This window comes from Rosa chinensis, chromosome 7 (assembly GCF_002994745.2).
Source record: "Rosa chinensis cultivar Old Blush chromosome 7, RchiOBHm-V2, whole genome shotgun sequence".
In the NCBI taxonomy this organism is placed as follows: Eukaryota; Viridiplantae; Streptophyta; class Magnoliopsida; order Rosales; family Rosaceae; genus Rosa; species Rosa chinensis.
In genome coordinates this window covers 36451403-36523491 of record NC_037094.1, presented here as the reverse complement: position 1 = coordinate 36523491, position 72089 = coordinate 36451403, and the positions used below count along the sequence as shown (strand labels likewise).

The 72089-nt window shown below is 38.9% G+C and overlaps 3 protein-coding genes and 1 pseudogene across 8 annotated transcripts; 2 read left to right on the top strand and 2 right to left on the bottom strand.

Annotated features, from left to right (window-relative positions):
* Positions 1-37982: 37982 nt before the first annotated feature.
* LOC112179249 (histone deacetylase 9) lies at positions 37983-45205 on the top strand. Of its 6 annotated transcripts, XM_024317603.2 has the most exons (15): positions 37987-38233; positions 38355-38497; positions 38581-38693; positions 38793-38910; positions 39635-39709; positions 39776-39995; positions 41049-41112; positions 41461-41553; positions 41645-41753; positions 41963-42012; positions 42095-42185; positions 43213-43283; positions 43551-43649; positions 44699-44765; positions 44898-45205. In XM_024317603.2, exons 2-15 carry the CDS (start codon positions 38461-38463, stop codon positions 44987-44989), a joined length of 1299 nt encoding a protein of 432 aa, XP_024173371.1. In that variant the 5' UTR covers positions 37987-38233; positions 38355-38460; the 3' UTR covers positions 44990-45205. The 6 variants fall into 6 exon arrangements, with proteins under 6 accessions (XP_040366984.1, XP_024173371.1, XP_040366983.1 ...); XM_040511050.1 differs by lacking the exons at positions 44699-44765; positions 44898-45205 and adding an exon at positions 43876-44119 and having other exon boundaries at positions 37983-38233; XM_040511049.1 differs by lacking the exon at positions 37987-38233 and having other exon boundaries at positions 38275-38497.
* A 177-nt stretch (positions 45206-45382) lies between these two features.
* On the top strand, positions 45383-48084 carry LOC112180510 (annotated as a pseudogene).
* Positions 48085-60972: 12888 nt separating this feature from the next.
* On the bottom strand, positions 60973-62358 carry LOC112178767 (chitinase 10). Its single transcript, XM_024316980.2, has 2 exons — positions 61705-62358; positions 60973-61547 (listed from the first exon to the last, which is right to left on the bottom strand). The coding sequence occupies exons 1-2, from the start codon at positions 62160-62162 to the stop codon at positions 61181-61183; spliced, it is 825 nt and encodes a 274-aa protein (XP_024172748.1). The 5' UTR covers positions 62163-62358; the 3' UTR covers positions 60973-61180.
* A 2750-nt stretch (positions 62359-65108) lies between these two features.
* LOC112180587 lies at positions 65109-67421 on the bottom strand. The gene is made up of 5 exons (XM_024319142.2): positions 67081-67421; positions 66303-66826; positions 65840-66027; positions 65472-65538; positions 65109-65344 (listed from the first exon to the last, which is right to left on the bottom strand). The coding sequence occupies exons 1-4, from the start codon at positions 67214-67216 to the stop codon at positions 65529-65531; spliced, it is 858 nt and encodes a 285-aa protein (XP_024174910.2). The 5' UTR covers positions 67217-67421; the 3' UTR covers positions 65109-65344; positions 65472-65528.
* Positions 67422-72089: the final 4668 nt, after the last annotated feature.

Sequence of the window (72089 nt, the reverse complement as noted above, 5' to 3'; positions counted from 1 at the left end):
ACTAAAAATTAAAAAATGTTCAACAATTCTCAACACTTTTCAAAACAATATAAATTAACACTTTTCATAATATATTGTTTTCCGAAAAGTCAATACAAAAACAATAACATGAACCTTATCACAGATATTGCTTCATCATAACAAATCCACCAACACATATATATTTCACGTAAATATATATATATATATATATATATATATATACATGGTCATTCACTCAGGAACGCCACTAATACCAACTATAGTTTGCAGTTAAATAAATAACTCCCAAAATGATAAGGTAAACCCGTTAGTAAATGAACATTGTGAGATTACTCACCTCGAAATTCCTGCAGCGTCTTCACACAACTAGATAACTTACAGAACGCATTCTGTCAAGCACCTGAGGTTTTGGCCGGTTTGCCTAGATCAGCTGGAATCAAGCTCACAAGCCGGGATCCACTGTTCACCTCTAGTTAATCATTCTCCGGTGAAAATAGATCAAAACCACCACCAAGGATCAACAGAGGAGGCTGCTACGAGCTCAACAAGATTAGTTTGAATCTCCGCCGTCGCCAGAGTTGAGATTTTCGATCAGGTTCGACTGCACTTAGCTTTGCTGCACTGCCGTGGGTGAGAATCGCCTATTGAGGTGGCAAGGAGGATCAGAAGGAAGAGACGAATCGATCTGGGTAGGTTTCACCGTCGGAGATTGCTAGAAAAAGGAACGCTGGTCAAGTCGGAAATTCAGATACAAGTCGGGTCGGTCACAGTTGAGGAGAGAGAACAGAGGTTTTGGGTTTTCCAAAAAAGGCAACTTTCCAAAAATGAAAATAGTAAATTTTTGAAAACAGAAATTTCTATTTATAGTGGTTTGCAAAAATATCTGAAACTTCCAACCGCCATAATTTTCTCGTACGAACTCTGATTTACGCATGACACATGTTCACGAACTCATATCAACACGCTCTATGACTTTCGTGAAGTAAGTTTTTGGAGAAACCCAACGTATAAAAAGTCAACCTTTGTAAACCCCCTCAAATGACGTTTCTGAATAGTTATTCGTCCGAAAATAATTTCATTCCACAACAACATACGAATAAAGAAAAACATTCATAATTAATATAACTGGTTTATTATTAACTGTAATAATTAAATAACGAAAAACCAGGTCATCACAGTCTACCCTCCTTAAAGGAATTTCGTCTCGAAATTCAAGCTCATTAATCATCAAACAACTGTGGACACTTCGCTCTCATATCTGACTCCAACTCCCATGAAGTATCACCCTCGTCATGGTGACTCCACAATACCTTGATCAAGTCAACTTTCTTCCTTCGAAGTTGCTTTGTTGACCTATCCAAAATACAAACAGGTTCAATAACAAAGGTCGTATCCGCATTCATCTTAATCGTACCATAATTGATCACATGTGACTCATCCTAGATATACTTCCTCAGCATGGACACATGAAACACATTATGCATCCTAGACATTCTAGGAGGTAAGGCAAGCCTATAAGCCAAATCTCCTACCTTCTCCAGAATTTCAAAAATTCAGACAAACCTTGGTGATAACTTCAATTTCTTGCCAAATCTCACCAAGTCCTTCATGGGTGAGACCTTCAAGAACACATGATCACCCTCTTTAAACTCGACCTGTCTCCTTTTCAAATCTTCATAACTCTTCTGCTCGCTCTGTGTAGTTCGAATCATGTCCCTGATAATCGAAATCTTGTCAGTAGTCTCCTAAACGATCTCAAGACCCAATAGTTCCTTCTCTCCAGCTTTTGCCCAGCAAATAAAAGATCTACATGGTCTACCATATAGAGCCTCATATGGTGCCATGCCAATACTAGAGTGATAACTGTTGTCATATGAGAATTCAATCAACGGTAGATGATCCTCCCAACTTCCCTTGAAGTCAAACACACACGCTCTCAACATATCCTCCATCACTTGATTCACTCGCTCAGTCTGCCCATCAGTCTGAGGGTGAAAAGCGGTACTCATATCTAAGTCAGTTCCCATGGCTTTTTGGAAACCGCCCCAGAATTTCGAAGTGAATCGTGCATCGTGATAAAAAACAATCGATACTGGCACACCATGAAGTCTCAATACCTTCTTAGTATACAACTTGCATAACGTGTCAACTGAATACGTTGTCAACACATGAAGAAAGTGTGCTGATTTCGATAAACGGTCAACGATCACCCACAATGCATCATGACTTTACTTGGACCTAGGCAATCTACTAACAAAATCCATTGAGATCTGCTCCCACTTCCACACTGGAATAGGTAATGGCTTCAACATACCTGTAGGTCTCTGATGCTCAGTCTTCACCTGTTGGCAAGTAAGACACTTGGAAACATACTCTGCCACATCCCTCTTTATCCTATTCCACCAGAATTGCCTTCGCAAATAGATCCTAATACATCTTGGTGCTTCTAGGATGCACAATATACCGTGATCGATGTCCCTCACGAAGAATCTCTCCCTCGAGGTCAACATGATCCGAAGCATACAACCCTTGGTTCATCCTCAAACCACCATCCACTCTGATGGAACACCAATGGACAAATCTGTAGCTAACTCTGCTAACTTCGCATGTGAGAACTCGTCCTTTGTTTGACCATGAATGATCATGGAACTCAATCTCTTTTGCATGCGCGAGCGTGCCAACACCGTGTGGTGCAGTCGTCGGGGCGTCCCTTGACCTAACTTCTTATCAAACGCTATGGACTAGGAGAGCACCAAGCTCATCACAAGGTTCTTTTCTATGCCTTACGGATAAGGACTTTCGCCTTACGAATAAGGACTTTAGGGTGTGATCTCTTGCGTCACCGAGTCAATACTCAACATTGTAGGTTGAGCAGAGCAATCACCGGGAAGTAGGAGAAAGCACGAGTTTTACTAAAGCGTGACTTTAGCTTCGCTGGGTTGCGAGGGCGTTATCCTTGCTTCGCTGGTTTCAACTAGGTTGAAGGTAAGTTTGCTCTGGAGAGACTTTGATAATCTGATAGATTAGTTGATTGGAGAGTTATGTCCTTTGTTTATCCATTTTAGCCTCTATATATAGGCTATTTACTGCATATTTACCTTCCTAATAGGAATGAAATACTATATTTTAGGCTCCAATTATTGGCCTTGAATCAAATCAAAACACTTAGGCCCTGTTTGTTAGCCAGGAAATCAAATATGGAATGTGAAATAGTTTCCCATTCCATTAAATTGTCGTGTTTGGTTAAGTCATAAGTCTGGAAAGGAAAGTAGAATAAATTAGTTGACCGGAGTTCAATTCCATAAAAGAGACGGAATAGAAATACCATCTAGGGTGTGGTATTTCAATTCCTTCACTCAATGGAATTGAAAATTTACTTGTTTAGCCTTTCATAAAATCTGGTCAATTAATAATTCTTAGGCAAAATAGCCAAATTACCCTATAACTTTTCTTGTGACTGCCGATTTACCCCATGATATTTCAATTTTGATTATTTACACCCTCACTTTTCTAAATGTTGCCAATTTACACCCTATAGTTAAATTTTAGACTTTCCATCCAATTTCTCCGTTAATTTGGTTAGCATGTAAAGGGCCTTTTCGTCATTACAATTGTCACCCAAAAAAAAAAATCAAGACAAAAATACAAAATTACTTTGTTAAAAAATAAAAAATAAAGGATTAAATTATGTTTAGTCCATGTACTATGACCATTTTTTCGTTTCAGTCCTTGACATTCTCAATTAATCTAAAAAGTCCCTAACGTCAAAATTTCCATCTGATTGGTCTCTCCTGCGTCAAATTAGGAGTTGGCCTTAGGTGAAATGTCCAATATACCCCTATGTTATTTCTTTTTCCTTTTTAATTTCTTTTTCTCCTTTTTTTTTCTTTTTCCTTTTTAATTTCTTTTTTTTTCCTTTTTAATTTCTTTTTTTTTCCTTTTTAATTTCTTTTTTTTCTTTTTTCTTTTTAATTTCTTTTTTGCTTTTTCTTCTTTTTTTCTTGTTCCTTTTTAATCTCTTTTTTCTTTTCATTTTGCCTACTTTCTCATTCCTCAACCCACCAATCTCATTCCGATCAAACTCCACAACCCATATGTTTCTCTCCCCAAATTGAAACCAAACCCAGCAAAAACCTAGCTTGGCGGTGCAGAGATGGACATCGAGCAAAAGTAAGAGACTAGGAGCTGATCGATCACTTCTTCACCTTTTCTGAAGCCATCTCCCTCTGTTGGGATCCGCTCTCGCCTCCATCGTTGCCGACGCCATCTCACCAACACAAGCAGATCCCAATTTGCTCTGAAATTCACCGCTAAACTACTCCCCTCTTGTTTTCACAGCCTACTTCTCTCTCTCCCACTCAAATCTCACTTTCTCTCTCCACGTCAAGCCTTAATTTGGAAACTTTTCACTGAAAACTACCATTTTTTCAGACCCTGAGGTTTTTGGGTCTTGCTCAAAATGGTGATTTGGATTTTGGGTCTGGTTGAAATGATGGTTTTTGATGGCCAAGTTGACCAAAACCAGAAGTGAAGAAGAAGAATAGTGATGGAAAAGAAAAATGGCCGCTGGCGTGGAGAACAATAATTGGGGTTTCAGGTCGATCTGGATTGGTTCGCCGACGTGGCGCTACCGATGCAGCAGGATACGATGGTCATTAAAAAGGAAAAAGAAAAAAGAAAAAAGAAAAGAAAAAAGAAAAAAGAAATTAAAAAGGAACAAAGAAAAATAAAAAAGGAAAATGAAAAAGAAATTAAAAAGGAAAAAGAAAAAGAAAAAAAAAAGGGTCGTCGGCGTGGAGAAAAAGAATTGGGGTTTCGGGTCGATCTGGATTGGTTCGCCAACGTGGTGCTACCGATGCAGCAAGATACGATCGTCATTAAAAAGGAAAAAGAAAAAAAAAAGAAAAAAAAAGAAATTAAAAAGGAAAAATGAAAAATAAAAAAGGAAAAAAGATTAAAGGGAAAAAAAAAAGATAAAAAGGAAAGAAAGAAATTAAAAAGGAAAAAAAAAATAACAAAGGGGTAAATTAGACATTTCACCTAAGGCCAACTCATAATTTGATGCGGAATGGACCTATTGGAGGGAAATTGTGAGGTCAGGGAGTTTTTAGATTAAATTAGAATGTCAGGGACTGAAACGATGATGACAAAGTAGAGGGACTAAACATAATTTAATCCAAAAATAAAATACTGCTATTCGTCTCCCACAATTGGTTTTTTTTTTCCCTCAGCCTCTCATCTTCTTCTCTATCTATCTCTCAATTATCTTCTTCTCAGCATGACCTCTTCTTCTATGTTCCTTTTATCGAGATCAATATAACACAATCCCAACTTGAATCAATCAGGATGACCTTCACATGCTTGCTGTAATTTTAATTTTCATATTCCATACATATAAATATTTTAGTTAGTTCGATGGCTTCTCAATCTTATACACAATACAAACCCCTCCAACTAGAAACATGGAAGATCAAATTCTAATATGAATATTTGAAATATTAATGACCAGTCCGGCCATCAAAGAAAAAGAAAACCAGAAACCTAAATGATCAAAGACCGTTTCTCTTTCAATGATATGATCATCCAATCATTTGATGTGACTAGCAAATATTAATTAAACAATCAGTTGCAAGCTAACGGCCAATTTTGAATTAAAGGGAGTGAAGAAGAAGAAGAGATGGACAAGGAAGAAGCGACAAAGGGCAAGTTTTTTTTTTCCTTTTTTAATGAAGAATAGTTTGTATTTTTTTTATATATCTTTGATGATGTGTTGGTTTGTTTAATTTTTTTTTGGGTGATAGTTGAAAAGACGAAAAAGCCCCTGACGTGCTAACCAAATTAACGGAAAATTGGATGGAAAGTCTAAAAAATAACGATGGATGTAAATCGGCAACAATTAGAAAAGTGAGGGTGTAGATAATCAAAATTGAAATGTCATGGGGTAATCGGCAGCCATGGGAAAAGTCAGGGGGTAATTTGGTTATTTTGCCTAATTCCTATCTCCACTCATTCATTTTTAATCTTCCATATTTAATTTGATTGGGCATTATTCGAAAATCATTAACAAATCAATTCTCTCAAACCATTTTCTAATCTTAAGTCTTGAATCCTTCCAAACTCCACAAAAGGAAATGCTAAATCAATTCCATTCCATCCTTGATAGGAAAATTAGTACAATTCCTTTTCCCAATGTAACATTGTCAACCAAACGGATCCTTAATAGTTTTGATAACTATTGTAGGCTATAATAGATAATTACCTCTATTACATAGCTATCTTCTAGGCAAAGTTAATTGTCTCTGGGAACCAATCTCTTGGATGCGGACGGTTGGATATGCACGTCTTAATTGCATATATATCTTCGCGAGCAATCTGTAGCTTAGTGGCACACTTAATTGATCTACAGTATCCCTTGATTGCAATACATGTGGGGCCCCTTGATAACTCACTTGCATGCATCATGTTATTATCCTTTCCTTAATTGGCCTCCCATGCCAAAGCAATTATATACATGATATATATTCCTTGTTGGCCACAATCAAAGGTGGTTAATTCCTTCCATATGTTTGCACGTCCATGCCATACTTCTTAATTGCATGGAAATATATGAATATTCGCATGGCTCACATCTTGAACCATAAGTGCAGCTTGCATAATCCATATCTTTCCCGGCCTCTTCCACAACCTTTGTAATCAAGCAAACAAGTCACCATTAATTATCAAATATTTGATAATTACTAGTAAATCAAGGAACATCTACATTCGCTTTAAGATTGCTTGATCTCCAAATGGGCTTTACTTAGCCTCTAAATAATTTATTTCGAACTTATCGAAAGTATATAGCTTGGGCTGTGGATATTGGCCCGGTTTCTCTTGAGACACCATTTGTCAGAAAAAATGTTAATTTTAGGTTCAAACAATTCTATCACGAGATTTTCCGAGTACGGTTGGGAACTATACTCGTACTTTTATCTAGAGAGTTGCAGAAGCTTTACTGATTTAGGTTTACTTATGTTTTTCCTATGCCATATCTATGGTGATTATTTTATCATGCTAGCATGTAGTCCACCTTTGTGGTGACGTGATTGGATCTCAGTGTCCTGTCCACCTTTGTGGTCTTGGGTTGCTGCCTTCGTGGCAGTAACTCTGAAGCCCAATATCCTATTCGCCTCAGTGGCTTAAGGGTACGTAGGAGTATGTGAGTACTTTAGCCTGAAGACTATCACCTGAGCCTGAGAGGCTCACTTGTATGATTATCATCTTCCCTTACTTATACTTTATTATTTTTGACTAGCGGGACTAGTCCGATTTTACTTAACCAGCAGGGTTGGTATATTTTTAGGAGATTTTAGATTTCAAGAAAAACAAATGTTTATATATGTTGCATGCATTGGTTTATAAAGGAAAATACGTGGGAAAGTAGTAAAGTTTGTATCACTTATTTATTTATTTTTGTCCACTCACACTAACGCAATTTTCAATTATTTTCCCCTAAGCCCTTCGATTTCAAATGCCAAGTTTGCAGACTAGATTAGTTGAGGTCAGACGTACTTGGAGTCGAGGCATAGTCAACATCACAACTTCCGTATATTTACCTTTCTTTTGAGTTTCTTGTATACCTTGTGTATTAGATTGCTCTGATAACTTATGGGCTAAATGTTCTTAAGTTAAGATCTGTATTGTGTATTTGGAGTTGCTGTGATTTGGGGAGCAGGGTCGCTCCAGGAGAATAAGATTGGTTTGCTCGAAGTGTATTTGTATGGTTTGCAAGTTTTGGGTAGTCTATTTTTAGGGATGACTCAGCGGAATTTTTGGTAGAGTTATTCCTAAGGTGAGCCTTACAGGGCCACCTCGGATTTCAGGGTAAAATCTGGGGCAGGTCTTATCACCATACCAATTTGCTAGTCATCTGGACGGTAAACGACAACAATCTTAACTTTTTTACCTTCTTATCGAACACTTAGTAGACTCAAAAGTTGACTTTTTATTCCATCTACTTTTTTAGAAAGTTATGGTCTAAAAACTTTGAGTTACTATTTCCAAGCCTAAGTATAAATAGGTAAGTTTTCATTTTAGGTAAGTAGTAAAGTCAGTTTCTACCCCAAGCCCTAAATCAGTTCTCTTGACCTTGACCGACGACGCAACCCAACCTAAGTCACAGAGTTCTCAGGCATCCGGCCATCCCAGGCTGCGGCACAGATGGCATTGGAACCATCGTTACACTTCGCTTCGCCTTTTGCCCGAATGTCACACCGAGTCGCACTTGGGAAGATGATTCAAGGCGTTGAAATCATTTTGGATCCGTGAGCTCGACCTGGTCGGAATTCGCAGCTCTAGCCACCAATTTCGGTGAAATTTTTGGGTTTTGAAGCTCTTGGGGTGCCTAGCAAACCCACCAAGAAACTTGGACTGATTTGAAACGATGAAGGAGAATCGAAGCATGGAAGATTCTAGCCCCTTTTATGATTTAAGGTAATTTCTAACTTCTAGGCCCAAAATTAGACTTTGTTGTGGTTAAGAGGAACATTTTGGGTGCAAGTCTTGAACCTCAAATTGGTGGTCAGAGTAGTAGCATGTGGCGCATGTAGCCGCTTCTTCCAATTTTCCATGGCTTGTTAAATAGAGCTTGGCGATACGAACGTGTCGATATGCTTTTTGTTGAAATTGGTGAACTTTTGTAACCGATCGAAAATTTCTGTATTTTAGATTTTTGGGTTACGATCCAGGAAAATCCGACTGTCAGATCATCTTCGTTTTTTGTTATGATTTTGAAATAATGAAAATGATGATACCCTTAAAGCTTGAGCCAACTTTGATATGATTTCAGATATTCGACAAATTATTTATACGATGGATTTTCAAGTTTCATTCCAGAGTCATATTTAACTTCTAAATATTTGAATTATCATTTACGAGTTATAATCATGTACAGGACGATGTATTGAGCGATCGCTCAACAAGGATCCCAGCGCCTGACTACTTAATGTCGTATATCATGAGTGGACACTTTCGTTTTAAGATAAATATGCATGCAATGAACTTTTCATAATATTATTTTATTTATCGAGGATATGAATTGGTTTCGGATATGATTTTGCTTTGGATTATATTTTGGTTTATTGATCGAATTTTACATCATGATTTTCAGGTATGGTTTTACTATGCTCGGATTTGAAATTACGATTTTAGTTGGTTTTTGGAAAATAAATTACCTTGATGAATTTCCTATGCTCAGGTTTGAAATTACAATTTTAGTCGTGATTTATGGTTTTCGAATTATATTTGGGATTTGAGTTTAGTAATAACTTGCATTTTATGGATCATTTTTCGAGGAGCATGGCGAAATTATGTGTGATTTATGATGGTTTTCGACAAATTATTTTTCAAGGTGATATCCAGAATTAAGTTATATTTTATTCGTCCACCGTTAGCTTTTCGAATGATTTTCAAAAATGGGATTTTCAATGTTAATTATGACTTTTCTTTTATTAATCTCGCATGTTATGTTATAGAGCATGATTTCCTTTACGAGTTTGTTTAATCTCATTGGTGAGGATGTTATTGATCATGATGTTTTCATTGGTGACAATGCATTGTTGATTTTTAGAGATTGAAGAGGGAAAGTATTTAAGTTTCTTTTAGTTTCAATTAATGCGAACATTTTTTTTTGTCCACTCACGCAAATGTGTTTTTCGAATACTGTCAGTTAGGCCCTTCAGTTTCAAATGCCTAATTTGTAGACTAAATTAGTTGAGGTCAGACATATTTTCAGGTGAGGCATAGTCATCATCACAGCTTCCGCATATTGGCTCTACTTTTATGTTCTTGTGTACGTTATGAATTAGATTGCTATGATAGCCAACTTTTTGTGTAATTTATAATTTGAGTAGAGAGACTTATTGTAATTGTTGTGGAGTTTGATGTAAAAATTGGGAGCAAGTAGGCTCCAGGAGTTGAGCTGGTGGTGAAATTTTTTTAGAAATATGAATATAGTTTTCCACGGGTTTTGAGTAGTCCATTTTTAGGGGAGATTTTGCTAAATTTTCTGTGAAATTTCTCCTAAAGTGGACCTCATGGGGCCAATTTAGATTTTACGGTGAAATCCGGAGCATGTCCTGTCAAACATTTATAGTACCATGTATGAGATACAAAACCCTAAAAGGAAACAAAAACTCATATGTGGGGATCCTTTTTGCAAACCTCCAAATACAGGTGGATCTCTATCAAATTGAAAGTACCTCCAATAGTTTGCCATTGATTCAGGATGTAGGATTCTCGCATCTAATCTAGTTTACCCAGACCTGGATTTGTAGCAAAATCTCTTTTCCTCTGCCTTTTTAATGATCTACTTGAACATAAAGTGTGCGTGAGAGTCTGATGGTGAGAGACGTTGATTTTGGCTTTATGTGCCAACAGATAACTATGGAAAACAAGGAGAGATGAATCATGGAAAAACATCACGTGCTAGTAGGTTCATGTCGTTTTTGACAGTGTGCATCTATAATATATCGGGTTTAAATGTTGAGGTACCATGGTTATAATATTTAAGATTGATGTACCAAAGTGATGAGTGAACTTTTTTTTTTGGTCTATATGAGTGGACTTTATTTGGGGTACTCTTTGTAAATTTTTTTTGTTTGATAAAGGGAAAATCAATACGTACTTCTTCTGTTTTATAAAGATTTTGTTGTTAGGGTCCCCTTAGGTGCAATAACACACCTTTTATAACACACTTGTATATAAAAAAAAATGTTGTTTTCTTTTCTTTCACGTAATGATCATGTGTGGTTACGAGTGGATGTAAGCAGTCACACTAATCATTTGATTTGAATTTTGAATTACAAATAGAAAACGCTTACTTCATTCTCTTCTTTGTCTTCTCTCTACTCTTTCTTCTCCAATTCATCTATCTCTCTCTCCTCTTTATTTTTTCTCTTTCCCTATCTCCTATATCCTAATACTCCTCCAAACCAAACATAGCGTCGAAGAAAAGGCTATCCAAAAAGCTCAAATCAATCTCCAACACTTCTGATATAGGAACCCAAAAGACTAATAGAGTTGTGAACTTTAAACCATCGGAAACTACACACGGCTTCGAAGAAGAGGCTATCCAAAAAGGCCAAACCTAGCTCCAACACTTCAAATGGAGGTTGTCAAAAGACTAACAGAGTCATGAACTTTAAAGCATCGCAAACCACGATGGATTCCGAGGTTTCCAGCCAGCCAGAATTTGGAGAATTCTGATACCATGAAGGTAACTTCTTGATCATGTTGTAATTATAGAAAAAAGGGAGGAAGTATAAAAGATCATGCCTGAATTCGTGATCCTGACATCGAAACATGTTTTGGATGCGCCATCTGCATCAAAAGATGAGACACAGTTAAAGGTTTAATCGTCCACCTTATTGACAAAATCAGAGAGATGGAGAATCGATAAGATGTCCATAGAGGTTAAGGATCTAAGAGACTCCTCATGCTCAAGAAAAAGATCTCTAGACATTCCATCAGCGTTTTAAATTACTTGTAAGTACTCAAATTTGTACTCATATTAATATATTCATATTATGTGAGTGTGTATAACTAACTTGGCAGATTGAGTGCAAGAATACTTAACATAAACAAATCAATCTAACGTAGGATGTGAGTTTTTTCATTCAAATACCAAGCACAATTACTGGTTCTCCTTTCAAGTGGTTAGACAAGTGTAGTTACATGCTATTTTTTTAAGAGCAAATTTCATTTTACTTCCCTGATCTTATGTACACCATAAATCATTTGTGCTCCTACACTTTTAATTTCATCATGGACGTCCCTGTACTTACCAATTTCAATCAATCTTGTCTAACCCTTGGTTTTCTTTCTAACCATTGTTTGATGTATTATGAAATTGTAGTAACATGCAATATTATTTTGCATGCCACATTAGTGAATCATCATCATATATGAGAGCCGATTAGATCTATATTTTCAATTTAAAAAATACTTGACAAAAAAAAATAATGATTGGACATGATTGATTAAATTAGAGAATACAGGGATATATGTGATCAAATTAAAAGTGTAAGGCCATAACTGGTTTAACGTGTAAAGGTTATGATGGTAAAATGAAATCAGCTCTTTTTTTAATTATATGAGATACTAACTCAATGAATTAGTTGTGTTTTAGTTCTGGGTTAAAATTTCTGAAAAATGGAAGGAGCTTCCATTAGAAGAGAATGAGCAGCACATAAAGACTGATCGGTATTCTTGGAAGAAGGTCCTGATGAAGGTTCGCTAGAGTTGGTCCACATTAGTTCTCCATAATGCTTCAAAGCTTTGGTTGCATATTTTACTGATGAGAAAAAGGCAGCCTATTCAAAGAAGGGATTTGGTATTTTTGAAGATTGTTGGAAATGCATCACTTTGTGTTATTGATACTTGTGACCCGAAAGCATATACTGTAACCATGCAACAAACAGAGATTGATATGGATGCAAGTGACTTGGAGCATGTCATGGGCTTGAATAATGCGGATTTGTGTATCTTCTTAAAAGACTTCATAAACTATCATCCTGAGATGATGGATATAAAGAATGCAATATGTAGGAAGGATAACAACATTAACTTAAGGGATGTGCAATTCTATATGAAGGAAATATACAAAGCAATCGACAAGTTTAAACGTTTGTTTATGATAACACCATCCTTAAGTCTTTGCTTCACTTACTACAACGAATAAGTGGTTGTCGACCATGAAGGACAATGTACAGCCTGATCAATATTAGGCTAAGTTTCATTCAAACCTTTGATGGAGGGTACCCTTATTAAGACACAACTGACCCTCAATAAAACGACTTTTGCTAGCTAAAATACATAGATATTATAGATATTCAACATTGACAGATTGAATTGAACAACAAACTTCAAAATTTGTAGCATCAAAATCGAAAAATAACAAATCAAACTCATAGATGGGTGCAAAATCCTAAAGTTTTATCATGGGTTGAGTCTAATTTTTCGTGACCAGACAAAATGATATCCAGACTTTAAAAACGATCAATCAGGTATATAAACTTTCAAAATCAGAGAAATATTTTATTTGCCCCTAAATGGAACGGAGATTTGACAGATATTTCTCTGATTTTAAAAACTTAGTTGTTGTTTAAGGGAATCGATATTTGGGAGAGAAATTGATGTGCTTTCATTGATAATAAGAGCCTCTTTATATAGAGGATTACAAGCATAGAGATAGAGTTGTACATGGAAATATAATCGTACAATGATAATATCTCTAACATAAACCCTATTACAAAACATGCACAAGTAAACTAGAGTTTGGGCTAGACACATATTTTGGATTTACTTGAACACTCCCTCTTGTGTAGCCCAAACTTGGTGCTCCTCTCGTTGCCTTATTAAAAACTTGCTGAGTATTTAAAACCCTATAAGACAAAATTAACCTCAATAGAAGGGGAAAAAGAGCATAACACACATTTCACGTTTCGAGATCAACATGTAGACATCTCCCCTTGATGTCTGCGTCTCCCCCTGATGACTACGATCATGGGAGTTCGGATAACTTCCGCAAGCCAATGCTTGCAACATGTTTCTCGAACATGGATTTGGGCAATGACTTCGTAAACAAGTCTGCCACATTGTCCTCAGATTGAACTTGGTTCACTTTGATCTTGTTGAACTTCTGTTGTTGCTAATTGTAGAAGAACTTGGGCGATATATGCTTGGTATTGTCGCCTTTGATGTAGCCTTACTTCATTTTGTTCAATGTTGTTCAATGCAAGCAGCATTATCCTCATAAATGCTGGTAGGCTCATCTTTGGTAAACTTCAAACCACAATTGCATCGAACATGCGTAACTATGAATCTAAGTCATATATATTCACGAACCGCTTCGTGAAAAGCAATAATCTCTGCATGGTTCGAATAAGTAGCGACTAGGGGTCTGTTTAGTAGACTTCTAAGATATCGCGATCTTACCCATCATGAACACATAACCAGTTCGAGAACGGCCTTTATATGGGTCAGAGAGGTACCTAGTATCAGCAAAACCTGCCAAAACACTAATGTCATTTTGGGATGGGGAGAGGGAACGCAGAACACTATTGGTGGCGTCACTGACATATGATGGGTCCGAATCCATCGTCTCTCTGTAGGGATAGAACAAGCTCATATCAATTGTACCGCTTAGGTATCGAAAGATATCTTTAACACCAGTCCAATGGCGTCGTGTTGGTGCAGAGCTGTGTTTAGCTAACAAGTTCACGGCAAATGAGATGTCTGGTCTTGTGCATTGAGCTAAGTACAATAATGCGCCTATTGCACTTAGGTTGGGCACTTCTGCCTCTAGCACATATTCATCGTCATCTTTTGGACAGAATGGATCCTTCTTTAGATCAAGACTACGGACGACCATTGGGGTGCTTAAAGGCTTAACTTTGTCAGTATTGAAATGTTAAGCATCTTTTGGGTATAAGCTGATTGATGAATCAGGATACCATCTTCACGGTGCTTCAGTTCCAAACCGAAGCAAAATTGTGTTCTCCTAAGGTCCTTCATCTCAAACTCGGATTTCAAGTGTTCAATGGTTTCCCTTAACTCTTTAAGGGTGCCAATTATGTTCATGTCATCAACATAAACCGCTAATATTGCAAATCCGGAACTTGTTCATTTTATGAACACACATGAGCATAGTTCATTATTAACATATCCCTTCCCAATCAAGTAGTCACTTAGACGGTTATACCACATTCGTCCGGATTTCTTCAATCCATTTTAACCTTATTACAAACGCGTTTCGTGGTTTAGAGCCACTTGACTTGAGTAACTGAAGTCCATCTAGGACCTTTATGTATATTTCTATATCTAGATCCCCAAATAGACACGCAATAACCATATCCATGAGCTGCATGTTCAGTTTTTTGAAAACTACCAAACTGACAAGGTAGCGGATGTAATGATGTCCATTCTGGGAGAATAAGTCTCCTCGTAGTCGATTCTAGGGCGTTGTGAGAAGCCTTGAGCCACAAGGCGAGCTTTGTATATTACAATCTCATTTCTCTAATTATGCTTTCTAACGAATACCCATTTATGACCAACTGGTTTGGTGTTGGGTGGTATTTGCACAATTGGCCCAAATAGTACCTTTCTCTTCGCTAGAGAATCAAGTTCTGCCTAGATCGCTTCTTTCCATTTTGGCCAATCAGCTCTACGTTGGCATTCATCAATGGAGCGTGATTCGATGTCATCAGTCTCAATAATCTCACGTGCTACAGAATACGCGAATACATCATCAATGGTGATGGAGCTTCTTTCCCACATCCCATGTACACTAGTGTAATTTACAGAGATCTCTACTTTCTTAGGGATAAGTTTTGACATTGAGATGTCCCCCAAAGATATCTCTGAGATATAACCATAATTCGGAACATTCTTATGAGACGGATTTTGAGTATCGATGATCAAAGGATTTGTCTGTGCCTCATTCGCTCTCTTTCTAGGGCGAGAATCTTTCGAACTAACCTGTCTGCCACTCTTCCTTGCGGGACCTGTGACCATAGACGCCACATCACTGCCTATATGGGCAGTGGCGCCATCTCCTGGTGCGTTAGGAGCGGTGTTTCGTCCATTATTTGAGACGTTAATCCTTGCATGCACATTTGCAGCAGGCATATGTGATCTTGTCACTTTAGCAACATCAGAAAACGCATCAGGTAAAGTATCTGCTATGCTCTGGAGCTCGATAATTCTTCGCACTTCGAGTTCGGACTGTGCAATATGGGGATCAAGATGAGACATAGTGAGGACAGACAATGACAATTCCTATCGTTCATGTTGAACATGTGTGTTCTTATCTACCGCTAACGATGGGAAGACTATCTCACCAAAGTGACAATCTGCAAATCTAGCGGTAAAGAGATTGCCTATCAAGGTTTTCAGGTAGCGGACGATAGTTGGAGCTTCATATCTAACATATATGCCCATTCATCTCTATGGACCCATCTTAGTATGCTGTGGCGGTGTAATAGGCACATAAATGTCACACACAAAAATGCGTAAGTGTGAGATATCAGGCTCGTACCCTGTCACTAGTTGTAATGCAGAATTAGGTTGGGTGGCAGTGAGTCATAGACGAATTAGCATCGCTGCGTGCAATATTGTATATTCCCAAGCGGAAACAGGGAGATTGGTGCGCATAACCAATGTCCATGCTATTATTTGTAGGCGCTTAAAAGCGGCTTCCGCGAGACCATTTTGGGTATGAACATGAGGAACTAGGTGCTATACATCAATCCCTAGTGACATGCAATAGTCATCGAACGTTTTCGATGTAAACTCCGCAGTATTATCAAGTCAAATTGGCTTAATTGGGTGGTCCGGGTAGTGAGCCGGTAGATGGATAATATGGGTTTAGAGTTTAGCATATGTAGCATTTTGAGTGGACAACAGCGAGACATGTGACCAGCGTTGACGCATCAACCAATATCATAAAGTATTTAAAAGGTCTGCAAGATGGTTGAATTGGTTCACAGATATCTCTTTGAATTCTCTATAAGAATGGAATGAGTATTTTTAGATCATTTGCGTAGGACGGTCTCGGTCCTAATTTCCCTAAGGAATAGGCTTTGTAAAATGAGAGAGGGGCCTTAGAAGCAACCAATGAGGATTTTGGTTGGGCCTGAGCGTCTGAAGCACTATTCGAAGCAAAATTGGTGACTATATCACCCATTATGGCGTTAGGACCCTGAGGAGTGGCATCCATGGCGCCATGGCCATGGGGATTGACATCCATGGCATCATGGCCATGTGTGACGCCTTCTATGGCATTGTCAAGGGGGACAGAGGCGGCCCGAAGGTGGTGGTGCCAGAGGCTGTTGCTGCGGCGACTACACAATAAGTCCGGAAATCAATCTTTGATTCTTGCTTTGTTTCGCTCGAAAGAATGGATGTCCCTGTGAAGTCTTAAGTAAATGGATCATCATATCACGACCAGGATGTCTTTGTCGGTCATGGCAAAGCCAATATGTGTCTGAATCCAAGAGATCTTCTCTTATCACATTATTGGATTCAATAGGTCGAATGGTAGTGACATAAAGTCCACTAGATTGACACATAAGCTTCTCTAAGATGTGCTTTCGTCTATAATCATTAGAGGTAATGCAAAAGAACTATTTTTAGTCCTCTATATGCATTTCTGCATGGAATCCGTTGGCTCTAATATCTTTAAAGCTCAATAAGGTTCAATTTGCCTTAGGTGCATAGAGAGTTTCTGCGACATTAATTAAGGTGCCATTTGGAAAAAGGAATTGGGACATTCCATGTCCTTGAACTAAACCTGATGGCCCAGCCATCTTAGTCATAAAGGAATAAGTAGGCAACATTTCCAAGAATAATTGCCTATGGCGGAGAATGGTGTGCGTAGTCCCACCATCCGCAAGACATTGCAGTTCTCCAGAATCCATTCCTAAAAGAAAGAGCTCGTAATTAAAAAGGAGTCATAATGAAAAAGGGTCTTTTCCCGTATACCCAAAAAGCGCCTGTATTTTTCACAACTGCCCAAAACTTTTGTATTACACTATTGCTGTAGACAAAGACTAAAAGGGATAGTGTTTCTGAAAAAATGCCTTTTGTATCCTATATTGTCCCTTGGTATTAACAATATTGTTTGACCCAAAAAAACTTTGTCCTAGACGACAAAAATTCAAACAAGACTAGCCTTCAACATGCCCAAGTTTTTCACCTGAAGGGCTCCTGCCTAACAGCTACTTTAACAGGCGGAATCACTGCTGCTTGGTCTAATTTTTGGTTCTAAGACTGATTTTTCAGAAGAAAAATACTATTAGGACTTTTGGATTTCTATAGGATGCATGCATTTAGAAACATGAATGCCAACGATGATTACAATGACAATAACAACTATTATTATGAAAATGTAATGCCAACTATATTAGTTGAAGAAGTGGGTGAGCAACCATCTGAATTTATTTATTCAAACATACATGCTAAACATTCAGAGCCTCATTCTCAGGTAAACAGCAAAAGGCTGTTTAGCTATCCATAAGAATGAGATCAGGTACTTACTTGATAAGAACACACTGCTTCACACTTTAGACAGGAAGGGAAGCACACTGCTATACTAATTGAGAGAAGACTCTTCTACTCAAATCTGTTTTTTCGACTCTAGAACTGATATGGAAATTTTCGAATGCCTTCTAAGAGAAGCTAAATCTCCTTATATAGGGAGCGGAACTCAAAATACAATTGAAAACATCAAAATGTACAGGACAACTCCGTGACCTTTCAGCTTTTCTGAGTGCTCCTGATGATGGAGGTCGGTTGGGAAAAGCAGAAAAGTAGTTGGTAAAACATCTCTTTCTTGAATTTTTTGCAAAAGCAAAAGTAGCTTTTAGAAAAGTCTAAAGGTCTATAGTTGCAAGTTTGGTGCTGATTCTTCACCTGTAGCTTCACATGTTCTCGTCTGTTTCAGAATTGTGGCCAAAGACAAAGGAGTTGTTGTCTGCCTGGGCCATACGAGTGGTTGTGGCATTGTCCTCGACATCTGTATCAACATACATTTTGTAGTGGTTGTCATTTTCAACCTTTTCCACCCAGTGCATGCATGCTATCGTCGAGTCTATCTCTTTTCTGGTGAGAGATAGGAATAGGTCACTGCTGACTACGTCAGGATGATCGTAAGCAGTGATAATAATATTCTCTCCTGCTGCCAGGAAGGTATTGCTGATATCTTCAGAGATGATCTTCTTAATGTATTCCAGGGCCATGGCCTTCATCTAGGGGATGTTTGAATTTGTTTGACCATTGTACCCTACACAGGCTGGTTGAAGATATTTCCTTGAGATAATTCTCACATAATGATATGGAGAAATATATTCAACTTCACCGTTTGCCTTCTGGATCCATTCTGGAGGAGTGGATCTGAACTTCAAACGAAGCATACAGTCATTTTTCCTGATATTTTAGACTGTGTTGACAATGATAGGCGGAAAACCTTTCAGATCATCATTTGTTTTAGTCCACAGATTATGGACAAAACCATTTTCAACAAGTCAGAGCTTGTGTTCTTGGGGATGTTCACTCTGAACATTTACCAGGTATCTTCCAACATATGGTCCTGCAACGATGAAGAGGGTTGGAGGAACTTGGTCTTCTGAATTGTGACTTCCTATCAGATTATGGAATCCATGCCAGTCTGATTCATTGAGTGCTATGATAGGGACCCTAGCACTTTGAGGGCTTTTTAGGAAGTGAATTTTTTCTTTCTTTACAGCACTCTGCTGTGTATGAAGCTTGTCCACCTGTGGTCTACCATTTTCGTAGAGTTCTTCAGCTAATGCAAAGAGAGCTGGGAACATTAGACCACTGCTTCTTTCTTGAAAGGCAAATAACAGATTATCTAGGATTGCCTTCTGGTGGTAAGCTAGTCTCCTGCCAGTTCTGAACACAGGAGTATCAAAGGTTCTTAATTCATAATTAAAAACATTTATAACTCCAGTTGGAGTTGGTCTGCTTTTTGGCAAAGCAGCAGCCATCAACGGTCTTGATGAGCCTTTACTGTCTCCCGTTTGAGATGGGCTAGCCAATCCTTTACCCTGGGATTGATCAGTTGAGGCTAAGCCTTTCGAGCTTAGCAGAAACCTTTTAAGGATTTTTTCTTTGGGATCCTCTTCCGGTTCTTTCCCAATTCTTCTGCTTCTGGGATTACGACCTTCGTCGTCATCTCTTTGGCTGAACATTGTCATTTCTCTAGTCAAAGCGTCTAGAAGATAGTTCTTGTTTCCTGCAATTAATTCAACAGTATAATCATATTGGTTAAGAAACAATTGCCAGTTAGCTAATCTTCCTCTATCAGCAGCTTTATCAAGTTTAAAATTTTTGAAGTTCTTTACTCTAGCACAATCGGTGCGGACAGTAAAGGGTTTTCCAAGATAAGCTGGAGAATTTAAAATTATTTTCTTGACAGCCAAGATTTCTTTTTCCCCTGTGGGATAATTCAGTTCTACAGGGCTGAACTTGCCACTACAAAATTTGCAGATCTTTTCAATGTTAGTTCCAGGCGCTCTCGCTAGAACTACACCGGACCAGTAATTATCACTCGCATCTGTCTGGAGGATAATTTCATCATCTTCCTCTGGTTGCTGTAGAGGAGGGAGGTTTTTGCAGAGATTTTTTATCTGCTTCACGATCTTTTTATCATCTTCTGTGAAGTTCCATTTTCTCTTGGAACTTTTCTTAGGGGATAACATTGTTGTTAGCCCTGAGATTTTAGGGATGAAATCTCTCCCATAATTTATGACACCAAGGAATCTCTCCAGACTCTTAGCATCAGGAATTTTATCTGGAAACTGCAAGATCTTTTCAAGAATATGAGGTTGGAGTTTTATCACTCCATTCTTGATGTTTATTCCTAGGAAATCAACTTCATCGAGGATAAAGAAGATCTTCTTTTCTCCTAGGATAATTATGTGCTGAACTATCAGCTTTACTACCTCATGGAGGTGTTTCATGTGTTCTTCTCTGTTTTTGGAGAAGACCAGAATGTCATCTATGTAGACGACGCAGAAATCCGCAACATGTTTGAAGATGTTGTCCATCTTTCTCTAGAAGATTGAGGGAGCTTGCTTTAGACCAAAAGGCATTACCAACCATTCGTAATGACCTTGTGGTGTTCCAAATGCAGTGAGAGGAATGCTCTTAGGATGCATCTTGACTTGCCAAAAACCCGACTTTGCATTGAATTTCGAAAAGACTTTGGCTCCTCTGAGCTGGTTAATCAGTACTCTTACTTGAGCAATTTGATAACCGTCTTTGACAGTCTTCTTATTGACATCTCTGTAGTCAATCACCATTCTAGCTTTTCCTCGTAGTTTTTCTGCATGATTTCTCACGTAGAAAACTGGGGCATGATGAGGGCTAGTGGAAGGTTGAATTAATCTCTTCTTCAGGAGATCTTCAATATCATTTCTGAATTCTTTCTGATCTTCCTCTTTGTACTGAGGAATGGCTTTGACATGACAGATGGCATTCATGTCATGTAACCTCAATTCACAGACCACTGGGTCTTTTTCCCAAAACTTCTGAGGATCTACATCGATATTCTGCTCTAGTAGTTTCTTGATTGTTTCAAGAGTGGGAATTTTCTGAGACTCAAGCTTGTTTTGAAAATGTTTGAGGTTATGCTCATGGATGAAACTAGCTTCTTCATCTTCACTAGTTTCTTCTTCTTCTTCTTCAGAAGATTCTTCAACAAGTAATTCTTCTTGTTGTTTGATTTGGAGTATGGGTTCGAATTTTGGCTTGTAGGGGGTAAGATCACCATTATTTCGTTGCGATCTCTGATACTGAGTAGTGAAACCAGGACCTACTACACTTTTTGCTTGTGTAAGTCGGTCTGCCCAGAACACCCGTTCTCCTTTTCTGAAGCCTATCGCTTCTTCATCTTGAATGAATCTCTGTTGGAGAATAAAATCATTTCCCAACAAGAAATTGGATCCTTGGCCTTCAGATTGCCAAACATTCTGGATGATAAATGTTCCTCCACCTATGGTGATATGAACATTTTTGCTACTTTCTTCATGGTGAGATGGCTTCCATCAAATGTAACACCAGTAGCGGACTTTTTCTTATCTTCTTTCCAGAGTTCATCTGGAATTGCAAATCTCTTTGCAACAGTAAATCCCGATCCATTATCTACAAAGGCATGTAGATGATATTTCTTGTGATCAGGGAATTTTAGTCCAATCTCTATGTAGTTGCTGTATCTACTAGTAGAGACGACCTTCGATTGTTGGAGCTCATTTTCTTGAGCCTGTTCCTTTGGAATGAATGGTTTACATTCTTCTGGAACAATTTCTAGTGTTTCAACCAGTTCAATATCTTCATCTATTTTTTCTTCACCGATGATTTCTTCCTTTATTTCTGAGGAAGATGGTTCCATGACTTCTTGGAACAGAGTTTCAACTTCTTTCGTCTTTTGCTTAGCGAAATACTCTTCATATTCTTGTTCAACCAATTGGCTTACAAGGCCATTCTTGGTTTTTCTTCTTGCTTCAGCTATGAAGCATTCTTTGTGGTAAGTCTTCTTAGACTCTTCACAAAACATCGGGAGACCATTCTTTTCGTGACATAAGCAGTAGTCACAAACGAATGTACCAGGGTTCACCTGATAAGAAGACATGAAAGATTATGTCTTGCTTTCTTCCCAGTTTTTGATTCTCAAAACATTCATTTGTCTGGATTCGAAGTACTCTACTTCAGAATCTATCTCAGACTCAGATGATGAATCTTCTTCTTCAGATCAGGCAGAGTAAACTGACCTGTTGTCTTCTTCATCATCAGAATAGGCTATTTCGTAGCCTTTCATGTTTACTACTTCTACTATTTGCTCATATTCTTCAAAGAGAGCTTTAGTAGATCTTTTACCCTTTTCTGGGCATTCATTGGCATAGTGCCCTTCAGCTTTACACAACCAACATCTGCAAGCTTTCTTGCTTGGTTGTTTATGCTGATGAGTATTCTTCTTTTTCTTGAAGAATTTCTTCTTTGGATCTTCATCTTGCTGCTTCTTGTAATTGGAACTTTTCTTGAATTTCCAATCCTTTTTCTGATTACTCTTTTTAAATTTTTTAGAGTAATAATTTTTTTTCTTCTTTTTGTGGAATTTGGATTCATAACATCCCCAGTTTGTGGGCATATCTAGTATTCCATAACAGAAATTTTCAACTCCTTTGAGTTGCTTCTTGGCCATCTTAGCTCTAAGATTGGCTTATTGCATTGCTCTTTCAGTAATTGCCGGATTCTGTCGGCAATTCCTCCAACTGAAAATCTTTCAATTGGTTTTTCAGCTATGCTTTCTCTCACAGCTGTTCTCCATGGTTCAGGGAGTTTTCTGTGCAACAGATTAACTAGATCAGTATTCTCTAGTTCACCAATTGTATAATAATATTCTTGAAATTCATTCAAGTATTCTTCGAAATATTTCATGTCACAGATTTTGAGAGCATAGATATTCGATTTTGCCGTTTCTTTGGCTTTTTCACTCAGATTTGAAAGATCTCCACAGAACTGATCGTACAGGGGTATTGCAAAATCATACGGAGACTTTGAATTTCTGATCTCTTCAAGCCAGTCTCTTCCTCTGGCAGTTTCTTTGAAGGATAGGTAGTACTTTTTTGCCACTTCAGTAAGAGTAGTTTCATAGTACACCTGCAAATCTGGTGCTTCAAATTTGCCAAGGGTGAGTGCAGAAGCCATCATCAAGCTATCCACCCATTGGTCAATGGTTTTTCTTTTGTCTAGACTCTTGTCTAGATTTAACCAGATGCCATAGTTTGTGATAGGAACTCTAGGCAGATTGTCCTCTGGGACAAATATTTGGGAATTTCTTTCCCCTTTTTTACCCGTGGGGGCTTTCTAAAATGGGAGTTTAGTTTCCCTTTTTTCTCTGCTAATGAAAGTTCTGGAGCTTTCTCCATCTTCCATTTCAATATCTTGATAAGGAAAGACTTTTCTCGTCTTTCTGATTTTGAATTCTTTCATTTCTTCGATTAGTTTTTCTAATCGTTCAGGACTTTCGCAATTCTCAGCTTCTTCATAAAGATCATAGAGCCTCTCAGCTCTGAGCATATGGACTGGTCTGTTTAGATCAGTTTCTAGATCTTCTTCTGATATTGGCTCTTCTATAGTGGGTCTTGTACCACTGACACTAGCTTCTCTAGTGCTATAGCTTCTTCTGAGAAGATTCCTGTTTATCTTGAGATTCTCAGGACCGACATCACTTTTTCTATGATTGTCAAAATTTAGACTGATTTCTCCAGTCTTTCTACTTTCGTAGATTTTTGCTTTTGCACTTTCTGCTGGTAGCTTCGGACCGGATAATTTCCATTCAATAGGCAACGTTACTTCATTCCAAGCAACCTTGTGAATCTGCTGTGAATGGTTCTTCTGGCTGGTGAGGAATCCAGTAGTGAGACCAGGGATGTTGAAGATCCGTGTCTTCGGCTCTACTGTGGTGCTCATCAGTTTATAGTATATTCGGTATACTATCGCCAGTTCTTGCATATCATTTTTCATTGATATGCCATTTGTCTTGACTCTCAGTCTGAGACAGTGGGCTGCATCCTTCAAGCTGGTTGAGAAGTTAGGGAAGTAGTTGAAATATGCCACTTGGTCGCATAGAGATGCTTCGAGTGTTCCCAACAGACTAGCTTGGAAGTCTGTCAGTCTATTGTCTTGCAGGACACATAGGACTGAGCAGTTGATGCATTCTCTTGCCAAGAGCGTTATGCCAACTTGGACTGCTCCAATATGCATAAATTGATACTTCTTTGCTTGTGCTCTGGCAACTTCAGCTGGAGTGATCATCAAGAGATCTGTCTCTCCTCCTGCTGTTGAGGGGGTAGTGAATTCAAGTAATTTGAAATGATGGTTGTCCATCAGGTCAAATGTTCCCCTTTTGTAGATCTGTTTGAAATCTAGCTTTGGAATTGAGGCGTTTTTTACCTCATGTTCGATTTCATTGTATTCAAATTCTTCAAAATTCAGGAGTTGTACTCCTTTCTTTTTTCCAAAGATGCTTAACATCTTCATTTCTCTTTTTTCCGGGTTTTCATACCGGATACTAGTCTGACTAGTAGATGGTTCCAGAAAAATCATGTTAGGAACATGATTCTTATCTGGTTTTTCTAATGGTTTAAATCCATTAGCTTTCTTTGTTTTTACTGTAGGCACTTTCTTGTCCTTCAGTATAGAATCCAGTGTTTTTTGCTGTTCTTTGATTTTTCTACTAACACTCGTTAGTTTTTCTTCTTCCATTTTTGGAAGATCCTTGATATAATCCAGTTTGTTTTCCAATCTTTCTAATTGGTGGATTATAGCAGGTAACTTTTCTAGATGGGTTTGACATCTAGATAATTCTAGTAACAGCTTCTAATATTTCTCATCAGAAGATTTCAGTAGAGAATTTATTTTTTCTAATAACAATTCTGACATTGTCCCCATTAAGGAGGGATTCTCCTTGAGCTATTTTACAAGCTCTGATACCAGTGATGTGCGGATCTAACCAATGCTCAAATAATCAAGAGGTTTTTGTTCCTCTCCCAGAACATATAAAAGATTATCAATATCTTGTTCTACTTTATAGATTCTGGTTTGAAGTCTATAGATAATATCCCAGTAGTTGGGAGATTCTCCGTTAAGATTATCTCTATAGGCTTTCAATTTTCTCAATTTTTCTTTTTCTTTTTGCAATTCTTTGCTAGTATTTTTGCAGATAGCAATCAACTCAAGTCTGTCAACGATCGAAATTATGAATAGTAATGCGTACTGTTTACCTTTGAATCTGAGGATGACTGTTAACTCTGCATATTTAAACAAAACTCTGATGGGCCCACCACGTTTCTAAAACTTTTATAAAAAATGGAATAGATAGCAACTTAAATGAAAGAGACAACAACAATGTTATGCATATGCAAACTCTGACTCTGACATACAATGACTTCAAAGAAAAATGGATGGAAAATGCAAGGAGGGGTACTAAGGGTAGTGGTTTTCGACAAGACGGGTAGAAAGGAAGAAAAGAGAGAAAAGGTTGTGTGGAGAGGAAGAAAATAAATACACTGGGGTGTATGAGAAGTATTCTTCTGGATTTGGGGTGTATGAGCATTAACCCAATGAAAAAAGTTCAACTTTTATTAATAAGCCAAACAGAATTACATCATTGTCTCTTTTACTAAAGAAAAACTAATCCAATGAACTAGCTAATGCAAAACAATGGCAGTCGTCCAACTCTTTTCGGTAACTCTAAAGCAAATGTGACCAGGTGAGTAGAGAGATGTCGGTGGAGCAAAACTCGCTTAAGTACCACTAATCTCAAAACCTTCCTAGACATCACACTAACTTTGGATAAGCCTAGTTTGAAGAAAGACTAAACCATTGACATTTACAAAGGTTCTAAAAAACGCTAGGCGCTAGTCGGGCGGAAGGCCGGGGACTAGCGCCTAGGGGCCTAGGCGGGGACTAGGCGGTTTTTAATTTTTAATTTTATTTTTAATTTTATAACATATAATTATATAAATAAAAATATAAAAGGTATTATAATGTTTGAAAATAGTAAAAATACTCAAAATATAGATAAAATGTTCAACAACAAGTCAACAATGAGTTCTTAGAAAGCTAAAAAAATTGCAAATTTGATTCTTTCAAGCCTAATCCTCAAATTCTTCTTCTCCATATCCCTCTAGTACAACTCAAAAGCCATCTCATCTTCTTCCTCTTCATCTGATACAAAATCCTCCTCATGAAGCTCTCTAATTTCTTGAAGTCTACAACTTATCCTAGGCTCTAAACTACTATCCACTCCCAATCCCGATCCCTCTCCGACTACTTCACCAAAACAATTTACCAAAACAGAGCGTAATTCAATTTACCACAAGTCCACAACTGATGCAATTCAATTTACCAAAACAGATGTAGTTCTATTAATCAATTCCCATCCAAAACTGCCAAATTTTATTAATTCAAAACAGATGCAGTTCTATTAATCAAGATAGGCAAAAATGAAAACGGTACCCTTAAAAAACTTTAGCAAGATATGGTAAATGCATTTCCATGCTATGTTCAGCCTCATCAACACGAATATCCATGGTTTCGAATTTTCCAGTAGCTTTTAGCTCATCAATCACTGAAAAGTGGTAACAAATAAATTATAGAAAACCCCCCTCAAAAGTGAATAGAAATGTAGTAAACTCCTACACTGAAGCATTGAATAATTCAACAAGAAGTTAATGATGGGTTATCTTCTGAAAATTTCCTTAGCAGGAACAATTAAAAAAAAGAATCCACTTAAACTGAGATGCAAGTCATGCCCCAAGTTACTATACACACAATCTCCACTATATTATGAGAAACTATAGTGCATTCATCATCAAGGCTTATCTAACACAGGAATGCTAAACCACGAACACACTGTAATCCACGAACACAGGAATGCAAAACCACGAACACACTGTAATCCAACTACAGTGCATTCATCATGAAGGCTTATCTAACACAGGAATGCTAAACCATCAAGGCTTATCTAACATAGGAATGCCCAGCAACAGCAAGGCAGCAACTTAAACATAAGTTTCTAACATTCATAGTTTCAAACTTTCAATTGAAGAATCAGCGAGTCAGCGACTCACCGAGCTTGAGCCTTGAAAAATCAGCGACTAACTGAGCTTGAAGAGTCGAACCCAGAATCTACTTTGTTGCTTGACGGCTTCAGGAAGAGACCGAAGAGTCGAAGAGAGCAAACTGCAAACCAAGAGTGAAAAAACCTAGAAATTCGTGAGAAAGAGAAACCGAGATTCATGAGAAATTCGACTCACTTGCTCAGTCGATGTGTGACCGTGCTGGAGCCTGGAGAGGGAGAGAGCCAGAGAGGACAATGGCGATGGCGACTTCGGCGTTTTGAAATTTGAACCCAGACTGAAGAGAGGCGATGGCGATGGCAAGCGGCAGAAGGAGAACCCTAATCTTCGAGACAGCGACTCACCAATTTGGGTATTTGACCAAAAGAAAAGAAAAGAAATGCAGCCTGAACGCCTAATCGGCGCCCAGCCAGGACCGCCTAGGCGGCCGACTTCAGCCAGACGCCTAGATCAATCAATTAGGCAAGAATCGGAACGGTGGAGTAGCGCCTAGCGCCTAGGTGCCGCCTGGGCCGATTTTTAGAACCCTGACATTTACTACAAAAATAATATGGCAATTGCCTACATCTTTTGGAAAATATAAAAGACTTGATCAAAATCGCCAGTCTCTTGGCCTTTGAAATCTTCCACCCTCAAAGCGAGATCGTCATCTTGATCTTCTTGCTTCATGTAATTTGCTTCCCTTGCTTCACTATACGTCTTGAATGCTTTTGCAACATTCTGGGGTGCTTTACATGCTTTGGCCCAATGTCCGGACGCCACACACCGAAGACAAGCATCATTATGGTCAGACTCCCTTGATTGAGGCGCCTTTGGGGTGCGAATTGGATGACCATTGTCTATGGCGGCGTCACCACTATGGCCGAAGTTTCTGCCTCTCTCTCTTCACACATTAACCTCCACGATTCCATGCACGCCTATCTTGGCGATTTCCTTCCTCTTTGGGGGGAGAAATCAGACCAGAACATCTAGAATTATCCTTAGTTTTAGGGGTTTCGCTCCTTGCTTCCTCCCTTAGGGGCACGACTATAGTTAGACTCTGGAATAGACGTGGTTCCCACGGGTCTAGAGTTATAGTTTTTCACAAGAATATTGTCGTGCTTTTCAGCTATATTCATGGATCTAATTAGCTCATGAAACCTTGTGATACGTCCTGCATTTACATCGATCCAATAATTCTTGGAAATCATCAGTGCAGAGACGTGGAAGGTAGAGAGAGTCTTCTCGATCAACATCGTATCAGTAATGTTCTTTCCATAGAACTCCATCAAATACTTGATTCGAAGGGCTTCCAAATTGTAGTCAAGTACAGACTTGAAATCACAGAAGCGGAGGCTATGCCATCTCACTTCTAAATCAGGAAGCAGGGAGTCACGAACTTTGTCAAATCACTGCTTGAGTTCTACCCATAGCTTTCTAGGGTCCTCTTCATTGAGGTACTCATTCTGAAGCACGTCATTCATGTGCCTTGTCATGAGAATGATGGCTTTGGCTTGGTTTGCCTCCAAAGTAGTTCTGTTTGCTTCCAAAGCGGCAACTTGTGTAGGAGTAAGCAAAGCGGCAGCTTGTGTAGGAGTAAACACGTTCTGACTTGGCTCTTGGATCGTATCTAGGATCCCTTCAGCCTTAAGATGCTGGCGCACATCACGGACCCATTTGTGGTATCCTGTGCTTGTTGTCTCCAGTGTAGCAAAGTTCAGGTTACTCATCATTTTTTTTCTCTTTGACTTTGACCGTAAGTGTGGGCCTTCCTCTTCCTTTTTATTTTTTTCCAACGTGGGCCGCTCCTTTGCGCTGGGCTGCTCCCTTTTTTCTTTTCTTTTCTGCCTTTCGCCAATTGGGTCGCTCTCTTCTCTTTTCTTTTCTGGGCCGCTCCATTTTTTTTTCCTTCTTTCTGCCTTTGCGTTGGGCATGGGTTGGTCGGAACTGAGGACTGGTGCAGATGCAGGTGCAGCAATTGATTATGGGAGTCTCGATTGTTCAAGAATGTGCAGCGCTTCTGCAGGCTGGTCCTGTAACTTTCCGATCGGTTCTGGGAGTTATGTTTTTGGTTCTCGGATTCTGGAGTTATGGCGCCGTTTGTAACCAAATTTGACGGTAGAAGGTAGTCTGGAAGGTTGCGAACCGGGCAAGGATATTTGTTCTCTTCTGGGAGCCGGTTCGGTACTTTTCCGGCCGGTTCCTGTGACTTCGCCGCCGGTTCTGGGCTCCTGGGATTGGGGGCTTCAAGGTGTGCGGTGGTGGTTGCTCGGATTTGAGGGTTAAGAAATTACGATTTCAGGGTTAGAGCTTCGTGCTGATAACGTGTTTAGGAGAATCAATATTTGGGGGAGAAATTGTTGTGCTTTCATTGATAATAGGAGACTCTTTATACATAGGATTACAAGCATAGAGGTAGAGTTGTACATAGAAACATATAGGGATAATGCTCATACACCCGGTTTCTGATAAAATACTTCCCAAAAACCCCACTAAACTATTTTTGTTCCTCTCTACCCAGACTTCTGTCCTTTTCATTCCTTCTCACCCAACTCTTCCTTTTCTCTCCCGATCATATCCTTTAAGATATCTTTTGAATAGTACGTTCTGTTTTTCTTTTTTTTTTTTGATGAAACGTGGTGGGCCCATTTTTTATTTTTAAACAGAAGCATGATACGAATTCATCCTCTATCCTAAAGGTAAACAGTACACTTTACTATTCATAATTCCGATTGTTGATAGACTCGAATTAATAGCCATCTGCAAAATTACAAGCAAAGAACTGCAAAAGGAAAGAGAAAAATTGAGAAAACTAAAAGCCTATAGAGATAATCTTGATAGAGAATCACCTAACTATTGGGATATTATCTATAGACTACAGACTAGAATCTATCAAATAGAAGAAGAGATAGATAATCTCTTAGATGTTCTGAAAGAGGAACAAAAACCTCTTGATTATTTGAGCATTGGTTAGATCCGCACATCACTGGTATCAGAGCTTGTAAAATAGCTCAAGGAGAACCCCTCCTTAATGGGGACAATGTCAGAATTGTTACTAGAGAAAATAAATTCTCTACTGAAATCTTCTGATGAGAAATATCAGAAGTTGTTACTAGAAATATCTAGATGTCAGTCGACTCTAGAAAAATTTCCTGCTATAATCCACCAATTGGAAAGATTGGAAAACAAACTGGATTATATCAAAGAGCTTCCAAAAACGGAAGAAGAAAAACTAACAAGTGTTAGTAGAAAAATCAAAGAACAGCAAAAAACGCTGGATTCTATACTGAAGGACAAGAAATTGCCTACAGTAAAAAAGAAGACTAATGGATTCAAACCATTAGAAAAACCAGACACAAATCGTGTTCCAAACATGATTTTTCTGGAACCATCTACTAGTCAGACTAGTATCCGGTATGAAAACCCGGAAAAAAGAGAAATGAAGATGTTAAGCATCTTTGGGAAAAAGAAAGGAGTTCAACTTCTAAATGCCGAAGAATTTGAGTTCAATGAGATTGAACAAGAAGTAAAAAATTCCTCAATCCCAAAGTTAGATTTCAAACAAATCTACAAAAGAGGAAAGTTTGATCTAATGGACAGCCATTATTTTAAACTACTGGAGATTACAACCCCAGCAACCGCCGGTGGAGAGACTGATCTTCTACTGATCACTCTAGCAGAAGTTGCCAGAGCACAAGCAAAAAAATATCAATTTATGCATATTGGAGCAGTCCAAGTAGGCATAAATCTGCTTGCTCGAGAAGGTATAAACTGTTCAGTCCTCTGTGTGCTACAGGACAACAGGTTAACAGACTTCCAAGCTAGTCTGTTGGGAACACTCGAAGCATCTTTATGTGATCAAGTGGCATATTTCAACTGCTTCCCCAACTTCACCACCAGCTTGAAAGATGCAGCTCATTGTCTCAGACTAAGAGTCAAGACAGATGGCATATCCATGAAAGAAGATATGCAAGAACTAGCAATAGTATACAGGATATACTATAAATTGATGAGTACTACAGTAGCCCCTAAGACACGGATTACAAATATCCCAGGTCTTACTACTGGATTCCTCACCAATCAGAAGAACCATTCACAGCAGATCCACAAAGTTACTTGGAATGAAGTAACATTTCCTCTTGAATGGAAACTATCCGGTCCAAAAAAGCAACCGGAAAGAGCGAAAGCAAAAATCTACGAGAGTAGAAGAACTGGAGAAATCAGCCTCAACTTCGACAATCACAGAAAAAGTGATGTCTGTCCTGAGAACCTCAGGATAAACAACAATCTTCTGAGAAGAAGCTACAGCACCAGAGAAGCAAGTATCAGTGGTACAAAACCCACTATAGAAGAGCCGATATCAGAAGAAGATCTGGAAGCTGATCTAAACAGACCAGTCCATATGTTTAGAGCCAAAAGACTCTATGATCTTTATGAAGAAGCTGAGAATTGTGAAAATCCTGAACGATTAGAAAAACTAATCGAAGAAATGAAAGAATTCAAATTCAGAAAGACAAGAAAAGTCTTTCCTTATCAAGATATTGAAATGGAAGATGGAGAAAGCTCCAGAACTTTCATCAAAAAAGAAACAAGGGAAACAAAACTCCCATTCCAAAAAGCCCCCACGGGTAAAAAAGGAGAAAGAAATTCTCAAAGATTTGTCCCAGAAGACAATCTGCCCAGAGTTCCTATCACAAACTACGGAATCTGGTTGAATCTAGACAAGAGTCTAGACAAAAGAAAAACTATTGACCAATGGGTAGACAGCCTGATGATGGCTTCTGCACTCACCCTTGGAAAATTTGAAGCACCAGATTTGCAGGTGTACTATGAAACTACTCTCACTGGAGTAGCAAAAAAGTATTACCTATCTTTCAAAGAAACTGCCAGAGGAAGAGACTGGCTTGAAGAGATAAAAAATTCAAAATCTCCGTATGATTTTGCAGTACCCCTGTACGATCAGTTCTGTGGAGATCTCTCAAATCTGAGTGATAAAGCTAAAGAAACGGCGAAATCAAATATCTATGCTCTCAAAATCTGTGACATGAGATATTTTGAAGAATACCTGAATGAGTTTCAGGAATATTACTGTACTATTGGCGAACTAGAGAATACTGATCTAGTCAACCTGTTGCACAGAAAGCTCCCTGAACCATGGAGAACAGCTGTGAGAGAAAGCATAGCTGAAAAACCAATTGAAAGATTTTCAGTTGGAGGAATTGCCGACAGAATCCGGCAACTACTGAAGGAGCAATGCAAAGCCAATCTTAGAGCTAAGATGGCCAAAAAACAACTCAAAGGAGTTGAAAATTTCTGCTATGGAATACTTGATATGCCCACAAACTGGGGATGTCATGAATCCAATTTCCACAGGAAAAAGAAAAAAGAAAGATATTACTCTAAAAAATTCAAAAAGAGTAATCAGAAGAAGAAGTGGAAGTTCAAGAAAAGTTCCAATTACCAGAAGCAACAAAAAGAAGGTCCAGAAAAGAAATTCTTCAAGAAAAAGAAGAATTCTTCTCAGCATAAACAACCTAGCAAGAAAGCTTGCAGATGTTGGTTGTGCAAAGCCGAAGGACACTATGCAAATGAATGTCCAGAAAAGGGTAAAAGATCTACTAAAGCTCTCTTTGAAGAATATGAGCAAATAGTAGAAGTAGCAAATATGAAAGGCTACGAAATAGCCTATTCTGATGATGAAGAAGATAGCAGGTCAGTCTATTCTGCCTGGTCTGACGAGTCTGAAGAAGAAACTTCATCAGCAGAGTCTGAGAATGATTCTGAAGTAGAGTACTTCGAATCCAGACAAATGAATGTTTTGAAAATCAAAAACTGGGAAGAAAGCAAGACAGAATCCTTCATGTCTTCCTATCAGGTGAACCCTGGTTCATTCGTTTGTGACTACTGCTTCTGTCACGAAAAGAATGGTCTTCCTATGTTCTGTGAAGAGTCTAAGAAGACTTATCATAAAGAATGCTTCATAGCTGAAGCAAGAAGAAAAACCAAGAATGGTCTTGTCAGCCAGCTGGTTGAACAAGAATATGAAGAGTATTTTGCCGAACAAAAGGCAAAAGAAGTAGAAACTCTGTTCCAGGAAACCATGGAACAACCTTCTTCCTTGAAAAAGGAAGAAACCATCGATGAAGAAAAAATCGATGAGGATATTGAACTGGTTGAAATACCAGAAAATGTTGAACTGGTAAAACCACCAGAAACAGTTCATCTCTTGGAAAGACAGGAGACTACTGACACATGGGATCTACTTGGCCAACCATCTGGCAAGTTTGATTATAAAGTCAGATATGATCCTCCATCCTGGTTCAAAAATTCGGACAACCAAGAGATAATTCCTACAGATTGGGATGATATTGATAAGTCATCTACTCAGGAAAATGTTCCGAAAGAAGAATGTAAACCATTCATTCCAACGGAACAAGCTCAAGAAAATGAGCTTCATCAGTCAAAAGTCGTCTCTACAAGTAAATACAGCAACTACATAGAGATTGGACTAAAATTCCCTGATCATAAAAAATATCATCTACATGCCTTTGTAGATAATGGATCAGGATTTACTGTTGCAAAGAGATTTGCAATTCCAGATGAACTCTGGAAAGAAGATAAGAAAAAATCAGCTACTGGGGTTACATTTGATGGAAGCCATCTCACCATGAAAAAAGTAGCAAAAAATGTTCATATCACCATTGGTGGAGGAACATTTATCATCCAGAATGTTTGGCAATCTGAAGGCCAAGGCTCTGATTTCTTGTTGGGAAATGATTTTATTCTCCAACAACGTTTCATTCAGGATGAAGAAGCGATAGGCTTCAGAAAAGGAGAACGGGTGTTCTGGGCAGACCGGCTCACACATGCATTCAGTGTGGTAGGTCCCGGTTTTACGGTGCACTATCAGAGATCGCAACAGAATAGTGGTGATCTTACCCCATACAAACCCAAATTTGAGCCTATACTCCAAATTAAACAACAAGAAGAACTGCTTGTTGAAGAATCTTCAGAAGAAGAAAAAGAAGAAACTAGTGAAGACGAAGAAGCTAGTTTCATCCTCGAGCATAACCTCAAGCACTTTCAGAACAAGCTTGAGTCTCAACAAACTCCCACTCTTGACAAAATCAAGAAACTACTCGAGCAGAATGTAGATACAAATCCTCAGAAGTTTTGGGAAAAAGACCCAGTGGTCTGTGAATTAAGATTGCATGACATGAACGCTATCTGCCATGTCAAAGCCATTCCTCAGTATAAAGAGGAAGATCAAAAGGAATTCAGAAGTGATATTGAAGATCTCTTGAAAAAGAGATTAATTCAACATTCCACTAGCCCTCATCATGCTCCAGCATTCTATGTGAGAAATCATGCAGAAAATCTACGAGGAAAAGCTAGAATGGTTATTGACTACAGAGATGTCAATAAGAAGACTGTCAAAGACGGATATCAGATCGCTCAAGTCAGAGTCCTAATCAACCAGCTCAGAGGAGCTAAAGTCTTTTCGAAATTCGATGCAAAGTCGGGTTTCTGGCAGGTCAAGATGCATCCAGAGAGTATCCCTCTCACTGCATTTGGAACACCACAAGGTCATTACGAGTGGCTGGTAATGCCTTTTGGTCTAAAGCAAGCTCCCTCAATCTTCCAAAGAAAGATGGACAACATCTTCAAGCATGTATCGGAGTTCTGCGTCGTCTATATAGATGACATCCTGGTCTTCTCCAAAAACAGAGAAGAACACATGAAACACCTCCATGAGGTAACAAAGCTGATAGTTCAGCATGGAATTATCCTAGGAGAAAAGAAAATCTTCTTTATCCTTGATGAGGTAGATTTCCTAGGAATAAACATCAAGAATGGAGTAATAAAACTCCAACCTCATATTCTTGAAAAGATCTGGAAGTTCCCAGACAGAATTCCTGATGCTAAGAGTCTAGAGAGATTCCTTGGTGTCATAAATTATGGGAGAGATTTCATCCCTAAAATCTCAGGATTAACAGCAATGTTATCTCCCAAGACAAGCTCCAAACGAAAATGGAACTTCACAGAAGATGATGAAAAGATCGTGAAGCAGATAAAAAATCTCTGCAAAAACCTCCCTCCTCTCCAACAACCAGAAGAGAATGATGAGATTATCCTCCAAACTGATGCGAGTGATAATTACTGGTCTGGTGTTGTTTTGGCGAAAGCGCCTGGAACCAACATTGAAAAAATTTGCAAATTTTGTAGCGGCAAGTTCAGCCCTGCAGAACTGAATTATCCCACAGGGGAAAAAGAAATCTTAGCTGTCAAGAAAACGATTTTAAATTCTCCAGCTTTTCTTGGAAAACCCTTTACTGTTCGCACCGATTGTGCCAGAGTAAAGAATTTTAAAAATTTTAAACTTGATAAAGCTGCTGACAGAGGAAGATTAGCAAATTGGCAATTATTTCTTAACCAATATGATTATACTGTTGAATTAATTGCAGGAAACAAGAACTATCTCCCAGACGCATTGACCAGAGAATTGGCAATGTTCAGCCAAAGAGAAGACGACGAAGGTCGTAATCCCAGAAGTAAAAGGCCTGGGAAAGAACAAGAACCTGAAGAAGATCCAAAAGAAACCAAAGAAAAAATCCTTAAAAGGTTTCTGCTAAGCTCAAAAAGCTTGGCCTCAACTGATCAATCCCAGGGTAAAGGATTGGCTAGCCCGTCTCAAACGGCAGACGGTAAAGGCTCGTCAAGACCGTTGATGGCTGCTGCTTTGCCAAAAAGCAGACCAACTCCTAGTGGAGTTATAAATGTTTTTAATTATGAATTAAGAACTTTTGATACTCCTGTGTTCAGAACTGGCAGGAGACTAGCTTATCACCAGAAGGCAATCCTGGATAATCTTTTATTTGCCTTTCAAGAAAGAAGCAGTGGTCTAATGTTCCCAGCTCTCTTTGCCTTAGCTGAAGAACTTTATGAGAATGCTAGACCACAAACTGAAGAAATCCATATGCAGCAGAGTGCTGTAAGAAAAGAAAAAATTTCCTTCCTCGAAAGTCCAGAAAGTGCTAAAGTCCCTATCATGGCACTTAATGAATCAGAGTGGCATGAATTCCACAATCTGATAGGAAGGCACAATTCAGAAGACCTAGTTCCTCCAACACTCTTCATTGTTGCTGGACCATACGTTGGAAGATACTTGGTAAATGTTCAGAGTGAACATCCTCAAGAACACAAGCTTTGGCTTGTTGAAAATGGTTTTGTCCATAATCTGTGGACTAAAACTAATGATGATCTAAAGGGTTTGCCACCTATTATTGTCAACACAGTCAAGAACATCCGGAAAAATGACTGTACACTTCGGCTGAAGTTCAGATCTACTCCCCCAGAATGGAGTCAGAAGGCAAACGGAGAAGTTGAATATATTCCTCCATACCATTATGTGCGAATTATTCAAAGACAATATCTTCAACCAGCCTGTGTAGCATACAATGGCCAGCCAAATTCAAGCATTCCTTGGATGAAAGCCATGGCTCTGGAATACATAAAAAAGATCATCTCTGAAGACATCAGCAACACCTTCCTGGCAGCAGGAGAAAAAATAATAATCACTGCTTACGATCATCCTGACGTAGTCAGCAGTGACCTATTCCTATCTCTCACCAGAAAAGAGATAGATTCAACTATGGCATGCATGCGGTGGGTGGAAAAGCTTGAAATTGACAACCACTATAAGATGTATGTTGATACTGACGTAGAAGACAATGCTACCACTGTTAGAATGGCCCAGGCGGACAACAGCTCCTTTGTCTTTGGCTATCATTCAGAAACAGACGAAAACATGTAGCATCACGGGTGAAAAACAGCAGGAGCACTTAGAAAAGCAAAAGTTGTTCACGGAGCTGTCCTGTACATTTTTATGTTTTGAATTCTAGTTTGAGTTCCGCTCTCTATATATAGAGCGTTAAGTTCCATTTGTAAGGCATCAGAAAATTGAGAGAAGAGTCTTCACTCAAGAAGTACGACAGCCATAGTAGCAGTGTGTTTCTCATTCAGCAATAGTGTGTTTTCATTACAAGTAAGTATCTGATCTCATCCTTATGGCTAGCTAAACAGTTTTTGCTGTTTACCTAAGAATGAGGCTCTGAATTATTAGCATGTATTACTGTTGAATAAATAAGAGATACCCACCCGGTTTGTCAAAAACCTTTATTAAACTTCTATTTTACGTCTTTGTTCTATCTATAGTTATTTCTCATTCCTGCATACCATCCACAAACATCACCATCCATTTCCTATTTGCCTTTTGAAAATTGAAAAGTTTTTGCTAAACAGACGAAACCAGTTTTAAAACTAAGATTGAAACAAGCAGCAGTGATTCCGCCTGTTAAAGTATCCGTTAGGCAGGAAGCCGTTAGGAGAAAATTAGGCATGTTGAAGGCTAGTTTTGTTTTCGTCTTTGTTTTTAATAGTGTCTCTAAGGGAGGCAAAAGCTCTAAAAATTCAAAATAGCATAGGAACAAACCCTTTTTAGTCTTTTCCTAAGCAAATAGTAAGATACGGAAGGTTTGGTGCATTTGGGAACAATACCTAAGAATTTTGGGCAAACGGGAATTACCCCAAACATATATAATCGTATAATGATTGAATATCTACAAATATCTTCGAGAATATCTCTAACATAAACCTTATTACAACATGCACAAGTAATCTAGAGTTTGGACTGTGAGTTTACTTGAACAGTTACCCAATTGATCGTTGTTTTTAAAATTCAGGTATCAGTTTGTTAGATCACGATAATTTCAGAATCCATCAATGATAAAAATTCAATCGTATATAAGATTATTTACAACACAATTGAACTGGAATAAAGAACAAAAACAAAAAATTGAGGCCTAGAATTTGAAATGGAACCAAAATAAAACTAAAGTTCAACACCGATTGTATATCGAAAATACATAAAGTCAAAGAGATAATAAAATCGCAGCCGAGGGTGAGAAAATCAGAGAAAGAGATTCAAAGAACCAAGAGGCTTCTTGGCTTTCTGTGGCTTCTTGGCTTTCTGTTTCTCGAAGCTTCAAGGGGCGCCCATAAGCTTCAAGGTTTTTCCCTTTCTCTATTTCAACTTTGCAATCTCTGCTCTGATTCTTGAAAGTCATCTGCTTATGCCATTTGCAGCATATATAAACATCTCTATTGAATTCATTTGTTTGTTTTATGCAGATAGATAGATGGATAGATGCATTAAGAAGAAGACGACCAAATTCAATTTTTAGGGTTTTGGGGAGCTCTGAAACCCGGCATTTTTGCTCTTCTGGTTTCTGCAAATATGCGCTCAAAGGATAGAATCTCCTACTTCTATGACGGTACACATCTCAGTCGATTGTTGCTTTTTATGTCTTTTGGTGTTTTCGATTACAGAAATTGAAAACAAAATTGGGTTTTGCAGGGGATGTGGGCAGCGTCTACTTCGGGCCCAACCATCCTATGAAGCCACACCGGCTATGTATGACCCATCACCTTGTCCTCTCATATGATCTCCACAAGAAGATGGAAATTTATGTCAGTTATCTAATTTTTGTCATAATACTGCTAACTCTGCTTCTATTTGGATTCTCGAGGTTTGGATTAAATTTTGATGGCCTTGTTGATTGTTCTTAGCGGCCCCACAAGGCATATCCGGTGGAGCTTGCGCAATTCCATTCCGCTGACTATGTTGAGTTTCTCCACCGGATTACCCCTGACAAGCAGCATTTGTTCTCCATTGAATTGGCAAGATGTATGGTTTTTGCTGACGCTGTTATGCATTTATTGTTCCTTCTGCTATGATGTATGGCCTGATTGTTCTTGTTATGAGCTTGACCAACAGAAAGTTAGTGAGGCCATGTTGGGACATGTGTTATAGGAAACTTGAATAAGGAGATACTATTGTTCCCTGATCTGCAGTTGCCATGTTAAACTGGGCTAGAGAATTTTAGGATGACCTTTGACCCTCCATCTGATTACTGCCATAGTCAATTTCACTAGGCAGTAGTCACTGAACTAGAATAATCCAATTCTTGTTAATCCTTTTAATTTTTTTTTAATGCTTTATTGCTTTTCTTTGAGTTAATGTTTTAATTCAATTAAATGTGAACCAAAAGAAAAATGAAGTATCAGTAAGTCAATTGTGTGGGTGTTACGTAGTTAAATTTAAGCTAGTAGTTGTTGCAGAACTGGATTAGATAGGAATCAAAAGAAAGAGGACGCATATTGACTGCCAAGTTAGGTTCTTGGAACCATGAATTCTAAATGGTTGTTAGACCTATATTTCTGTCTGCACTAAAACTCTGATATGCTCTACGACACTGATTTTTCACTTTATTCTTCTATTTGAGTGATATTTTATAGCTTTCCACATGAGCAATTGAAACCTGTATCTAATTTGACCAAAGTGCCCGGCATCTCTTCCCATTGTGTTGTTGGTTTGCTGATTCTTATGTTTTTTTCTCTTTTCTGTGTAGATAATCTCGGAGAAGATTGCCCTGTATTCGATAACTTGTTTGAATTCTGTCAAATTTATGCTGGTGGCACAATAGGTAATTTAAATTATATGTTTGTAATTGTCAGTTGTGACTACCATACTGATTGAAATCTCAATATAGATGCTGCACGTAGGTTGAACAATAAGCTCTGTGACATTGCTATAAACTGGGCTGGTGGACTACACCATGCGAAAAAGTGTGGGGCATCTGGATTTTGTTACATCAATGACTTGGTCTTGGGTATCTTGGAGCTTCTAAAACATCATGCCCGAGTATTATACATTGACATAGATGTGCATCATGGTGATGGAGTAGAGGAAGCCTTTTATTTTACTGATAGGTAAAAAGCCTGCCTATTATGAATTTGGTTGAGTTCTATCACTGAATGACACTGAATTTATTATAATGAAAAATCTATTCTACCTTATTATGAGCAAATATAGCTCAAATTTGCAGACGTAATACTAGATAACCAATATTCCACTGTATTGATATAATCAAAAGGTGTAAGACTTTAACCAGACAATTCTGAACTTGCAATTGTTGCATCTATAATACTAAAACTACAACGGAAAGGGTGTTGGTAGCGTGAATTAGATTTGTTGGTTAAGATAATAAACTTTGTATGTGGTGTGTGCTAATCTACTATAATTGGATGAACATTAAAAGTTTGAATACACTTTTGATGCATATAGTAGCTAGGAATTGATAGGCAGTGAACCCTTACATTTTTAATCACTCAGCAAGTTCTCTATTAAGAAACATAATGTGATTCCAAGCCATAATTAGACAAGGGCCATGCTGATTATAACTGCATATATGAATGAATACCACTCACCGTCATTGGAATCTTTCTTGAGACTTGGGATATGCTTCTTTCTATGCCCTATCTATCTGTTCCTTACTTCAATAAAAGTATATTCTATATACCTTTGCTTGTTGCCAATCCAACTTCCAGGAAAATTTTGGTAAAGCCAAATTTTTTTTTTTTTTTTTTCCAAAAGTAATGATTTGGGTTTGTTCTCAACACACCCAAATTCTTTCAACTTTTCTATTCTTTCAGTTTGACTATTTTTTTTGTTTTTGTATTGAACCCCTGATCTAGCCTAATCCTAAACCCAATTCCCTACTCTCCCTCACCACTTGGGCTAACCCTAAGGAAAATGTTATCATATATATATGCTTGCAATTCTTGCATTGAGGTTCTTATGAACAATTTATTAAATAAACCCAAATTGAAGGAATACAAGGATCAAAAAGGGTGTATTAATTAACCCTTGGGGTGTGTTAATAACAATTTTTCCTTTTTAAAATAATTTTCTATTACAGAACTGTATGTTGGTTTTTTGATTTGTTGACCTCTTTTACAATTGGTGAAGTTTGACTTGGACAGGGTAATGACTGTTAGTTTTCACAAGTTTGGGGATCTGTTTTTTCCAGGAACAGGTGATGTTAAGGTAACTTTTCACACCCTTTTGTTTGTTTACCTAGTATCTGCAATGGTGAATTTTTTTTTTTTTAAATATTTATTATTATTATTTATTATAGGTACTGCACGATTTAGTTTCTATTAGTGTTGGTCTTAGTGGATGCTTACTTAGTCACATGGAAGTCCTTTAATGCTCAGGCAAGCACTTTTTACACACACACACACAAGCACACTTGCATCAGTGGTCCATTGATCTGGCATGATAGTATATACGTTTTAAAACTTGACTTGTGTATATTATGTTGCATCTTCCACTGCTAGTCTTTATAAATTTGAAATTTGTGATTGTATTCAGTAATGTTATTCTGTTTTGAAGGAAATAGGAGAAAGGGAAGGCAAGTTTTATGCCATCAATGTTCCACTAAAGAATGGAATAGATGATACTAGCTTCACCAGACTTTTCAAGACTGTAAGTTCTGTCAGAAAATTAGAAATTTCTGTTGAGTTTTGGCTTGCTGGTATCAAGTGTATGACTTTTCTTGCAAATTTAAATTTTGTAGATTATTTCCAAGGTTATTGAAACTTATCAACCAGGTGCAATAGTTCTCCAATGTGGGGCAGATTCGCTTGCTGGAGACCGCTTGGGCTGCTTCAATCTCTCCATTGATGGTGCATGTCTTATTGTAATTGAAGCATTTTTTTTTCTCCTCTTCCATAGAATATTGTCAACTAAAAAGGATTCCATTGTTTTCTAATTTTAAAGTTTATCATTATTAATTTAAAATTACTACAGCATGGTCTAAAGATAGTTACAATTTGGTTGTTGCTCATTTTATGGTAAATTTATTATGTGGTACCTCTTTATTGCTTTTTTACAGGTCATGCTGAATGTGTTAGGTTCGTGAAGAAGTTCAATATACCCTTACTGGTATGTTTCTCATTTGAGCAAGTCTTACCAGATTCTCAATGTTATACATCTGGCATACCAAGAATATATCTTCTGCCTGCAGGTCACAGGAGGTGGTGGATACACAAAAGAGAATGTTGCTCGGTGTTGGACTGTTGAAACTGGAGTTCTTCTGGATTCAGATCTTCCCAATGGTATAGCAAATGATTTTTGTACAATCAATTGCACTACATTGTTGCTAGTTTCCTGTGATTTTTTTTTTTTTTTTGTTCTCCTTTTCTTAAAAGCAACAGAATGACAATATGAAGATGAGGTAAAAAAACATGTATAATCTTGGTAAGATAAACCATGTGTATTGTGGACATTGCTTTTTGGATAGGTTCTAAATTTATTCCCTTGTCCTTTCCGGGTTACCCAAAAGAGTTACATATGACGGTCATGATAATGCTGGGTGTAGTTTACTTTCTATGAGTGGATTGTTATTTGCAATGTTCTGGTTTATATATCATAAACACCAGGAAATAAATAAAAGCATTTTATACACTCCCTTTACCTCGTAATATTGATAAACACCAGGAAATAAATAAAAGCATTTTATTCACTCCCTGTACCTCGTAATATTTATATAATTCCCAGTCCAACATTTAAGAAAACATTCATACTTCTGAAATTATAATGTATTTTGAAATCATCCCAGTGGATAATTTTTGCTGAGCTTGTTTCTCCTATTATCATATTTAAATTCACTTACTTACGAGAAGGTTATCAGAATGTGACATGGCATTCAGCTGCACATCTTGATATTAGGATTGTATTGAAATAGATCAGTGACATTTCAAGATTCAGTACCTTATAAATAAAATAGTGTTTGCTGTCTCCAGATTTATATTTTAGCTGCTCTAATCTGGATTGTGCATGATATTTTAAGTTGCTTGGGATTGTTATGCATCTTTATATGACCTTGTTTTAAAATGTCATGGCATTGAAGGGTTCAATGACCTATGAGGTCCTGGTTTGTGTGCATATACTCAAATGTTAACGTTGCTTTTGCAAGCATACTTTTCACATCACTTGACTGATAAAATAATTAGTTTAGTTAAATAGTCATGTGTTGCTCCAAGTTTGCCTGGCCCTTTTCATACAGATGTCGGAATCCTCTTCACTTTAATTCTCGTCTGAATATGAATATATAATTTACCTCTACTGCCTTCTTTCTTGCAGAGATCCCAGAAAATGAGTATATTAAGTATTTTTCACCAGAGTTCTCGTTGAGGATTCCAAATGGCCATATAGTATGTAATGTGTTAAAGTTTATGTAACTGTGCAATTCACTTTAGTAAAATTGATTTGATGGATGTTTATGGGTCAATTTAAGGGTGGTGATTCTGGCACTCCACTTTGCCATATATTTTACGACTTGCACTTCACTTCTGTGGTTAAAAGTGCCGTGCAATTGGTAAAGTGGAGTGCCAAAATCAGCTCCCCAATTTAGTAGGCAGATACTAAATGTACTGTATTCGTTGTTAATAATTCCTTCTTTTTTTTCTGTGGATGTGCAGGAAAACCTAAATAGTAAATCATATCTCAGCACAATTAAAATGCAAGTCTTGGAAAATCTTCGTTGCATCCAACATGCTCCTAGTGTACAATTGCAAGAGGTAAGTAACCAAGTAGATGCCAAAGCAATCAATTATCCAAATATCTAGCATGTCTTGTAGTCAATGCTCTGACACTATAGTTTTTATTTGAATAATATTAAATCCACCTAATCAATTTTCATACTTGCACGTCAATCCTCTCACCTCGCGGCTTGTCAATTTATAATCTGAAATCCAAGAAAAATTTATGCTCTGATGTACTATGGATCACTCATTCCTAGTGCAGCAAGAGCAGAACAAGTTGAAGTTTTTAGTGGTTATGCTCGCACGAGAGACCAAACTATAAGGTCGGTTAAATGTGTTGATTTGGATATCCCAAGATCGATGATGGGCTTTACAGGGTAGGCATTTTTATTAATTGTTCAGGACATCAAACTTAAGAGAGTAGTCATTTATATAAGGACGCATTTGGCACATCAACGTGAAATCCTGAAAAGTCACTAAAGAGACTTTATTTGAGGGTTTTTATAGCTAGTTCAAAAAAGCTTTTAATCGGTGTAGGATTAAGCATGTGGGTGCTTCCAGTTCTAACAGAACTATTAGGGACCCTTTGGTACAGAGTGTTAGCTGTTACTGTATTAAATAGGAATTACAAATGAGTTTGGGTTATGTTTGGTATGACCTGGTACAACAATAAATGGTACTAACTAGGACCATTTCTTTTTAAAACAGTCTCACTAGGTTGCCCACACCAAGTAGGCTGAGAAGGGGATCCATAGCTCAGAACTTTTTTTCGCTCCTTTCTCTCTTGGTTCCTCTCTCCATCAGGAGCGCTCATCTTCCTCGCTCTCTCGCTTATCGCTCTCTCATTGTCGTTACTTGCTCTCTCTTCTTTAGTTAGAGAAATAAATGGTTTGCATTGTGTTGGGGAACAAGCAGATGAAAGAACTTGTGTCTAGTTCACCACCACCCGAAATATAGCCGTAGATTAGTCTAGCTTAAGCTCACCCCCAGTAACGAGTCTTGACAACTAGAGAGGTACACGTTAAATGACCTCCTTATAGTACTATATCATGAGTTGACTTGAATCGATGCCTTGTCTATTGCAGGTTCCACCTGATTTTTATATTCCAGATTTTGATGAAGATGAGCAGAACCCTGATGAACGTGTGCATCGTGAGTTACATTTCTCTTCGAATAATTAGCACTCACATGGATGCAGTAGCACTAGTGTAGTATATTTAGCTTTTGAAATCTGCTGATCTGCTCTCAACATGTGATCTCTATTTTTGTGAATTGTTTCCTCAGAGCATACCCAAGACAAGCACATTCAGCGTGATGACGAATATTATGACGGTGACAATGATAACGATCACAACGTGGAAGATGCACAGAATTAACATTGACATTGTATTTTCGGGGGCCATGGTCAACGATATAAGTGTACAAATAGTAGAGACTACAATAGAATGTAATGCTAGATCAGGAAGTGGATTTTCAGATGTCCCTATAGAATGTGTTGGGCGGCCTGGGGCTAGCCGCATTATTTTCAAGATCCTTTAATTTTTAGGTGTATTGTTTGTCATATAATCATATTTATACTTCAAATTTAATGATTGCTTCAGTGCCAAGTTGGAATCGCTGATTCCATGTTTTAGTGCGGAAACTTTCATTATGTAGAGGTTATATATGCAACAGATTCAATTTGCACAGGGCTGCCTTTGGAGTATTTAGGTTCTTTCAAAGTAACAAATAATTATGAAGGTTAATAAGTTGCCAGTGACCTTTAAACCATTAAACATAAAGATAAGAGCATTCGAAGAATTAGGATTACCCATCAATTTGATGTTCACAGCGCCAACGCTATTCCAAATCAAGTTTGTCATAAGCAAGTATCCAGGGTTATAGCAAATAGAGCTATATAAGACAACCTGCCTCCATCGTAAGGGCTATCAATGAATGTGAATCTTGCTTAGTTTAACTACTTGTTCCAATTAAAGGAAATAAGAATACGTGATTGTGTGTGTAAGTATCCATTTCAATTTTTCTTCTTTAGGTGATTATGTACGCAATTGGGGATTATTTTAGGGTTTAGCAAGGTTTTAGTTATTAAAATTCGCCCTACTTTTATTTAGGGATTATCTCAACCATTCAATTGATTTAATCTGCTCTAGTTTCCAAAATTTATATGCTCTAGACGACCTCTGTTTGTTCTACATTCAATCATGGGCTTTACTCAAATTTTAGTCTTTTTGATGTTGAAATAGGTTATTCCTGAATCAGCTGGGATTGAGTAGCTGTATGTTTGTTTTCAAATGGTAAGTCCAGGTACACGCCATGTCCACCGCCCTCAAAGCAAACGCAGAGCTTGCTCTTGGCTTTGCCTCTTCTTCCAGACCCTCTTGTTCGAAACCCAACTCCATCCATACCCAGCTATCCACATTGCCATCGGGGTCTCTCCCCAACAACTTCTCCGGCCTCTCTATGGCTTCATCAAGTGGAATTTCTCAGAGCAAGCGCGTATGCTCACTTTCGAAGAATGACTCCGGTGAAAGCTCTGGTCAAAATGGTGGTTTTACGTATAAGGATGCTGGTGTTGATATAGACGCCGGGTCGAACTTGTTCGACGAATTGCCAAGATGGCTCTTGGGATTGGAGGCTTTGGAGGCTTTTTCCCTCTCGGTATGAAATTTTGAATTTTGTGTATGCAATTAGTAACAGTTGTGGTTCTCTGTAAGTTTGAGTTTGTTTCTTGGGATGATCAAGTTATATGGTGAACATGCAGGTGATCATTTTCTTGTTGCTGGTACTGATGCATTGTGTGGGAACTAAACTTAAGCTTGCATTTGATACCGGAATTTATGAGACCATTGGTATTGATTTGGTAATACTAATACCCAAGATGAGTCATGTAGTAGTGTACGTGTTTTGATTTCTGTACTGATCAACTTCAGTTCTCAGGTTGCTATGAGTGTCAATGATATTGTCACTTCTGGAGCCAAGCCATTATTTTTCCTTGATTGCTTTGCTACAAGCCGCCTTGATGTTGATCTTGCTGAAAAGGTAGAGCCAAGCCATTATTTAGATTCCCTTTCTTTGTTTAGGTTATCAAGGGAATTGTCGATGGTTGCCAACAATCAGACTGTCCTCTTTTAGGTGGAGAGGTATTCCAAATGACTTAGTTTTGCAATTTCAATTGTCTTGTTGGCTGGGGTATTCTTATGTTAATATGCTTGTACATTGTTTGTTTTCCTCTGTAAACACATGTTATTCATATTTTTGATAAGTAGCACTCAGTGAATTGCATATATTTTCAGACTGCCGAGATGCCGGGTTTCTATGCAGAGGGTGAGTTTGACCTTTGTGGTACTGCGGTTGGAATTGGGCACAAGGAATCAGTGATTGATGGTAAAAACATTGTGGCTGGAGATGTCCTCATTGGCCTACCATCCAGTGGGGTTCATTCCAATGGTTTTTCTCTTGTAAGAAGGTTCGTGTTGTTGAAAGAAAAAACAAACATCTTCCCTGTTTCGCATGTGTAATTAACTTGAACTGTGTTTTTTCTTGTCTGACCCTGTGGTTCTAACTCATGATAAAATTTGCACCGCTGCATCCTTATAGGGTTCTAGCTCATAGTGGGTTGTCTCTGAAGGACCAACTACCGGGTAAATCTGTTACCTTAGGTGAAGCTTTGATGGCCCCACAGTGATATATGTTAAGCAGGTCAACATGAAACCCTGCTTTCAAATATTTTGCATTTGTGCTCATTTTCTTTTCCTTGTTTTTTTTTTTTTTTGAGAAAAATTTGTGGTCATTTTCTTGTTTTGTGTTTAACTAGCTGCTGAAAATGCTTTGTGCGTTTTGCTTTTGCTTGCTGAAACAGGTGCTTGACATAGTTAGCAAGGGAGGTGTGAAGGGGGTAGCCCACATCACAGGAGGTGGGTTCACTGACAATATACCTAGAGTTTTTCCAAAAGGCCTAGGAGCTGTCATCTATAATGATTCATGGGAAGTCCCAGCTGTTTTCAAATGGATCCAAGAGGTAACGAGAATTTCTTCTAATCTCGTCTTATGATTTCTGAGCTGTTCTCTGGCATTTAAGTATCTTATGTGTTTTCTCATTTTATTTATCCAACACTAACACTAGGCTGGAAGAGTAGAAGATGCTGAAATGAGACGAACTTTTAATATGGGTATTGGGATGGTTCTTGTTGTGAGTAAGGAGGCATCCCACAGAATACTTGAAGATGGAAATGGAGCTTATTGCATTGGTGAGGTTGTAACTGGTGAAGGAGTGAGTTATAGACAAAATGTATAACTTGTGGCTCGATCTGTCTTTATGTTCCTTTTTTAACCCATTTGACAAGCTGCGATGCAAGCTACTGCAGCTTGCTTTTGCTGTTGTTTTTGTATCTTGAGTTCTTGACATTCACAGTTTCAGAGGAATTTGTTAGTGTATTGTAAGGCTCCTTTAAGTTATGAGTACCCTTATTCCAATCTGTGCTCAACTTTTGTATTAACTCTGTGTTTTGCCCTTCCCTGCCATGCTCAGTTCTTTTTCCTTCCCCCCCCCCCCCCCCCCCCCCCCTGTGTGATGGTCAAACCGGTAATTACAGTTCCAGTTGCTTGCAATGCATGGTTTAACCTAATCCTATAGCTAGTAAATTTCATTCCAGAGTATATAATGGTCTGCTTCTTACCAATTAATTGATTCTCTGCAACCGCAAATTTCGTAATGGTGTTAAACTATCAAGAAACATCCTCGCAACTAGAAGTGGCAAACGAGCCGCTAGGCCTAAACACGGATGAGCCCGACATGGTTAAAATTGGCCCGACATGACCCGAGCACGATTAATATTGGCTTGACACCTTTGTCCTTTTGCGGAGGTGCAAGTCCACATACATCAACTATGCAATCTCAGCCATCTATATGTAGGGTCCGTTATTTATCACTCAAAACCGTCTAATCTCAGCCGTGTACCGAAGACTCTTCCAAGTATTGGCTACAAGCAGTGATAGTGCCACTGACAAGTAAGAATCAGAAGGTGTTGGGTTGAATGGATGCATAAGGTGGACAAAGAGATCTTGCAATAGATTTATAACCTGCCAATGAAAAATTAAGATACTAAATCCTACAATTTGAGAAGGAAAAAAAAAGGTAGGTGCATTATGCATGTAAGTATGTAACCAATTCTGGATGTTCATCTCCATCTCCAAATACGAAATTAAATATGATCGTTTACTTCATTTGTTCACTTTGTCAAGTATTTATAAATGAGCTTGAACGAATATCTTAATTAGTACGCATAGTGATATGTAACTCTCGCAAGTCACATGTTAATAGATCTCACTCTCAAGACAATTTGGATAGAGTGCTCCCCTTTTTTGCGGGTTAATAGGACTGCCTAGTTCGTCCTTGGCCTGATTGTCTTCGAACAGTCCTACCATCGAGGTGACTTTCTTGATAGAATCGATACCTACTTTGCCTCCTTGACTTGCATAAGATAAACCCACTTTAATATTCCAAATTAGCTGGTTGACTTTCTTGATAAAGTCAGTACTTTACCTCTTTGACTTATATTGAAGGAAACCCATTTTAATATTTTATACCCATGAGGCCATGATTAGCTAGTTGACATAACCACTTACTTTTCAAAGTGGGAATGTCGACACCCTACACATATCCGAGGGAAATTTTCTTCAAAGAGAAAGAAGATTTTTTTTTTTTGGTGAAAGAAAAATAAATTACAAAATAAAGCCCCTTATACAACCTACACTTTGAAAATCAAAATTAAAAACATTAAAAGCATTGAGAGGAAGACCGTCATTCTAGTTAGCTAAGTCAAACGAGTGCGCCAGATTGGCAAAGACATTTGCAACAAAATTTGCTTCTCTTCACACATGCTTGAATTCAATTTCGTACAAGTGATTTGCAAGATGCTTGATGTCATGAACAATTACTCTGATACGCCATGGAATGGTAATACTGTTGTTAATACAACCAATCAGCGCTTTTGAATCCCCTTCAGCTTTTATTCTGGAAAAACCATGAAGAACAACAAATAGCTTGGAGACATGCTCTGAGTGCAATTGCTTCTGAAACCAGAACATTTGAAGGACCTAGTTTTGTGGAAGAGGCTAAAATGGGCAAACCGGCCCTGGTCATTGCGAATAACAAAACATGCAGCTTCTTGATTGTCTAAATAAACTGAGCCATCAAAGTTTAACTTTACATAGTCTTGGAGAGGAGGCTTCCATCTTATAACATTTGTTCTATGTTTTTCTTTGTATCTTATGATGCTTCATATTGGAATCATAATTTTTCATCATGTTGGCAGCAGCATAAGCTATTTAAATAGCATCTCTTCTAGTACATTACGAAATGTATACTGATTTTGAGCAAATTAACCAAATGTTATAACTAATAGCTGTGTATTAATGCCAAATCAGTTTAGAAAAATGACAATGAAAGAAAAGAGGATTGAGAGATTCTAAGTCAGAACTGCAAAAAGGGCAAGAAAGATCTATATATTGAAAGATTAGTGTAAATCAAGTCTCTTGTTTTTAATCTCCCTCTCATTAGCTGCCAAGCAGAATCTTTAAGTTTTGGAGGAATAGATGGCTTCCACATTCTAGTTAGGACTTTAGATCTTGAATGATCTTTTATTCTGCTATTTTGCATATCAGAAGCAGACTTAATAGAACAAAAGCCATTACTTGTAGGATTTTAGACAAACTGATCTTTAAAATTAAAATGAGAAAGAGGAGAAATAATTTGATTTATGACTTCTGGAGGCAGAAGACCATTTAATCTATCAGTTTCCCAAATACCATGCTCAATTTAGTCTATCACCAGATCACTAGTATTAATCAGTCTTTTGGTTATCATTTAATAAAATATTGATCAAAGGAAATGGATATTATAAAGCCAGAAATTTATTTCAGTACCATCTCCAACAATCCACCTGATTCTTTCTTGAAGAAGAGGTCTCAAGTCTAAAATACCTGATAAATTGGGGCATTTAAAGCAAGAAAAAATATGATTGGACACACCTGATAATTTGGCTTTAAGAAGAGTCAATCGTCCTCCTCTTGATAATGTACTTTCCTTCCAGCCTACAAGTTTCTTTCACATTCTCAAAATGATATCTTTAGTGTTAATTGGATCCGTCCAGCAAACAATATTATTAATACCAATGTATCTTCCAATAGTACTTCAATTCTGAACTTGTAAAGTAATAGAGACATAAGCATTAACAGAAAAAAGAAAAAAATGTTGAAGGAATATCGATTTAGTGTGCCTTATCAAACTAGGAGTAGCAATAGGAGAGAAGGTTCTAGATTTCCCAATCCTACACGGATTGGTATTCCTTGTAACATTAGAACTAGCACTTTGTAATCCCTATATATAGGGCTCCTATTCTCAATAATAAGAACACATCTCTCTCATCAATCTCTCTCAAATACATTATACTTAAACACGTTATCAGCACGACTCTAACCACAAAACAGAAAACCAAAACTCATTCACAAATCAGCCCCTAGCTCGAGCTAGCCGAGCCTTCGCTGCAGCCCGAGCGCCCGTGCGCTTGCAACCTTGCACAGCAGCCCCTGCTGCCCCCTCCCTGCAGCCCTGCGTTCCAGCCTGCTGCCACCGAAGCATCCCTGCTGCGCAAACAAGCCAACGCACACCCACTGCATCTTTTTCCCGTTCCTGTGCACATCCGTCTTCTTGCAAGCCTCGAAACATCTAGTTCGGAAGCTCAGATCGAAAAACTTTCTTCATCAAAGTTGTTCATCTCTGTCTCCTCCATCTAACCTCAGAATTTCAGCCTTATCGGAGTCATATTGAGATCTGTACACCAATCGAGGTACAAGCTGTTCAGAACAGAATCTACTCGGATTGCTTCGCTCCATCACGCCTGCATCGACACGCGCGTGATCCAAATACAAGTAAGTATTCAAAAGAGTAAGTTTTGAAGTTCCTATAATTTCAGAATTTATATTTCTTCTTCTTTTCTCGGGGACTTGAAAACCTCCCTTCTTCTACATCCCACCTTTCTTATAACGTGGGTTCGATTTTTGAGAAAAGCGGAATCGTGGGGATTCACGCAATTAACGAACTAAGAGCGTTCGTAAGACTTCGGACTAAGAGCGTCCGTAAGCATCGATTTAACGAACTAAGAGCGTTCGTAAGCTACGGACTAAGAGCGTTCGTGAGCATAGATTTTGACCATTTAAACATCATTGTTTCGGTCTAATCCAATTATTCTTGGAAATCGATTTCTTGGTAGCATAGCTCGGAAATCTTATTTAGTTTTCGTGGAAGCATTGACTCCGAAACTAACTTGTTTTTGTTTCATCTTTCAGGATGTCAAACACAAACAAACTCGATTTTGTTCCATTGGATTATGCAGGCAAAAGGTACTTAATTTGGGTCACTGATGTCGAGATCCACCTCATTGCCCGTGATTTATTGCATACAATCCAAGAGCTTTGTCTTATAGAAACAGCTCCAGACCCTCAAACTGAGAAAGATAATTCCAAGGCACTTGCCTTTATGAAACGTCACATGGATAGTGACCTCCAGTTTGAGTTCATAAATGAGGATAGCGCCATAAAGCTTTGGCATGCGCTTCGCGAACGATATGGCAATGTTCGTGACTCCATCCTTCCGAATACAGAAGCAGAATGGAACGATCTTCGCTTCTCTGAATTTGACACTGTCATGCAATTTTATTCGGAAGCTCTCAGCATCAAAGCAATGATGCGTCTCTGTGGAAAAACAATCACAGAAGACCAATTGATTGAGAAAACCCTCAATACCTTCCCCGTCTATGCTATGAGGTCCTCTGACTTATTCCGGACTCATGTAAATGCAAGGCGAATCACAAGTTTTCAACAGCTTATTGAAGCTATGGTCACTACTGAAAGACATGGCAATGAACTTGTGAAAAGAAGATTTGATAGGCTTCAAGATAGCTATCAAGAGCATCGTCCTATGGCTAGAGAAAGTCGCCATCGACGTCATGATCCATACGATCGAAATGCTCAAGAAGGTAATCGCTCAAGGCGACAATCCCACGACCGTAGGAGGCGTGATTTTGAGGGAAATAGGGTTGGAAACCATGGAGCCAACGTTGGCCATGGGCACCACTTTCCAACGCCACCAGTCCTAGGGACTATGCATATTGCGCCAATGCGCCTCAATCAAGGGAGAATCCTCTTTATGGTGTCTATTTCTGATATGGAACGTCTGATCAATGGACCTGAATTTGCAATATACCTACGAAGGTAGTCGCATCATGGTGATCAAGACTTCGAGTTCACAAAGACTTTAAATCTGGCGATGAAGACAAAATACCGCAGATTTTTATTTATAGTCTTTTATTTTTCCAAGAATTATGTCATGGCAATTATGCCTTATATCAATAAAATGACTTATTGTATTAACTCTTTCCCTCTAAGCGTACTCAAGAGTACTTGTGATGTCTAGGCAAGGTTTGATCTGAGAGAACGGTTTTAAAAGTGAGCAACGCTCCACCAAAATCTCGCCTTACCTTACCTGGTCACAACTAAATTGAAATTGCCGAACGGATAGAGTGACTACGATTTGTCTACGATTTGATTTTTATATTGGATTAGATTATGGTCACGAAACTTTGGTGTCATCATTGGATATTATTAATAAAGTATCGATTTATTTTATCTCATGTCGTAGACATGTTTTTCGAACTTTATTATTTCAAAGATAGAAGAGCCAATGGTTTTCATGTGGAAACACATTGTGAGAATGGACAAGAGTTCCTTTGCATCACCTCTAATGACTACGGACATAAACGAGTATTAGAGAAACTTATGTGTCGCTCTAGTGGGTTGTATGCAACCACTATTCGAGTCATTGAATCCAACCATGTCATGAGAGATGATTTATGGGATTCCGACACGTATAGGCTTTGGCACGACCGTTTGGGACACCCAGGTCGTGACATGATGATCCGTATATTAAAGACTTCACCCGGACATCCCTTTTTCAGAACGAAAGGAAGTAAAACTTGAAATTTGGATCAAGGAGGAGCACCTGCGCCTCACGGTGCCTTCCCCCTTCAAGTCCGGCCACCACTAGCCGGCGCCGCCATCCCCCTGCGGCTCAAGGGTGGCTTTGACGCCACCTCTGCTCCTCTGACTCAAATTTCGACTTCTAAAGTCCATTGTGACTTCATGGCTCAACCAAAATCCTCATTGGTTGTTTCCAAAGCCCATCATTCGTTCTGCAAAGCCTGCTCTTTAGCAAAGTTAGGATCGAGACCATCCTATGCAAAGGACACCAAAGAAAATATACCATTCTTGCAAAGAATCCAAGGTGATATTTGTGGACCTATTCAACCACCATGCGGACCATTTAGATATTTTATGGTGTTGGTTGATGCATCGACACGCTGGTCACATGTCATGCTATTGTCCACAAGGAACGCTGCATTTGCTAAACTCCTAGCACAAATAATTAAGTTACGGGCTCACCACCCTGATCATCCCATTAAGTCTATAAGATTAGACAATGCTGGGGAGTTTACATCAAAGACTTTTGATGATTATTGCATGTCCATTGGGATTGATGTTGAACATCCTGTTCCTCATGTTCATACCCAAAATGGTCTGGCAGAAGCCACCATTAAACGACTACAAATGGTTGCTCGAGCATTGGTGATGCGCACCAATCTCCCTATTTCTGCTTGGGGCTATGCAATATTGCATGCAGCTGTGCTTATTCGTTTGAGGCCCGCTGCCACTCAACCCTTCTCTGCGTCTCAGATGGTTACTGGGTATGAGCCTGATGTCTCACACTTACGCATATTTGGGTGTGCAGTATTTGTGCCTATTGCGCCGCCACAGCGCACCAAAATGGGTCCTCAAAGACGATTAGGCCTTTATGTTGGATATGATTCTCCAACAATTATCCGCTACATAGAACCCTTGACAGGCGATCTCTTTACTGCTAGATTTGCGGATTGTCACTTCGATGAGACAGTCTTCCCGTCGTTAGGGGGAGATAAGAACATCAATGTTCAACAGGAACGACAGGAATTGTCGTGGTCTGTCCCCACTCTGTCTCATCTTGATCCCCGAACCGCACAGTCAGAAATTGAAGTGCGGAGAATTCTCGATCTTCAGAACGTAGCAGATTCGATGCCTGATGCGTTTTCTGATATCGCTAAAGTGACGAGATCACACATACCTGCTGCAAACGTGCCTGCAAGGATTGATGTCCCTAAAAGTAGAGGACATGACGCCAACTCAAGAATGCATGAGCATGGCGCCAACGTCCCATCTCTCAATGATGGTGACGTTGTGGCTAGGCCCACGGCTCCCGCCAAGAAGCGCGGGAGGCCCATAGGTTCGATGGATTCTCGCCTAAGAAAGAAAGCGAGTTCGGCACAAAATAATCCATTAATCATCGATGTAAATAATCCATCTCATGAGAATATTCCGGATTATGGTTATGTCCAAGAGACATCATTGGGGGACGCTCCAATGTCAGAACCAACTCCAGAGAATAGAGAGATCTCCATAAATTACACTAGTGTACATGAGATGATGGATAGAAATTCTATGGCGATTGATGATGCATTTGCATATCATATTGCAAAAGGAATCATAGAATATGATGATATCGAACCTCGCTCTGTTGAAGAATGTCAACAAAGAGCGGATTGGCCTAAATGGAAAGATGCAATCCAGGTTGAATTGGATTCACTAACAAAGAGACAGGTATTTGGGCCTGTAACGCAGACACCCCCAAGTGTAAAGCCTGTTGGCCATAAATGGGTCTTTGTTAGAAAGCGTAATGAGAAAAACGAGGTTGTTAGATACAAAGCCCGCCTTGTGGCGCAAGGTTTCTCACAACGCCCTGGAATTGACTACGAGGAGACATATTCTCCCGTAATGGATGTTATAACGTTCCGCTACCTTGTCAGTTTGGTAGTTTCCGAAAAACTTGACATGCAGCTTATGGATGTGGTTACAGCATATCTCTATGGGGATCTAGATTCAGAGATATATATGAAGGTTCCAGATGGACTTCAATTACCCAAATCAAGTGGCTCTAAACCACGGAGCGCGTCTTCAATAAGATTAAAACGCTCACTATATGGATTAAAACAATCCGGACGGATGTGGTATAACCGTCTAAGTGACTACTTGATTGGGAAGGGATATATTAACAATGAAATATGCCCATGCGTGTTCATTAAAAGAACAAGTTCCGGATTTGCAATCGTAGCAGTTTATGTCGATGACATGAACCTAATTGGAACTCTAGATGAGTTGAAGGTAACTGCTAAATACTTGAAATCCGAATTTGAGATGAAAGATCTTGGGAAAACACGGTTTTGTCTCGGTTTAGAACTCGAGCACCGTAGTGATGGAATCTTGATCCATCAGTCTGCATATACTCAGAAAATCCTAAGGCGCTTTAATGAAGATAAAGCAAAGCCTACGAGTACTCCCATGATCGGCCGTAGTCTTGAGCCCGGAAAAGATCCGTTTCGTCCAAGGGATGAGGACGAAGAACCATTAGAGGCCGAGGTGCCCTATTTGAGTGCAATAGGCGCATTATTGTACTTAGCTCAATGCACAAGACCGGATATCTCATTCGCAGTGAACTTGTTAGCTCGACATAGCTCTGCGCCAACACGCCGCCATTGGATTGGTATAAAGACAATCTTTCGATACCTAAGAGGTACGATTGATATGGGCCTATTCTATCCCTACAGAGAGAAAAGGAATGACGGAAAATTGGGATTGGACCCCAAGAGGCAAAACGCCCCCGTCCATGGAATGGCCGCCGGCCATGTTGCTGCCGCCGGCGCCGCCACCGCTCATGGTGGCCGGCATTCTCCTATCTCCCTCCATCAAAACGACAATGATGTCTTGATGGGTTTTGCTGATGCAGGGTACCTCTCTGACCCTCACAAAGGTCGCTCCCAAACTGGTTATGTCTTTACCATGGGAAGCACTGCGATATCTTGGAGGTCTACAAAACAGACCCTTGTTGCTACTTCCTCAAATCATGCAGAGATTATTGCTCTACATGAAGCTGTACGTGAATGTGTATGGCTAAGGTCCGTAATTCGACACATTCAAGGAAGTTGTGGTTTGAAGTCTACCACAAATGAACCTACATGCATTTATGAGGATAATGCAGCTTGTATTGAACAAATGAAGTTAGGTTTCATCAAGGGCGACAACACCAAGCATATATCGCCTAAGTTCTTTTATAATCAGCAACAACAATCACTCCTAAAGATTGAAGTGAATCAAATCCGATCAGAGGATAATGTAGCGGACTTATTCACTAAGTCGTTACCTAAATCCACCTTCGAGAAACATGTGAAGAGCATCGGATTGAGAAAGTTATCCGAACTCCCACGATTATAGCAATCAGGGGGAGATATCGACATCAGGGGGAGTTATGATGTCTACATGTTCGATCTCGAAGAGTGAAGGACGTGTTGTGCTCTTTTTGTCCTTCGACCAGGGTTATTTTTATCCCACAGGGTTTTTGTTACCTGGCAAGGTTTTTAACGAGGCAACGGATGAAGCGTCACCACCAAGTTTGAAGCGGCACAAGGGGGAGTGTTGAAGGAATATCGATTTAGTGTGCCTTATCAAACTAGGAGTAGCAATAGGAGAGAAGGTTCTAGATTTCCCAATCCTACACGGATTGGTATTCCTTGTAACATTAGAACTAGCACTTTGTAATCCCTATATATAGGGCTCCTATTCTCAATAATAAGAACACATCTCTCTCATCAATCTCTCTCAAATACATTATACTTAAACAAAAAAAAAATTATAGTTAATCTGTTGGCCAGACGCTTTAGAAAATTTATTTAGAGTATTCAAAATATTCCTAGAAGCACTAGGAGAAGCCTTTCCAAAGCTTAAACAATCATCTGCAAAAAACGGATTAGAAATTTTAATCCCTTTTGGGGAGGTAAGTATTTCAATATGATTCTTTGAATAAGAAGTCATAGCATTCAGTCTTCGAATTAAAGGCTCTATACAGAGTATAAAAATATATGAAGAAAGGGGATCCCCCTGTCTAAATCATGTAAGAGGTTTGAAAGATTCATAAGTTTGGCCATTGATCGATCAGAATTGAGAAACTCACAGTTTCTATACAGTTCATTAGATCAAGCCGCTGAACATGGAAACTAAATTGTATAACACAAGCTCGAATATAATTTTAGTGAAGAAAATCATAAGCCTTGTCAAGATCTATTTTGATATCCATTGATCCAGAACATTTTTTCTTTTGCGAAAAAGTAGAGAAAATTTCATGTGCAACAAGAATATTGTCATAAATTGATCTTTCTGGACCAAAAGTTCCTTGATTTTCATAAATATGTTTGTGAAGTAAAGGCTTTGATCTGTTAATCATAATTTTTGAGATTATTTTATAACTAACCTTGCATATGTTTATTGGTCTGAAATGATTTACATGTTCAGGTGAGTCAGTCTTTGAAATTAAAACTATATTTGTTTTATTTATAAGCTCAAGACTAGAATTACTAATAAAGAATTTGGGGGAAATGATCATTTACCCAATTTTGGGGTTAATTAACCCCACTTACCCAAACACTCTAAGAGATTGCCCACTTACACAATATTTTATATATATATATATATATATATATATATATATTTTGCCCTAATACCCAATTAAGTATTTTTTATCACTTTTTAGTTTTGCCCTCTCCTTCTTTGTCACTTAGAGAGAGAAGTCATCGGAGACCTTGCCGGACTCCCGTGACCGGCGGCCGGCGGCCTACTCCTGTGACGGGAATTCGGCCGGATTCTAGCGTCCGATTTTATTGCCCCCCAATACTCTTTTTATTACCTCCCAATAATCATATTATTGCATTCCAATAATCATACTATTGCCTCCTAATAATCATACTATTGCCCCCAACAATCATATTATTGCCCTCCAGTGAGGTGCATAAACTCCCAAAACTAAAATGAATACACTACAGACACAATTGATCAATTTATATGTTCAATTCTACACGTTCACTTTTTTTTTCCTTCCCCATTCTCGGAGCTCACAGTATACCAAAAAAAAAAAAAAAATTGGCCACCTAGAAATTGCTCTAAGCACCAGATCGGAGCAAACTTTAGCCTTCCACACCCCCCCCGGCTGGGACTTCCTCTATACCAATCCTTCACTCAGCATCAGCCTTGGACATGACGGAGAGTCAGCTTTGCCGTGGATGGAACCCGGCTATCTGCCTCTGCTGGTGCTTAGAAGGATGAATCAGAGCCGTTAAGGCTCTCTTCACCCACTCGCCCTCGACTCCAGGACTTGCAGAGGCTGCAATTTCGACAATCCTCTTCTTCTTGCGTCTTATTCGCGTGGCGGTGGTGGTCGGGATTGAAGAGAGAGAGGAAACGAATCGGCACCGATCTGGTCGGTGTAGAGCCAAATAGTGCACCACCACTTAGAGATGGAGGACGACGGCGCGGCACGGAGAAGTCTCGCTCATCGCCAACGTCGCCAAAGTCGGCGAAGACTCGAAGCGGTTAGGAATTCGGGTTGGACCGTATGACTCCACCGGGGGGAGAGATCGGAGAAGGGAAGGGGGAGAGGGGGAGAGGGGGAGAGAGAGAGAGAGAGAGAGAGAGAGAGAGAGAGAGAGAGAGAGAGAGAGAGAGAGAGAGAGAGAGAGAGAGAGAGAGAGAGAGAGAGAGAGAGAGTCTGAGGGGAGTAGTTGTTAATTAAAATGAGGGCAATACTGTCAATAGATGTTAGATTAGGTAAATGGGAATAAAAAACTCTTAGTGGAGTAAGTGGGCAATTTTTAGGCTCAAATTGGATAAGTGATCACATAATTTGATACCTCGGTTTTTAGATCATCGAATAAGCTTGAAAGAAGATTGAGGTGCATGCTTGCATAGTCACATGATTGCAACCTATTTCTCTTATTAAAGTGAGAGCAATTTTCACATAATAGTGTCGACTTTTGTTTCTAAATACTACTACTAGGGAAATTCTACAATATTATAGTGTACGACATGTGGTGTAGGATTTAGTTACTCATATAAGAATATACAACTTTTAGGACTTAATTGTTTATTTTGATGAGGACTTTTTTCTAGTTATCTAAACAATACGAGGTCGTGCATGACACCCTTGTTCTCCCTTCCTCTTATAACCTAATTCTTTTCTGAGAAAATTCTATAATACATACACATATGTTATAGATATATTTATAGACGTGACAACAAATTTGTTGTCATTGTAGTAACGTGACTCCTCTTTTATGTAATCATATGCATCTACAACCTTCTTATAAGTTTTGATAGTTTATTATTAGAGTTGTAATTCTAGTTCAATTATAGGTAAATAAATTTTTTTTTTCAATTAAATTGTAATTTTTGGTTCAGTTAAATGTAAATGATCGAATGTATGATATGGTTGGTGCAGCTTCTCGTAAGCAAATGAATGAAATTGTCGAATCCAATTTGGGGAGGACATAATTTCTAAACATATAACAATAAGCAATGAGAGAGCATCCCAAATAACAAGGGTTGTCAATCCATCAAAGTGGCCGGGCAATACCTTTTGCTTTACAACGGTAACATAGCGAAAAGATATGGATAATGCAGTGCCACAAAATAGTTAAACCAGATTTCCCGTTATGATTTTTTTTTATATTCTTTTTTCCTTCTCTTATGATTTTTCATACTCTCAAAGAAAGTCTAAGTGGATTGTTCTACTTTTCATATAGAGTGAGCGTTTTGTACTTTATCAATTTCTCAGTCCCTCTAGTCGGGTGGGCGCTGGTCGGTCTTTTGACCAGATATCCCCCTTTGGTGCCTTTGGCGCCTCGATCAAACTTGCGTTCCTGGCCTTCGCTATCGTATGTATCAACTTGGCTTCGTCCAGAACTAAGGGGCCATTCTGGCGAGCGCGTGGGTGTAGGAATTGCCTACGTGGAAACAGGCCATTGGCTGCAGTAAAAAATTGCCCTTATTTCAACTTGACATGAAGAATGCCTTTCAACAAGAGGGATCCGCAAGAACAATTGTTGTCAATAAGAACTAATTGGTATGACACTACATTTCATCCTACCATTAAGAGGTTGTGTCCATTTGATCATGCAAAAGACTTGCCGCCTCTTCTTTTTGTGCTTAATTTGAACTTTTCCTTTCATATATAACAATGACTCCATGATTGAAGCATTACACATATTCTATTCCTTAAATCTCAATTAAATAGAACTATATAGAGAAGTAAAGTACTAGATAGAACGATCTAAATCTCAAATAGAACTATATAGAGAAGTAGAGTACTAGATAGAACGATCAACGATCCATATAACTCGCTAGGTATAAAATACATTATTGTTTTAGATAGAGATCTCAAACAGAATCATAGAGAAGTAAAGTACCAGATAGAAAGATCCATACAACTCGCTAGCTATAGTATACATTATTGTTTAAGATGGAGATGGATGCATGTCAAAGCATCAACATACAAACAATAGACTTGCGAGCTTGACTAACAAATTGTTCCGTCACATAAATTAAAATGACTTTTGATTTTCACAGTCTAAATTTGGTCCTGTTTGAACACCAAACAGACTAGCATATCTTTTGAAATAACCAATTCGATCATTCACTCGTGCATCGCTGCCTATTCCACACTCAAGTCCACCGTTGATGATGTTCGTCACCATCCCGAATCCGACTGTCCTATTAGCAGCCATGTCAGCTTGCGTGAGCACATATCGACCCACCATGACATTGTGACAAGAGGGCTTCGGCTTTTGCTCAGTCATCCAGAACCATATAGCTGTTTTGAAAGCTATTAAGGAATTGTTTGCTACTACTTCTGGATTTTTTAGTCCATCAAACCCTAATGCCTTGCCTGCCTGACCATAATTATAGTTCCTGCCCAAGATTTTAACTCAAAAAAATTAATTGGAGGAATCATACATTAATTTGACAAGTTTAGGTTAAGCTTACCATAAATTGGGTCCATGTTATGTTGAACATCCATTTCTCATTACTATTTGCACTAATCGATAGTTGAATCAATTAAGCTTACCAAGATAGTTGAATTGGTCCTCTTCCTTTGTAAGATTTTCCAGGATAGCATGGCCACTCCTTGTTGGTGCTGTCGCAATAGTTGCTTCCCGGATTGACTTCCTCTTTAAAGCACAAACCCCAAGAGTATGGTCCGTCGGGCGCTGTAGCCCACCCGCCTGTGGTCTCGTGAGAGATCTGAGCAAGAAATGCTGCAATTTCACGCTTTCGAGTGGCTAGACTTCCGGTGCTGCCGAATCTCGGAAAGTATTTGGTTGCCTCGATGAAGGAGCGATAGGTGTAGAAATCATTTGCAGGGCATGCTGTGTCGTCCTTGTGTAGAAACAAGTTGTTGTAAAGCTTTTTGTTGATCAAAGTAGATACTGGATGAGCCTCAACTTCCCATGATGAGATGGAGAAAAGAAAGATGGTAGTGAGGAAGAAGAAGAAGGCTGAAGATGACAGCAAGACCGCAGCCATGGATTTAGGAGTTGTCGGTGATGATAGTTTGTCTTAATTGATTGAATATATACAAGAGGAAACTAATATAGTAGTAGCCCTTTTGTCATAAGTACGTGCCGCCGGCCAATTATATTATGGATTTAGTTTTTGTAAGACAATGAAGCAGCAGACACGGTATAAAGAGGAACAGTATCTTCCTCATGTAATTTAAAGACTTGTTAATTGATCGAGTCTCATGTAGATGGCTAAAGACTTGGCATTAGTGTTAGTGCGGAAAAAAAAAATTTCAGAAGAATATCTTCTCACCTACTCTATTAATTGGAGTAGGAGTGAAGAAGACTTGTTAGAGGCTGCTCTGGAAAAGTGGTTTAAGATGTGATCAGTTTGTGATGAAGAACAAATTTGTAACTTGAGTTTACAAGTAATAAACTCTAAAAAGATAAATCTGGAGTCCACTAGAGAATTTGAGAAAAAACTCACATTTTATTAAATTTGATATGATAAACTGATTATAATACAAAGCATAATGGTGCTTATATAGGCATTCAAGACCTAAAATTATAATCCAATAAAAAATCCTAAAGAATCCAAATTTAAAAGAAACTAAGAACCTAAAATAAAAAGAATCCTAAAATAAATGTAAAAACTAGCCTAAAAATATTAAATCCCGAATCGGATAATCAAAACAACACATTTTGGCCTAAATCTGTTAGGGCTCAATAAAGTGAGTCTTGAACATCTCGTCGTTCCCATTCTGGAAATGTATCATGCGTTTCAAATGGACATTATAGTCAAAAGTTGATCAAGTCTGAATCACAATCAAAACCTGATTTTTCACACAAGAAACCTGAAAAGTACTCCAAAACCAAATCTTCTTCAATATTTCAGTGGCCGATAACTTCATTACACGTGAGTTATCTATTTTCCAATCACTTTTCTTGACTCTTACGCCACTTATTTGCTTTTATGATTTTTCAACTAAATTGGGCCCATTCTCGTCCTACATCAGGGCGGGTTCTTGCAAAAAATTCTTTGGTGCCTAAATCAATTTGTGCTTGAGATGCATGTAGTAAGTGAAATTAGATGTGATTGCTTAATTACCTCAATTCTTTACTCCACCGAGTATTTAAAGGTGAGCTTGAGCATATATCTTTGTTAGTACACAACTACACATAATGTAGCTCTCGCAAGTCACAAATTAATGGATCCACAACCCTACCCTTCAGACAATAAAGATAGAGTCGTTGTCTCGTTTCATTGTGGGTTAGTGGGACTGGCTAGTTCGTCTTTGACGTGATTGCATTCAAGTAGTTCTGCCCGCAAAGAGTTTTGTTGATACTTGAGAGAGTCATGTTTTTCTTCTCCAACTTATATCGAGGGGAAACCCACTATAATTTTAACGAACCCCACAATTAGCAAGTTGACACAGCCACTTCTCAAAGTGGGAATGTCAACAATTTGCACATATGTCCGAGGGAAACTTTCTCCAAAGGGAAAGAAGATTGTGGAACACGTTTGCATAGTTGCGTGATTGCAACCCACTTCATTTTAGTTGACTTTTGGACATCTTTTTTGACATATTTTTACAACACTTTACTACTGCATGTACATGCATAGTAAAAATCCTTTAAAGTTTAAAGAATCAATGATTAAGTCATATATTAGTGTAAAATAGTAAAAATCTTTATAAAATTTTATATATATATATATATATATATATATATATACATACAAAATCCTCAAATTAGAATGGGCCTATATATATGTATCTCATAACTCCACGCACAGTGTGCGGGTTCAATCTAGTACATATAATGAATGCTAGCTTGTTTTTGAATATATAAGAGAGCAATAGGAGCCACGGCACTAACCTCCAATAGGTAGGTCTCATCACTCCTTCATGCGAACTCTTAATGGGCGGCTTTAATTAATGTATTGCTTATAATTGATAGACCAGAGACCCCATTTATGTTTAGAGGCATTTAGACTAGAATAATGCTACGTGAACTATATTTTAGTATACCACATAGAGCACAGGATGAGTAAAGTTCTTGATCAATAGGAGCCGAGTCAAGCCAAGTCAGCTGGAGCCATCAGGGAACATCCCCCATCACCACTCTGGTTTTAGTTGCGTTGTGTGTGTTCAACCCCCTAGTGGAAGAACAAGCACAAGTGGACATGCACATGCAATGTGTGTGACTGAAAGGAAGCTTTGAAACCATGATGCAACGGAAGAATCAGAAGCGTCAATTAGAACGCAAATAAAAGAATTCCCAGTGGGACAATATATAACAACCGCAAGGATAGGTCAGAAATGAATGGCACTATATCAGGACATGCTGAATTGCATTGCACATGAATCACTTATCGGAGAATGGAACCAGGCAGCCAGCAGCAGCAGAACAAAGCTGTTGCCTCTACAAGTTCCAGTGCCAGACAAATTGACCTGAATTGCCAACCGTAAGTAAGTCTGTTTAGGAACCCCATACTCAGAGATCTGTTTAGGCCTGTTAAAGCCGCGTCCTTCACCCAACCATTAGAACTTACACAAATGGAAGTTGCCTTACAAACATGGAGGACAACCTGGCTTTGCTTCTTGCTATAGACGTGAGGGTCTTGGTCTTCCTTCCGTGCAGATTAGGCATCAAATGTGAAAGGGCAAAAAACAAAAAAAATGTCTAATCATCTGTTGATAATAGGAAAATTCAAATTTCCATGTGCCAATGGCCCAATGAAAAATCTGGGAAGGAAAATTCAAAGAGTTCTGAGTCTGAGAGCCTCTTGTGGATTTGAGTATATGGAGCGGTTCCATGAGTGACTGGATCGAGAATTTTGGTTGGACAGTCATAGTAATGCAAGTGAAAGGACAATGAGAATCAAACTTTTTGCACATGATGAAGCTTCCTTGCCTGGTTCATCTGTATATGTTCAGTTACAATATATATTTCAATACTCATAAAGCTATAACTAGTACGATAATTTCATTATATTCTTAAATTAGGAGCAGTTTGTCGATCTATTCATACATCCTTCCGTAGCAAAACATACAGATACTACTGAAAAAATCCTACTCCTGTAGAGGGCACTACAAAATACAGCCCTCCACGAGTTATCATACATATGAACAAAACCCACTGATTAGCAGACTAGTCACAGTGCCTCCACTTTGACATGTTTCTCCACTTGTCCTTTAAATCGACCTGAACATAGTTACCTCAACATTCTTAAACACAATATAGATCTTTAAAGCAGTGACATATACATTAAGATGAATAGAAAACGTTTTACATGCAAGTTAAAGCAGCAAATAGTGCACAACGTCACTACCTCAGTTCTTTCTTCAAATACATCTCGGTATGCATCTAAGATAAGCTTCCAATTTCCTTAACCATACCTGCAACAGAAAATATCACAATTATGAGGACTTGGTGCAAGTGCTTAGAACTAATATTATGATCTACTTACTCAGCCAATAGAAGCATGATTGCTGGTAAGTTGCGAGGACATAAAATTCTTTTCATCTTTTTAGTAACAAGTATTATGTAGCAACCGAACATTTCAAGTAACGAGCTTGAAAAGGATCGGAAAGTATTACCGACAATCTGCAATTAAAAAAAAGTAGATAAAAAGTTCTCTTTCACAACAAGAAGCTGGTGAACAGAGAGAGTTTACCAAACATGACAACAAGTACTTACTCTTGCACACCAGCCCTTAACATGTCTTCTTCATGTACGCTCCATCTCTTTACTTTTCTCCTCTTAGCAAATCTTTTATCCTCATACTTTTTCAGTGGAGAAATAGCATTCCGTTTTAAAGTAGGTAAATGAAGCGTGCCCTTACCATTACTTGTTCCTTCAGGTGACATACCTAGCGAGTCATCCCACTGGAAAAACAAGTAAACCAAATTTATAAACAAACAGAACCACCACAAAATTTTTACAAACACCAGACCAACTCACAGATCCATCATAGAAACTACTGGGATTTCTTTTTACTGGAAGTAGAATATATGCATATACAAAATGCAAATGAAGTCCAAACAATAAACACCAGGAATCAACATCTCAATCATAACATTATATTGGCCATTTTGCCTATGTGCAACGTAGTAACTTAAAAGAGCTGGTCAGACTAACAGAACAATATGAACATAAGTACCATGTAAGTATGGGCAGTACTATTACGTTCCATCAACCCAGGTCGAGGACCACTATTCTGATTACTGCAACACAGATCTGCACGGTTGGGATCACCACTTCGAACATACTCTGTGCCCTTTCCCTTCTCAACGGACAGGTTGGATGCATCATTTTCTTTTCCGGGAGCTTGGGGCACATCGTTCTGATCACTGGAGGTCGGATTTCCATTAGTATCACTATTAGAATGATCAGGCCCAGTGGTCTTTTCAACAGAAGGATTTTCTGTACCATCTTCTCCATTTACATGATTGACTTCCACCTCAGATCTTACAATTTCCGGCACGCGCAAATTATAAGGTAGTGGGTCTGTCACTACGGATTGTACAGCCATAACACCAGACTTAAGTTGTTCTTGCACTTTTCTAACTTCAGTGCTGGATACGTAATTATGTATGCCATCTGATGCATCCGTGCCGACATATTCAGCATCTCTAATCTTAAGTGGTCCATGCTTGTGCCTAAGTGCCCTGTTCCTCGGAATTTCTATAAAAGATAAAAAAGAAGACTCAAGAAACTGGACTCCAAAATTTGAAACTCAAGCATGTGTAATAATGAAGCAAACTATTAAACAGGAGCATATTCAAATCTTCAGTTAGATAGGGCTCGCACAACAGAGACCGAGCTGTATATTTGGTATCATGAAACAGCACAGAACAAACCAATACAGAGCGCCCTCTCAACAATACAGAAACTGATGTCACTGAAATATCCCTCTCTGCTATTGAAAAAGAGAATACCTTTCTCTTTTCTTGCAGGTTCAAAACTGAGGACACCACAGTTCACATTAAGCGGTGACCTCCCTTCCCCCACTACCCGCAAAACACCGTCCATAGAATGGTAACCCAACAGAGACCCAAACTTGGAAAAAGCCATAGTCACTATTGAGGGAAAGAATCCCGTGTAATTAGGAATGAAATAATTGCAATATCCTAGATTAGGATTGTAGTCATTCTGGTATCCTAGATTGATAGTCTGAGTTGTATTACCATACTGATTCCCTAGAATTGTGGATCGAGTATCAGCAAAGTGTGTATAAGTTGTAGGCAACTGTATTGAAGAATCAATCAATAAAGAATAGTTTTTCTTCACCACATCGTTTTCTTCATGGTATCAGAGCGGGTTACCCACGTGTGCATGCCAAACGGCCACACGGGTTCCACGTCACCCAAAAAGTTGTCCACGTGTATGGCTTGAAAATTCGCCACACGTGCGGGGGTGTGTTGAGAATATATACATCCCACATGGGAAAAATGGGACCTTGCCTATGGGTTTATAAGGGTTTGGGCCACTCCATCCATTGCCAATTGGTTTTAGATGTGAACCTCAGATTACTTTATCATGGTATCAAAGCATACCGACTCTGAGGCATAATCTGAAAACAAGAAAACCAAAACCAATTCCTCAATGGCAGGAGACGTTTTGAAGATAGAGCAGAACAAGAATTCAACCTCTGCTTCACAGAGAAACCCCGAACCATGGGAGAACCCAAATCACCCCCTCTTTCTCCATCATTCAGATCAACCTGGCGCAACTCTTGTGTCCCAACCACTGATGGAAGATAATTACACCACATGGGTCCAGTCTATGAGCATGGCCCTGACTATCAAGAATAAGAAAGGCTTCATTGATGGGACTCTCAAGAGACCAACACATAATCCTAATGAGCAGCAACAATGGGATCGATGCAATACCCTTGTCAAGACTTGGCTACTTGGAGCAATGTCAAAGGAAATCTCAAGCAGTGTTATTCACTGCAAAGAAGCGAGAGATATGTGGACTGAGATTCAGGAGCGGTTCTCTCATACGAATATAGTTCAACTATTTAATATAGAGAATGCTATTCATGACTGCGAACAAGGTGCAAATTCAGTTACAGCATTTTTCACAAAACTTAAAAGTCTTTGGGATGAAAAGGATGCCCTTTGTACTTTTCCACCATGCCAATGTGAAGCAGCTGCTGAAGTCAAAGCCTATCTAGAAACACAGAAGACTATGAAGTTTCTGATGGGACTTGGTGAGAGCTATGCAACCATTCGAAGTAATGTAATTGGAATGGATCCACTTCCAAATGTAAACAAGGCTTATGCCATGGCCTTGCGTCATGAGAAACAGGCAGAGGTCTCTAATGGGAAGACATCTGCACCACCTGAAGCGTCCGCTTTCTCTGTGAAAAAGTTCCATCGTGCTACTAATTCAACAGAAGGAGAGAAGAAATGTGAAAAGTGCAACATGACAAACCATAGCACGAAAAATTGCAGGGCACATCTCAAATGCACCTATTGTAATGGCAAGGGGCATACCTACGAATATTGTCGTAGAAGAAAAAATGCAATGGAAGGAGGGCAACAAGCAAGGGCCAACCATGTAGCTTCTTCAAGTGACAACAAAGAAGGGATGACAACCTTTCCCTTTTCCCAAGAGGAGTGTAATCAAATGCTTGGTCTTCTGAGCAAATTTAAGACCGTTGCTAGCAACCAAGATGATTATCACCAAATGCTAGGAGCCTTGAACAAGCCTAACTCATCTGCAGTCAATCTTGTTGGTAATGTTCCTAATTATGAGGAACTTTCAGGTAAAAGTTTCAATGTTTCTCGTGCTAATGGACCAATCTGGATATTAGATAGTGGTGCCAGCGATCATATCGTTTGCCATCCTCATTTTCTTACATCACTCAAGCCTGTTCATAATCATCTTGTAAAATTACCTGATGGAAAATCTGCTCATGTTACTCACATTGGGACTGTTGTTTTTTCCCAACACTTCATCCTCCATAATGTTCTTTGTGTACCATTGTTTTACCTGAATCTCATCTCTGTCAGCAAACTTGCATTCGATTCTTTTTATATCACCATTTTTCTTAGACAAGTTTGCTTCATACAGGACCTACGATCGGGGAAGACGATTGGGACGGGAACTGAGAGTGAAGGACTTTACTGCCTTAATCTACCACAGAAAGGAGCCTGTAATATGGTGCGCAGCAAACCTCAAAATTTATGGCACCAAAGACTAGGGCACCCCTCCAGCAAAGTATTTCCATTATTTCCTTTCCTTGCAAATAAAACTTGCGATGCAAGTACTTGTTCCGTTTGTCCTTTGGCCAAACTAACCAGACAACCTTTTCCATTAAGTGTTACATTGAGTGACTCTTGTTTTGATCTCATCCATGTTGATATCTGGGGTGGCTATCATGTCCCAACATTTTCTGGTGCACAATATTTTTTAACTATTGTTGATGATCACTCCAGAAGCACATGGGTTTATCTAATGAAACACAAGTCAGATACACGCACTCTTCTTGTACACTTTGTTCATTTAGCCGAAAATCAATTTGGAAAAAGAGTGAAGGTTATTAGGAGTGACAATGGGCCAGAGTTTAAACTCACAGAATTTTACTCCTCCAAGGGCATTTTGCATCAAACTAGTTGCATCAACACGCCACAACAAAATGGCGTCGTTGAGCGCAAACATAGACACTTGCTAAATATGGCTCGAGCGCTGCTCTTCCAAGCCCATTTACCTAAGCCCTTTTGGGGGGAAGCTATCCTCACAGCTGCTTATTTAATTAACCGAACACCAACCCCACTTCTTCAAGGCAAATCACCTTTTGAAAAACTCTTTCACAAAGAGCCAACCTATTCACATTTACGAGTTTTTGGGTGTCGGTGTTTTGTGTCAACTCATCCTCTTCGTCCTTCCAAGTTTGATCCTAGATCCACTGAGTGTATATTCATCGGATACCCACATGGGCAAAAGGGGTACAAAGTTTACAACTTGATCAGTAAGAAAATTCTTGTATCAAGAGACGTGATTTTCTTTGAAGATGACTTTCCTTTTCAAAACAATTCTCCACGATTTTCTCTTTCCAATCCTATCCATAATAATCCTTCCCCAATCTCACCAATTTTTCCTTCTTCGGGTCCCTCATCACCTTTTGACTCTGACATTATTCCCACAAATCTCCTACCTAATCCCTCAAATCTCTCTCCACCACATTCTGAGACTTTCCCTTCTACGGGTCCCTCACATACCCCATCTAATCCCTTAAATTTCTCCCCATGTGAATCTGACACTCTTCCTTCCAATCTCTCACCTCCACCCTCTGCGTCACACGGGCCCCCATCACCATGTGAATCTGCCACTCTCCCCACTCATTTCTCACCTATTCCTTCTCACCCATCCTCCTCTTCCGCTGACATGAATCGCATGGTCCCATCTTCTCCACCAGATCACGCCCTTGTTACATCACCAGACAAAACTCTTCACAACCCATCCTCATTCCCACACAGTACAGAAGCTTCACATTTCAATACCTCACCACCACCTCCACGACGCTCTTCTCGTCCAACCAAGCCTTCCACAAAGTTGCAGGACTTCCATATTGAGGCCGCTCTTCCCTCACGTCCTGTCCCGTCGTCTTCTTCGAGCAAGGTCATGACTCCTTCCTCAGGTACTATCCATCCTCTCTCCACTGTACTTGCTTATGATAAGCTTTCCCCTGCTCACAAAGCCTTCACTGTCAAGCTTACTCTGCAGCGAGAACCCACTTCCTTTTCACAGGCTGTTCAAGAACCAAAATGGCGAGAGGCCATGCAGAATGAGATTAAAGCACTTACAGAAAATCGAACATGGAGTTTGGTCCCTCTCCCGGCTCACAAGAAACCCATTGGATGTAAATGGGTGTACAAAATCAAATACAATCCTGATGGCACAGTTGAGAGATATAAGGCACGCCTCGTTGCTAAAGGGTTTAGTCAAGTTGAGGGTGTTGATTATAGAGAAACCTTCGCTCCAGTTGCTAAGCTAACTACGGTCCGTGTTCTGTTAAGTCTTGCAGCTCTACGAGGTTGGCATCTCCATCAATTAGATGTCAACAACGCTTTCCTGAATGGTGATCTCTATGAAGATGTCTACATGCACATTCCACCTGGTTTCAGACGAAAGGGGGAGTCTCGTGTCTGTAAACTTCATAAGTCCTTATACGGCTTGAAGCAAGCCTCAAGACAATGGTTTTTGAAGCTCTCTACAGCTCTCAAGTCTGCCGGTTTTCAACAGTCTTGGTCAGATTATTCTCTCTTCGTCCGAAACACACCAGGTCACTTCACAGCCTTGTTAGTTTATGTGGATGATGTTATTTTGGCCGGAAGCAGCTTGAAAGCCATCATAGAGACAAAAGAGTTTCTTTCGAAGCAATTTAAACTCAAGGACCTGGGGCAGCTTCGGTACTTTCTTGGAATAGAGGTAGCAAGATCTAAACAAGGGATTGCCTTGTGTCAAAGAAAATATGCTCTGGAAATTCTTGAAGATACTGGATTCTTGGGGGCTAAGCCTTCCCGATTCCCACTTGAACAAAACCTAGTTCTTACACAAGGAGACGGAAGCTTATTGAAGGATCCAGCGCAGTACCGAAGGCTAGTAGGGAGGCTTATCTATCTCACCATTACAAGGCCTGATCTTGTGTATCCTGTTCATATCTTGAGTCAATACATGGGCACACCGAGGCAGCCCCATCTTGAGGCAGCGCATAGGGTGCTGAGATATATTAAACACACACCAGGACAAGGCATACTCCTGCCTTCGACGGGAACATTAGAGCTTAAGGCATATTGTGATGCAGATTGGGCTCGATGTAAAGATACAAGGAGGTCCACAACCGGTTACTGTATTTTTCTTGGACAAGCACCCATTTCATGGAAAACCAAGAAGCAAAGCACCGTATCAAGATCAAGTGCAGAAGCAGAATATCGAT

Coding starts and splice junctions, on each gene's coding strand:
- LOC112179249 (XM_024317603.2), top strand. CDS start 38,461: ATGCGCTCAAAGGATAGAATCTCCTACTTCTATGACG. Junction 41,113..41,460: donor CAGGAACAGGTGATGTTAAG/GTAACTTTTCAC, acceptor TCTGTTTTGAAG/GAAATAGGAGAAAGGGAAGG. Junction 42,186..43,212: donor GGATTCAGATCTTCCCAATG/GTATAGCAAATG, acceptor TCTTTCTTGCAG/AGATCCCAGAAAATGAGTAT.
- LOC112178767 (XM_024316980.2), bottom strand. CDS start 62,162: ATGGCTGCGGTCTTGCTGTCATCTTCAGCCTTCTTCTTCTTCCTCACT. Junction 61,548..61,704: donor GGACCAATTCAACTATCTTG/GTAAGCTTAATT, acceptor AATCTTGGGCAG/GAACTATAATTATGGTCAGG.
- LOC112180587 (XM_024319142.2), bottom strand. CDS start 67,216: ATGGCTTTTTCCAAGTTTGGGTCTCTGTTGGGTTACCATTCTATGGAC. Junction 66,827..67,080: donor ACCTGCAAGAAAAGAGAAAG/GTATTCTCTTTT, acceptor TATCTTTTATAG/AAATTCCGAGGAACAGGGCA. Junction 66,028..66,302: donor GTACTGCCCATACTTACATG/GTACTTATGTTC, acceptor TTGTTTTTCCAG/TGGGATGACTCGCTAGGTAT.